The sequence below is a fragment of the Narcine bancroftii genome, chromosome 1 (assembly GCF_036971445.1).
Source record: "Narcine bancroftii isolate sNarBan1 chromosome 1, sNarBan1.hap1, whole genome shotgun sequence".
NCBI lineage: Eukaryota > Metazoa > Chordata > Chondrichthyes > Torpediniformes > Narcinidae > Narcine > Narcine bancroftii.
The window spans coordinates 443579240-443651328 of record NC_091469.1 but is presented as its reverse complement, the minus strand read 5'-3'; the positions used below and the strand labels follow the sequence as shown (position 1 = coordinate 443651328).

The following is a 72089-nucleotide window of genomic DNA, read 5'->3' as shown; positions in this document are numbered from 1 at the left end:
AATCATCAGATTGTGGATAGTCCGCCAGGATTTGTTCTAGCATTGGTCCAAACAGGTTCAGAGATTCAGTGAACCCTTGGGGCAATACAGTCCACCGAAGCTGTCTCCGTCTACCTGTCCATGGATTTTCCCATTCAAACGCAAACATATCTCTACTTTCCTCTTCTAATGGACACGTCCAGAAGGCATCCTTCAAGTCGATAACACTAAACCACTCATGGTCTGGGGGAATCCGACTCATAATAGTATAGGGATTAGGCACCACTGGGTGGCGGGTCTGAACAATAGCATTCAAACTTCTTAGATCCTGAACTAGGCGATAGGATCCATCTGACTTTTTCACTGGGAGTATAGGGGTGTTATAAGGTGACATGCATTCTTCTAATAGTCCGTCTCGTATTAGGGTCTCAATTATCGGCTGTAGCCCTTTTCTCCCTTCCAAAGAAATAGGATACTGACGTTTTCTTACCGGCTGATGACCTGGTATTAATGTGACATGTAAAGGTGGGATGTCCAGACCTCCTCGATTTCCCTCCTTATACCAGACTCTCTCGTCAATCTGCCGTTCATCCTCTTCCTTTAAAGCACAGAGGTGGACTCGCACTTCTCCGTCCACAGGGAGAGCACCCAAACAACATTCCTGCACTAATTATCAACTTCCCCCTGATTTTATCACTCATGTAAGGTTAAGTTACAGTATCCAATTAACCTACCAAACCACATGTTGAAGGAATGTAGTTAAAAAAGAACATTTGCAGATGCTGGGATCTAATGCAATACACAAAATTGTTGGAGAAACTCAGTAGGTCACGCAGCATACATAGGAAGTAAAGAGTAGCCAACATTTTGGGCTTGAACCCTTCAACAATAATTAGGAAAAACAGGTACAGGGAGACACCTGAATAAAAAGGTGGGAGAGTGAGTAGGATGAGAGACGGAAGGAAGGGGAAGGGTAGGAGCACAGGCTAATAGGTGGCTACATTTGGAAAGGTGGAAAAGAAAAACTCCTGAGATGTTATGGTGGAGAGGGCAGAGGGCAAATGTAGCTCTCTGATAGGAGAAGGAGGTGGGGAGATGGAAGAAAGGAGACCTAGGAGGTTAAATCCAGCCGACGGTAACAACAAGAGGTCTTGTACCCCTTCTCTTTCTTCCAGTTTCACTGTTACTTGGGGAATTATTGATACCATTCTGGGAGCTCCTTCTATCCCAGAAATTGTCAAATTACTTTTTACAGGCTCAGTTCCGATTGGCACAGTTATTACACTACTTCGTTCCGCTCCTGTGTCCACCATAAACACCACCTCTTCTCCCTTGGGACCAATTTTTAGTTTTACCAGGGGTTCCCTCTTATACTTGGTCCCTAACATTTGGAACCCCTGACCCCCCTAATCTTCTTCCATAAGTTCGAGGGCACGCAATTCCCTCTTGTATCGGGGGCATTCCCTCTTAAAGTGTCCTTCCTCATTGCAGTAATAGCACTTAACAAACCTCCGGGGTCTTCCCTCTCTTGGATATCTTGGATTGTTTAGAGGAAGGTTTTGTTTTCTTTCCCCTCTGGATTCGGCATTCATCTGTCAGATAGTCTGTACCATAACCTTTGTCGCCCTCTTTTGATCTTCTTCTTCTCTCTGCACATATACTTTTTGCGCCTTTTTTAACAGGTCGCTTAGGGGTTTTTCGCTCCAGTCCTCCTCCTTTTCTAGTTTCTTTCTAATGTCCTGCCATGATTTGGAAACAAATTCAATTCGAATAAGCTGTTCACCCATTGGTGTACTAGGGTCCATGCCCGCATACTGTTGGACATTCTTTCTCACCCTCTCCAAAAAATCAGTAGGGGACTCGTCTTTCCCCTGGTGGTTCCCAAATGCCTTGGTGAAATTGTGACCCTTTGGCACAGCCTCCCGTATCCCTTTAATTGTCCACTCTCTATATTGTCTCATACTTGCCAATCCCTCGGGCGTTCGTTTGTCCCACCTGGGTTCTTTTAAGGGATATTTTTGTTCATGGGGTCTGGGGTCCCCAGGTTGTTCATATTCCCACATGAGGAGGGCAGCCCGTCGAATCATCTGCCTCTCCTGGGGTGAGAATAATGTTCCCATTATTGCCTGCATCTCTTCCCACGTATATGTGTTTGGTCCCAGGAATTGGTCGAGCTGTTCAGCCAGTCCTATAGGATCTTCCAATAACTTTTTCATTTCTTTCTTAAATCCCCGCACCTCTGTACTAGTTAGGGGAACATTCACATATCCCGTTCCCCCTCCCGGTCCTCCCATAGGAACTTCCCTCAGGGGATTTAGGCTTATTGAAAACTTTGATGGTCCTGGACCAGTCTGGGATCTTGTCCAGGGTCGGTTTACCGGTGGAAGTTTAGGGTCCGACTCCCTTAATTCATCCTTTTTTTCCCGGCCCCTTTCGGGGCAATCAGATTCATCACCTTTCCCCTCCGGTAATGAGCTTTCCTCGGGCGCAGTAGGCACCGGGGGAATATAAGGAGGGGGAAGGTTGTCCAGAGGTTCCCACTTCTTTTCTCCCGCTACCCTCAATTTAAAACATTTTGTTAAGGATCCTGGCCAGGGAACCCAACAAAATGCATATGCTGACTCTTCTTGATTCACCTTTGGTCTCGAATTTACATATATGTTTAATGCTTGTCTAACCCAATCCTCATCAGATCCAAATTTCGGCCACCAGACCGAGGAACCTTTAATAGGTTGTTTCGACCAAAGGAGACAATATTGGACCATCTTTTTCTTGTTTTTGTCTCGATATCTTTTACTATCCCAATTTTCAAACATTCTCCCCAAAGGGCTGTCAAGGGGAACTCCCAGGAATTGTCCTGAATTTTCAGACGAGCCCTTAGATTTTGATCCTCCCATTTTCCCACCTAGATCTGTTTATCGTTGCTGAGGACCCTCTCGTTCTGGACCCTACTCCCTTATTCTCAGACGCCTCGTCGGAGGTACTGTCCCTCCTTCGGTTACCGCTGAGGTTTCCCTGGGGTTGATCCCTCTCTTCTCAGCACTTCGTCGGAGGTGCTGTCCCTCCTTCGGTTACCGCCGAGGTTTCCCTGGGGTCTATCCTAGAGTCCCACGACAGGGTCCTCACGCCACGACAAAAGCTCTATACCTGATCTATTACGTTAGGTTTTTTTTTATCCAAACAGGTGTATCCCGTTACACCTGTTACCCAATCCCCACACCACAATCGTAAGTCGTCACTTACCGGTGTCTTCCCGGGGATTGAACCGTCACCCTTCTCCTCTCCGTCTTGTCGTGTCACCTTGTCCGGATACCACTCGCTCAAGCCACCCGAAGCGACGAGCAAGGGACTAGGAGCCGCTGAACTCAGCGGGGTGCACCACCTCCGATGTCCCTCTTCTCGCCTCCCCTCACGGCCGGAGTGTAGATCCCGGACGATCCCCCATTTGTCAGAAATAAAACTTCTCACACATGAGTCTCTTTAAAACTGATGACACGACAAGCTTTATTTACAAGTCTGCAGAGTTGGACTCAACTGGCTTCTCACCAGTTAAGCCCCGATACATACAGTGCATTGATTTTTATACCCTTATTGTTTGCCCTTCCCCTTCTTATTAATACTGTTTTAATTGGTTAGTATTGCAAAAGCATTCTAAGTATAACTGCATTTTTAATTATCATGTTCGTTACGTACGCTGCGAACTCTACATACACTAAATTCTGTTTCTCACCCTTCTTATCAATCTTTTGTCTCCTGCATGTCTCTCACTATGACCATGAAAAGATATGTTTTAAAAAAACATATCCAGCTGAACCTTTTGTCCTTGGCTGCTAGTAAGCTCCCTGTCCGTTCTGGCTTCCCTTTTTATGATTAATCATCACATTTTAACTTAAGCCATTTTAACCTAAATTCTCTATATATAACATTCTCCTTCAAAAGCCACTTATTCTCTGTACTCCTTTGACTTAGAGTAACATTTAACAATACCTTTTCAGGCGACTGTCTTCCCCAGAGGATGGTCAATTTCTTTTGGTTTCAAAATACCTCTGGTTCAGTAATATGTTTCTCCAAAATGTCTCACTGCATGACACGTGATATCATTTCTGTCTTTGAGGTTTCTTTTAAAGTTATTTTACACCTGTATGCTAAAAGCAACTCTTCCAGAAGTTTGAGTGGATCAGCACTCTGAATTGTCTGTTAACCAGCCAGCAGAATGTCTGTGCATGTAAACAGATGTTTCTGAGCAAACACCTATTGTTTCAGCAATTCTAATTTTTATTGCTCTTTTTTTCCAGATGCTTCATGTCTGAAAATGGCTTATCATCTGCCATCTCAAAAAGTTATGTGTGTGTCTATGTGTCCCTCCCCATCCAAAAGCCTTTACTAAAAATATATATATTTTGTAATCATAACACAATTGCATCACAGAAATATATGTATAAATATATATATAAATACTTACTTGGTTACTGATACTGTTCATTCATCTCACAGCCTGTAAGAAGAAGCTATTCCCCAGCCTCACAGTTCTAATCCTGATGCTCCTGTACGTACCTCCTTCCTGATGGTAGTAGATCAAAGATACTGCGTGATAGATGGGAAGGCTGGCTTAGTGATGACTTTTAAAATATTCAGGATATCTTTTATAGTCACCTGAAAAATTAACGTCATCAGTTTCACACCACTTCCTTGGTAGTATAACTTCTGAAAGCACAATACACCATAATCCAGACTGAAGCATCAGCCTAGATAATTGGGTTCATGTGCATCTTGAAACCATACCTTTATGACACAGGAACATTAGTAAATCATCCCAGCTGAAAAGGCAGTTGCAGAATAGCATACAGATGATGTCAGATTGCCATTTCCAGGTTTGCTGAGTTTGGCTGAATTACCAGTTTGACCATCATTAGGTTAGAAGGCCACACTACCTCATCTCCTTATCACCAGTCCCTCTCACTCTCGGCTCACTATCTTGCTTCAGGAAGTTTCTGTGGGTCTTGATCAGTTGTTGGGAAAGTGTGCATCTATTGACAGGTGACAGCACATTTAAGAATTGGAAAGGAAGGATGAAAATTGAGGTGCAAAGTTGTAAATAAGGCTGTAAAGATTGAGGTGTTGAATGTTTTTATTGGAGGACCTGGTGATGATGGAAGATTTGGATTTGGAGTACAAAAGGCTAGCGCCCAAAGTGAGGAAACTGGTGCAAAAAGCAATCTGCTGGAGCAAGTTAGCAAGTGAAGCGGCATCTCTGGGGTGGTGGGATGTAAAGGAATTCTCAATGTTTCACATCAAAACCCTTCATCATGTCTGGGGTTACAGTATCAGTTAACACTGGGAACTGTGATGGGAAGTTAGGTGATCAGTAGTTTGGTGGGAAATTATTTGAGGAACCTGAGGTGTGCCTCATAATCCTTTAAGGAAAATCAGTACTTCTGTGATTGCAAATAATTCTCTCTGTATTTAACTTTGACTATTCTCTGGAGCAGCATTGCTGTAGAGCCACTTTCTAATGATCAGAGGTAATTCAACCCCAAGGGAGAGAATGATGGTTTCAAATGGATGGCTTTTGAGATTAAAAAAAATGCAGTGCCTTGGAGAATATGTAAGAAGAATGATAATTTAGAAGATGGAAAGCCATGAAATTGACATCTGTAATTACAGTAAGTGTCTGAAAGAAAAATGATCAAGGTTTAAAGAGGGTGCAAAAGAAGAACAGTACTTGAGTTAAAATCTGCTGCTAATGTTCTGTAATCCCCATGATGGATAAATGTTAGGAGTGGATTGTGAAGCATTTATGCCTGACATTAATACTGATGATATTTATTAGCATATATTTTGTTAAAGAGGAATGCTGTGGTAAATTTGTGAAATAATATTAATGGATATCTTCTATAAACTCTAAAACCTCGTTTGGTTTGAAGTCTGGGCACATGCAAGGTTGGAGATTAGGATGATGCATTGTCTTGTCATCACACTCATTTCAATCTTCTTCTTTCTCTGAGATATTGATTTAATCAAGAGGGCTAAGTTCACTCATGTAAAGTGAATGTATTGTTGGTTTGCCATGCACGCTTGTTTGTTTGTATACATCGTGAATGAGTCAAAATGACAATAGAGAGAAATGGTTGTCCACCTTCACTCAACAAAAGAACCTGGGGCATGAGGTCATTCAGTGAGTTGCAATACAGCACGATATAAATGCTCGACAACTTATCCTTTCAGAATTATCAACCATTCAGCAATCTAGATATGAAGTTGCCATTGTTCATTTATAAATGTAATTAAAACCAAGATTTCTTATTGTCTCAAAAGAACATTTTTAAACTTATTAACATTAATTTGATTACCTTTAACTTTTTCATGTATAGTTGAGGACTATCAATGCTGCAACGTGGAACATTTTCTATTGAGAGTTATCAGCTATACCCAGAGGAATCAAACAAGAGTTTTAATAATCTTTGCATCACTGCTATAATGCCCCATATGGTAGTTTTATGACTATATGACATCCTTATTCTCAATTTATTGACATAATAGACTATGCAAAATATTTGATCTCCATTCTTCCATCAATAAATTTCCCTATCCAACCAGCCATCAGTCAGATCACATGCTCTTTATCTCTTTTCCTTCTCTCTCCCCTCTTAAATTTGCACATTTTATATTTGAAAATATACACTCTCTTTCCATTGACAAAGGCCAATTTCATTGGGATCAGGATCACCAGAACAAGTCTGCACCAGTGCCAAACAATTCTGTGATATTATGCAACATTATTATACAATAAGAAAGCATTAATGAGGAACCTAGTTGTTAAAGGAAAGAATGTTCAAAATGGGATAGAATTTTTATGTTAAGATTGAAAGAGATTTAGTTCAAAATGAAACCATTGTCTGAAATCTAAGCAAAGCTAATGATGGAGATATGAAGACGTATAGGAGGCTGCAGGTGCTGTCATCTGAAGCTAAGAACAATCTGCTAGAGGAACTCAACGGGTCAAGCACCATCAGTGGGAGATGAAGAATATTCTTTTTTTGGACAAATGATTAGATGACAGTCACCAGCATTGTCACATCTTCTTAGCAGATTCCAACAGTGTTGTGCGACCTCTGTAAACCCAAGGTGTTTTTACGCCAGGCCGGATCCATCCATGGAGAAAAACTTGAACTTACCTTTTTGTGGAGCAGCCCTAAAAGGCTGTTCCTGCACCACTTTTATGAAGAACGGAGGTGGGGCAATTGAAGCCCGTCACCGCGAGGTCTAACATGTGCGCCGAGCAATGGCTGGGAAATGCAGAGCAGTTCCAGCTGCATGGGGATTATGGGTAACGAAGACGGCCATTGATCATTCTTTAGCTCACGCTGCCAGACACTCAGGTCTCAGAGACTCCAGTATTAGTTATCATTGTCGCACCTGACGCCAACTGAAATAAGAGACTGCAATTGGAATTTATTGTTGATGTGTTTGCCCACAGCCTGCCTATGGATCATCCCCTATTCTGGGGAGTATCTGTGATATCTTTTCGCCCAAGATCATCCATTCTAACTAAAGTGAAAGATTAATGCTCTTTCTAATTGCTAGAATACCCAGTTGCTACAGATAGAGGCTGGCACGGTCCAGGGAGCACAATACCTAAAACATACATTAACTGAGTTGGCAACTGTTTCCCAGTATTCTTGTTTCCTGTCCACACAAGCACCTTCTCTCACTGGAACCAGTGCAGGAGTTGACCTTGGGCATCTGTGAAACGACATTGTCAACGTTTCCCTGGGATGCACAGCTGACACATTCCGGATGGTCAAAGACTAGCTATATGCCAGAAGCCAATACATTAAAATATAGCATGAAACAGGTGACCCGAGGGATCCGGTGGCCAAACTGTGGATGGGTGAAGTACACGCAGACATAGTTCTATTGTCGCCAGACCCCAATAGCCAGCTGCTCACAATATGCAGCCCTTTATTACCTATTTTTTCTGTTGTTTTACAGTATGCTTTTCAAAGCCAGAGAGATAAAGGCTTACAACAGAAATAGAGAAAATGCTCACGAACATGGGGAGATAATGAGCAAGGCAGAGAAAATCTTCTGTCTCTGCCTAGCTCTTACTTTCCATTGCCTGTTTCCCGTCCGGATTTGTTCTTGTTTCTCCATCTCTGTGCTTCCATTGTTGGCTCTTGCTGTGCTCCTCCATCTATTTGCATTTTCCACACCTGCTTTTCCCTTCTCTTTATCTCCGGTTCATTTTCTCTGTCCTTTTTTCTTAATCAGAGAACAGGGTGCACAGCAAACAGAAAGTGGGGCAAAGAGGGAGGATGGTGGGAGGGGGGAGAGAGAGAGAGAAAGAGAAGGGGTGTGGAGTAATGGGAATGGGAGAGGATGTGAGCAAGAAGGAGGGAGGGAGAGAGAGAAGTGAGGGAGGGAGTGAGAGGGATGTGGGGAAGAGAAATATGGAATGGAGAGGACATGAAAGAGAGAGAAAGAGAGAAGGGGGGGGAACCAAGAACAAGGGAAGAGCCGAGGAGAAGGAAGAGAGGGAAAAAGATGAAAGGAGGTTGAAGAAAGTATGCCAGTTCATGTCCTGATCCTTTCTACTTGATTTTACCTTCATCTGGCACCTGCCCCATTCAACTTTTGCCTCCTTTCCTCATTACCTATACCCTCCATTCTTCTCCCTCGCACCTCCCCTGTCTGCCTCCCCCTCTCTCCTTTATTTTGTTTATCCAGGTTCGATATTTAATTCTTCAATTTTGTTTTAAACTTGTTTTTTCTTTCACTTGGCAACTCTTGAACATTATGTACAGATATAAATGTGAGTGCAGAGGGTTGGCAACATCACTCATCACAGCCTCGTCAGATCTGCCCTTCTCTCCGCATTTGATGTTGAGTCAGGTGTACTGTGATGGAATATTTGGCAATGTTTATGGGTGATAACAGTACTCTCAGGTTCAAATTGAGCGGGAGAACTATTTGGAAAATGTATGCTGCATTCAATTGTAATGTAGCAGCTCCCAGGAAACGTGACTGCAGTGGGCCCATATTCTATTAGCTCCTGGGTCACGGGCTGATGGTGTCAACTTGCAGCGGCTGTACATTTATGAAGCGAGGTGGAGCTCTCCGCTCCACCGCTGACAAAAGCCTGTAGAGGGGTCAGAATCGGCGCCTTAGAGCCGCTCCTGGAGCATTTATTAAAATAGGGTCAGTGATGTAAGGGCGGAGAATCTCCACCTTTATAGTCGCATTTTTACATTCTATAAAAGGGCCTCTAGTCCACATCAATCTAACCCTTCCTTGCTATAGCCCATAACTTTCCATCCATGTACTTATCTAAGAGTCTTTTAAATATCCCTATTGTATCAGTCTCCACCACCATTGCCCGCAATGCATTCCACGCACCCTCCACTCTGTATGTTTTTAAAAAAAACATACATCTGACACCTCCCCTAAATTGTCATCCACTCACTTAAGTCACCTCTCATCCTCCGTTGCTCCAAAGAGCCTTAGCTCACTCAACTTTTTCTCATATGACATGTTCTCTAATCCAGGCAACAATTTGGTTATCCTCTTCTGCAACAATTTGGTTATCCTCTTCTGCACCCTTTCCTAAAGCATTCAAGCCACATCCTTCCTATAATGAGGTTACCAAAACTGAACACTTTATAAAACATAGAACACTACAGCACAGTACAGGCCCTGCAGCCCTCAATGTTGTGCTGATCCAGATATTCCTTAAAAAAAAGTACTAAACCTACCCTATTCTGTAACCCTCTATTTTCTTCTATCCCTATGCCTGTCTAAGAGTCTCTTAAATGCCCCTAATGTTTCATCTTCCACCACCATCCCTGGCAAGGCATTCCAGGCACCTACAACTCTCTGCGTAAAAAACCTACCCATGTTGTCTCCCCTATACTTCCTTCCCTTTATTTTGAACTCATGTCCTCTGGTGTTTGCTATTCCTGTCCTGGGAAACAGGTGCAGGCTGTCCACCCTATCTATGTCTCTCATAATCTTGTAGATCTCTATTAAGCCTCCTCTTGTGCCTACTAGAATCTTCTATAGTGCCTACTAGAATCTCTGAAAAGGCTGAAGACTCTTTGAGGGCAACATCATTCAAGAGGGTGAACCCTTGCAAGGCATCAGGCCCTGATGGTGTTCTGGACAGGGTACTGAAAATCTGTGCCAACCAACTAGCCAAAGTGTTCATGGCCTCTTTCAACCTTTCATTGTAGCAGTTAGATGTTCCCACCTGCTTCAAAAGGGCATCAATCATCCCAGTACCCAAGAAAAGCAGTGGGAGCTGTCTCAACGACTACTGCCCAGTAGCATTAACTTCTGCTGTCATGAAATGCTTTGAGAGGCTGGTCAAGGCACATGCATAAGTAAAAATCTGGACGCACTGCAATTCACCTATTGTCACAATTACTCCACAGCAGATGGAATATTGCTGGCCCTCCATTCAACTCTGGATCACCTCGAAAACAACAATTCATATATATGGCTGCTCTTCATAGACTACATTTTCGTCTTCAATAAAATTATTCCTCACTTTGCAACTGGATCCTTGACTTTCTCATTGGAAGACCATAGTCAGTACAAATTGGAAACCTTGTCTCCTTATCACTGATTATCAACACAGGCACACCCTAAGGATGCATGCTTAGTCCACTGCTCTACTTATTATACACCCACAACTGTGTGACCAGGCACAATTCCAATTCCGATGACACCACAGTTGTCTGCAGAATCACAAACAGCAATGAGGAAATGTGCAGGAAGGAGATTGACCAGCCCGTTGAATGGTGTAACACAACAACTTTGCACTCAATGTCAGCAAAACCAAGGAGATGATTGTAGACTTCAGGAGGAAGTTTCTTATAGAAACATATAGGATTATATTTTTTTAAACTTTATTTAAAATTTTATGACATGAATAAAATAAAAATTACATTTAAAGAAATAATAAAAAATAAGATAATAAAAATTAGAATACTACATCATTAAACTACACAAATTAACCCCCCAATAATTATAACACAACATTAATCATCTAATTTAAAATTAGTCCAACCCTCCCCCCCAAATAAAGAGTGAAGAATTAATTAACAATGTTGTAAATAAAATAGAAAAAACCCCACTTACAAAAAAAGGATAAAACTTAACAACAAAAAAAATTACTAACAACAAAAAAAATCAATACTAAAATAATACCCTTAAACATAGATTTAAATCAAACATAATACATGTATTTAACAAATGAAATCTACTTTAAAACTAAGTTCAAATATTAAAATCATATATCAACCACATATGTTATACAAAAAATCATAATTAATAATACATAAATACAGAATTTCCATTAATACCAAGTTTCCTTTATAATTCATCGAGAGAACAAAAACATCCCTTAGAAAAACAATCAGATAAACTTTTTATTCCCTTCCCCTCCCCTTATATAAAAAAAGAAAAAAAATGTTCAAACTCTTATAAAATTCTCCATATTCTTCATTTATATCATCTTCAAAATTCTCTATCAAAATTAACTTAATTTTATTAAACTCTTCTCCCTCAATGTATTTGTACTTGATTTTCTTCTTTTTCTTCTTATCACCTTTCCCCTCATCTTCCTCTTCATCTAATTCAACATCCTCAATTTTTGACTTATTATCTTCTGTGACATCATCCTCTTAAAAAAGAGAGAAAAAAGAGAAACCCCCCCAAAAAAAGAGAAAAAAAACCTCCTAATTCCCTCTCAATTACAATCAGAAAACAAAAAGAGTTTAAAAAAAATAATTAAAAAAAACCTTCACTTCTTAACCCAAAAATTAAAAAGAAAAAAAAACAGGTTGGAGGTCACGACTCCCTCCTCCTGTTTAAACCGCTCAAAGTGGTAACTCCCCCAAAATATTGGGTGTGAGATAACTCACAGGTAGCTGATGACTTCTGGAAACTAGTGCTCACCCAGTTCCCTCTCCCAACTCCCATTTCATTAAACTATCATCATTATTTAAACTATTTAAACTCTTCTCAAAAAAAAGATAAAAGATTTATTTTTTTAAATCAACGTCACCATTGCTTCCATTTCTTTTAAAAATCTGGATCCCACCTTACATCTCTACTCTCTTTGGAGACCTTAAAGGACTACATCGTTCCTGAAACTGCATGATTGGTAGAGACTGAGCAAAGTCCATAACCTCTTTAGGATTGTCAAAGAACTTTGGCTGATTTCCATCCTGAAAAATCTTCAGTACCGCAGAATACCTGAATGTTGCCTTATGTCTTTTTTTCCACAACCATTCTTTCACAGAATTAAATTTGCGTCGTTGAAACATAATTTCTTGACTCAAATCTTGATAGAAGAAAACAGGATTATTCTGAACCATCAAAGGAGATCTATTTTGCTGGGCATTTCTAATAGCCGTACGTAAAATTGTCTCTCTGTCACAATAGTTTAAACAACGGATCAGAACAAGTCTTGGATTCTGTCCTGAAAAAGATTTTCTTCTTAAAACTCTATGAGCACGTTCCAGTATTAAACCTTCAGGGAATTTATCCTGTCCTAACACTCGTGGAATCCATTCAGTAAAAAATTTTCTTGGATCTGGTCCTTCTATGCCTTCTGGCAAACCAACAATTTTCACGTTGTTCCGTCTAGATTGATTCTCCAAATAATCAACCTTTTTTGCTAAATTTTTATTTTGGATCTGCAATGTTTCAATTATTCTATTTTCATCTTGCAGTTGATCCTGTACATCGACTAAACCTTGATCACACATTTCAAATCTTTCAATGGTTTCATGCTTAAAAGCTCCATTAATGGCTTCCGCCATCGCATTAATCTTGGAAATAAACGGGTTCACAAAATTAGCTAAGTGACTCAATACAGAATACATCTTATCTTCAAGATCCTTAACAAACATTTCAACAGAAATAGATTCAGGCATAATGAGGTCTTGCTGTTCCTTAGAGACCACACGATCTTCTGTCTCTTCCCTTAATTTAGTATCTTTTCTAGCAGTTTGACTTCGTATAAAAATCCCTCTCAAAGTCCCCCCAGCAATGCCAGGAGACTGAAGATCAGGATTATCTTTAAGCCAAATCTCTTTAATCATCTTCACTGAATCGATGTCTGGAAGAACTGTTGTAATTGAAGATGCATTTTGCAGCGCCACCACTGTAGCAGTCGAATGACAGCTCTTTAACTTTCCAGCTGGTGGCGCCCCAGCTGATTCAACTGTCAAAGTCGCAGTAACAGCACTCACAGTGGCCGTTGTGTGAAATACTGGCACCCGGCCAGCCCTTTGTTCTGAAAGCTGCTGAATGCGACCTTCAGAGAGCCTTACCGGTATAAAATGGAGTTTCAATGCCGAATTCTGTACATCTTCTTCTGGATCCATTCTACGCTGAGTCCTGGCTTCTTGTAAACAAGCAGGCCCAGACAATTTTGGAAAATGTAGTTTTTTACAGTCTGTTGATGTTTTTTTTTACCTTTTTTTTGCATATAAACCACTAGGCACTGATCCAGCACCTCTTATTATTTATAAACTTTTAAAAGAACTTTAACGGGCACTTAAAGACAAAACAATAAATCAGAGTCAGGAGAGGTCTGGAAGGCACGTCTGTTCCCTACGCCATCTTGCCACGCCCCCCAAACATATAGGATTATGAAGGGTATGGATAGGATAGCTGTAGGAAGGTTTTTTGAGCTGGCCAGGGAAACTAAAATGAGAGGACACAGTCTCAAGATTCGGGGGAGTAGATTTAGGACAGAGATGAGGAAAAATAGTTTTTCCTAGAGAGTAGTGAATGTTTGGAATTCTCTAACCAGGGAAGTGGTTGAGGCTGCCTCATTAAACATATTTAAAATTCGGTTAGATAAATTTTTACATGATAGAGGAATTAGGGGATATGGGGAGAAGGCAGGTAGGTGGAGTTAGGACATAAATTAGATCAGCCATGATCATAATGAATGGCGGAGCAGGCTCGATGGGCCAATTTTGGCCTACTCCTGTTCCTACTTCCTATGTTCCTATGTGAGTCAGGGGATCATGACCCAGTCCTCATTGAGGGCTCAGTAGTGGAGATGATTAAGAACTTCAAATGACCAGTTGTCAACATCTCTGTGGATCTGTCCTGCAGCCTCTACATTGATGGAATCACAAAGAAGGTTCACCAGCAGCTATACTTTGTGAGGTATCTGAGGAGATTCAGTATGTCACCAAAGATTCTTGTAAACTTCAACAGGTGTTCCATGGAGAGCATTCTGGCTGGTTGCATCATTACCGCCAACTCTCAGGACAAGAATAAACTCCAGAGGATTGTTAATTTGGCCTGCGACATTACAGACACCAGACTTCACTCCATCGAGGACATTTACGAGGCGGTGTCTTAAAAAAGCAACATCTATCCTCAAAGACCCTCCATTACCCAGGCCAAGCCCTCTTCACTCTGCTACCATTGGGGAAAAGGTACAGGAGCTTAGAGATGAGCAGTCAGCGACACAAGGACAGCTTCTTCCCCACTGCCATCAGATTCCTGAATGATCAATGAACCTAAGACACTGCCTTACATTCACTATTATTGTTATTATTTTTTATATATAGTAATGTCATAAGATCGTAATATGTTTGTTTGCACTAAGATGCTGCCTCAAAACACTGAATTTCATGACTTGTTGATGACAATAAATCCTAATTCTGATCCTTCTACACTCCAAACAGAAAAGTTCCAGTTCTGCTAACGTTGCCTCATTAGACTTATTTTCCAATCCAGGCAACATCCTGGTAAATCTCCTCTGCACCCTTTCCATAGCTTCCATATCTTTTCTATAAAGAGGTGACCAGAACTGAACACAATACTCTAAGTGTGGTCTCACCAGAGATTTGTATGACCTCTCTACTCTTGAACTCAATTCCACCTATTAATGAAGTCTAGCATCCCATAGGTCTTCTTAACTATCCTATCAACCTGTGCAGCGACCATGTATGGATTTGAATCCCAAGGTCTATCTCTTCATCCACTCTCTTAATTAACTGACCTTTAACCCTGTACTCAGCCTTCTGGTTTGACCTTCGAAAATGCATCACCTCACACTTATCTGGATTGAATTCCATCTGTCACCTCTCTGCCCAACTCGGCATAATAACGTAATCTTCACCAACCTTCAGCTCCATCCACAACTCCTCCAACCATCATATCATCCACAAACTTACTGACCCATCCTTCTGCCTCTTCATCCAGGTCATTTATAAAAATCACAAAGAGCACGAGTCCCAGAGCAGATCCCTACGTTACTCCACTAGTCACTGATCTCCAGGCAAAATACTTCCCTTCCTCTACTACTCTCTGCTTTCTACCTGCAAGCCAATTTTTTATCCACACAGCCGAAGATCCATGGATCCCATGCCTCATGACGTCATGAACAAGTCTCTCATGGCAGACTTTGTCAAATGCCTTACTAAAATCCATGTAGTCCACATCTACTGCCCTACCTTCAACATTTTCTTTTGTTACCCCCTCAAATATCTCAATTAGCCTTGTGAGGCATGACCTTCCCTTCACAAAGCCATGCTGACTATCGTTGAATAGACTGTACTTCTCCAAATGTTCATAGCTCCTATTCTTAAGAATCCTCCCCAATAGTTTGGACACCACTGACTTAAGACGTAAACAAGGGAACCACATTTGCCATTCCCCAATCCTGCGGCACCTCCCCTGTGGCCAAAGAGGACTCAAAGATCATAGCTACTCTCCCAGCTATCTCTTCCCTCACTTCCCACAGCAATCTGGGGTATATCATATGGTCTATGTGGTCAACCTGAGTTTTATAGAGCTGCATCATTACCTCACAGCCCTTGAACTCAATCCCCTGACTAATGAATGTCAGCATACCAAATGCCTTTTTCACCAACTTTGAGGGATCCTTCTGTCCTCCACAATGCTAAGAGACCTGCCATTAATGGTTTTCATCTGTTTCTCTCTTTGTCTGGCTTTGCCAATCTACTGCTTCTGTCAGTCATGCTTTGCCTCTCACTGGCTCACCAATTCCACATGGACTCCTGCCACCCTGTCGTCTTTACACTAGATCTGTGATTCTCAACCCTTTTCTTTCCACTCACATGCTACTTTAAGTTATCCCTATGCCAATGGTGCTCTGTGATTAGTAAGGGATTGCTTAAGGTGGTACGTGAGTGGGAAGGGAAGATTGAGAATCACTGCTCTAGACCCAATTGTTACTGAAATATTTTGCTTGAGAAAAATTGCCATTGGCCCATTTCCTTTGGAGTTATGAAACTGTGCACATAACGAGTCAATTAGATACGATTAAAACAGTGGTTTACAAACTTTTTATTTCCACTCACAGAGCACCTGTGGCATAGGGAATACTTAAAGTGAATGGAAAGAAAAAGATTGAATCTCACTGCACGAGATTCTCATCTCTACATTCCCAGTCAGGATGAAGGCTTCTGGCACAAAACATTGAACATTCGTTTTTTTACTCACTGATGCTGCTTCTCCTGCTGAGTTCCTCCAGCATATTGTATTTGGATGGGAATATAAAGTATGGTTGGCCATGGAGATCAGAATGTTACATTAAAAAGAATGTCTGCTAATGAGCCAAGCTTGGCATGCAAAGAATTAATACATAGTTTAAAACAATTATAATGCATAAAAATTCAATTAGATAACTGGTCCAGACAGTCCCCAGGGTAAAAGCATCACACAGTAGAGGATATCCATTTAAGGTGAGGGGGAGGATGTTTAAGGGAGATCTGCAGGTCAAATATTTTACAATGCAGCCTGGATGGGCTGCCAAGGATAGAGGTGGAAGCAGATTCAGCATTTAAAAGGTTTCCAGATAAACACATGAAAATGAAGGAGAAGGAAGGTTATTGACCTAATGCAAACAACAGAATTTACATTTGATTTGGACGTAATGTTCAGCACAGACATGTGGGCTGAAGAGTCTGTTCCTGTGCTGTACTGTTCTATATGGCCTATAAAAGTTAAAATGATACTAGATCAAAGGAAAGAGCTTATAATGTTACCAAAAAGAGCAGATACCTTGATACATGTGAAAATTTCACAGAACGAAAGAATTGATATGGAAAGAGGAAGTGGCTTACTCTCATTATAGAATAAGATGTACAAAAAGACTATTAAATCTTTGTATATATGCACAAAAAAGAAAAGATTAGCAATATTGTGATTTCCCCATGAGTTAGGAGAAATCATATGAGTGAATAACGAAATGGTGGAAAATAAACAAAGTTAGGGACAAAAAAAATTTTGAAGATGCCAAAATTATGAGAAAGCAAAGAGGTGCTAGAGCACACATGTCAAACTCTGGCCCGCGGGCCATATTTGGCCCGCGATATAATTAAATTTGGCCCGCAAGATCATATTAAATATATATTAGAGTTGGCCCGCTGGCCGCCGCGCCAGTATAGCGCATGCACACTGAAGGTGAAAATTAAGACGCCGGAGGTGTGGAGGGATCTCAGAGTCCCGAATCCCGGGGATCGGAGTGCCGCACTCAGCCCGCCCGGCTCCCGGTCACACAGACGCAGCTGGAGTTGGGGACCATCCTCGCTGGGTCTGCGCTTCAGCGGCGACGCCGGACCGAACGTCTCGTTGGCGATGCCTTCCCCCTCGCTCCGTGCGCGGCGGACCCTGCCTCCCGCTCCTTTTGTTGGAGACGAGCCCGGCGCCGTGAGATCGCAGTTTAATCCCTCTCCAACCATGGGAGGGGGGTGGGAGCAACGCACTCTTCTCAGCCAATTCCTCCACCACCCCGGACGTTGGCGTTTCAACGGGGGGTTCGGGTGCCTTCATCAGGCGACCGACCTGTTGGTCCAAGACAAGGGGAGAGCGTACAAATTCCACACAGACAGCACCTGATCTCAGGTGAACGTGGAGCTGCGACCCCACATTCCACATCAGGACTGTAAGATTGGGAGCAGTGAGACAGAAGCTTATTTTGTTCCTGTGATTTAAGCCTTTCTTGGGGTGGGGGGGTGTCCTTCTCTGACCACTTGCCTAACAATTAACCTAATCAGATGTGGAGTTACCACAATACAACAGTTCTCAACCTTTTTCTTTCCACTCGCGTCCCTGTGCCATTGGTGCTCTGTGATTAGTAAGGGATTGCTTAAGGTGGTCTGTGGGTGGAAAGAAAAAGTTTGAAGACCACTGCTTTAATCATCCCTCATTGACTCGTCATGTGCACGGTTTCAGACGCTAAAGGAAATGGGCCAATGACAATGATAATGAAAGAGTTTATCCAAAACTATTATTAAACATTTATTTTAATAAGAAAAAGCTTAACATTACATATTTTGAAAGAAGAGAAAACATGCAGATGTTGTTGAAAATTTTCAATAAATATTTAGTTCGGCCCTTGACTTAGTCCAAGTTTTAAATTTTGGCCCTCCATGAATTTGAGTTTGACACCCCTGTGCTAGAGGGTTAGGCAGCACCCACAGAAAGAAATAGACAGTCAAAATTTTGCAACAGGACCCTTTTTAAAGACTAAGATTTGAAGGGAGATAGTGTAGCGTCTGCTAACGGTGGTGATACAGAAATGAAGTATGTCCATGCAACACAAAGGATGTCGTTAGGGTGCACCAGAATCTGATGGTGCCCCCTGATGAGGTGCACCTTCGAGAAAATTTGGCAACTCTGGAGCCATGTAGCGATGTCTTAGATGTATAGGATGGGGTATCTATTTGGGACTGTGACATCATTGAGTCATCTGTCGTCACCACATGGACACCAACCACTGGAGTTCTTCTGGATCATGTGCAGTGGGGACACTCATGGGCTGTTTGAATGGTGGACGATACCCAACTCCTCCATTGTAGCAAACTCGGTCTTGGCTTGGAGGAGTTTGTCCTGTGGGAGGCACTGTGCCCATGCATACACTGGTGGTCCAGTGGTTTCAATATGGTGCTGATGTGTTGGTTTAGCATCATGGAAATTGGGCGCCAACAGTGACGGATACTTGGCCAGTAAAAGGGTACATTCATTGCTGTCCAGAGCATGAATGCTCAATGGAAAAAAGGAATGTTACCATAGTGCGAGGGGGTATAACTGGAATGTGGTAGTGTTGACCAAGTGGTATCTGTTCATGTCCACCAGGAGCTTGTGTGCCCGGAGGAAAGTGGCTCTGAGTTCTGCTTGCCCAACGGACACAAGTGTACACTTCCAACAGAGAACAGTTCCCACAACATGGATTATGACCAGATGGTACCGAAGCTTGGAATGGAGGAGGCCCTTGGGATTGTGCTTGAGCTCAAAGTATGTTGGCAGGATGATGTTCATCTCTGCACCTGTGTCGACTAGAAAATCCTCTTTGTCCGCTTGTCCCTTCGGTAGAGGAGGCCTTTATGCATGCCAACAGCCAAGGCCACTATCTGCTGCTGGCCTGTTCATTTCCTGTTGCTGCACTCAACTTGGCATTGGGGTACAAGCATGGAGGGATGCACCAATGGGTATTTTTGCTCCATCTGTAGTGGTAGAAAGAGTAATCACTACATTTGTCTGAGCATTCATTGCATTGGGGTTGGGTCGCAGCTACTGTTGAGGAATCGATGGGGGGGAATCCACAGTACATGGGTTGAGCCAGAGGCACTGATGGCATAGATCAGTTGCACATGTACCAAGCTCTGGTGCAGGGTGCAGAAAAGTCTGTCAGCTTCCTTGGCTGCCTGGTGTGGGGCACTGAAGTTCATGTCTGCCGAGGAAACGTGACCCAGTAGCTTGGAGAAAAACAGGACTTTGAACAAGAATAGTTTGTGTGCCCATCCATTTACGCCACCATTTAGTGCATGAGTTCGGAGAGGTTTCTATCGCCCAAGCCTTACATATTCAGGATGCGGACACTGCACTCGTGCCAGCTGAGTTCCAAGGAATCAAGGAGGAAATGCCGGAATTGTTTGTACTTACGCTCCATTGGAGGATTTTCCATGAAGGAGTTTACTTTGGCTGCAGCAGCAGTGTCCAGGGCGCTGACGATGTATCAGAACTTGGTATCCTCTGAGACAATGCCTCTGACTTGCAACTGTGGCTCAGCCAGGTGCAACCAGTTCCTGGGCTGATTATCCCAGAAGTGCAGCAAATGCACCCCCACAGCTTTGGCCACAGCCGTGGCAACTGCAGTGGCATCAGCATCCTGACTTTTGTCGCTTTTGAGGTGGGTTCCAAAGACATTGGAACCGTCAGGGCCACCACTGTAGTGACTGCTCCTGGCTGTTCTACTGAAATTAAGTATGTCCACACAACACAAGGGTGAACCACTAACTGACCTTATATGAATCACTTGCGTTGCTTTTTGGGGATGACCTACTTCCTGTCTGGGGCGCATTGGTCTGTGGGAATGAGCAGAGTCACTCCCTGCCCAGCGATGTGCAACTAGGAAGAGACGATATCTCCCAGGCAACACGTGTCGCCAAACATGGGTTTCTCCTGAGAAGGGAAGGGGGGCCAGCACCATCTTATTACCAACCGAATGGGGCAGTGATTCAGCCCATCTAACCGTGTGGTTGCTTGGCCCACTACTCCAGCATAAAAAGGAGAGGGAATGCACTGAAATTCTTACTTGCTGTCGCTGAACGTATACTTTGAAAAAAAAACAATGAAATAAAAGCATATATAATTGAATTAAAAAAGAGACAATAAATAAAAAAGTAGATTATAAATAATCACAGTAATCCTTGTACGAAAGAAGCAACTTAGCAATAGTGCAGGAAGGTTTTGGGAGGGTCCAAGAGGCAAAGAAGACAAGAAGTAATTGGTCACTGTAGGTAAATGTTGAATTTTCCATTTTCAAGTAACCCCTACTCTGATCTAGAACCATCTGTCCTTTATCTCTTCCTATTTTCCAATAGGAAAATCCTTCCCCTGCTTGTCTCCCCACTCCATCGCTCACACCTTCATTATTGCTGTGTGAGCAAAATGACATAAACAACAAAAGAATTCATAGCGGCGAGCAGCGACAGGCAAGAACACAAGAGCACAATTTTAATGCCTTTTATTGTGTGCTTTCAATTGTTTTGAAACAGAATTCAAATTTTGCTGGATTGTTTTAATCGACTAGGCATAGCCACTATTATTTATTCTATGCTATACTCCTAGTACAATATAGGTTGAAATGTGCTTCCTTCCTTTTTGACAGAACATCGTGATTTAGCAAAATAGTCCACTTTAATGTTGTTTCCTGGAAACGTGAAGCACTTAGATTAAATAAACTTGTTTGAATAGTTGTTTAAAAGGGATACAGTGGGAGGTGATTTACATTGCCATCCTAGTTATTTAAAGATAAACTAAGAAAATCTGCATTGTGAATGAATTCAGATGACCTTCAACTTAAAAATAAAACTTAACTTACTGACAAAACAAAACACGTAGACAAAATCAGCTTATGTTATAATTCAATAACAAAATATATCAATTGTATTCCAGATATTTGCAAGAAATGAAATGCACCATTGTGACCACAGGGGACTTAGAGGGCAGCCGCTCTTCTGTATTGGTTTTGAGAGTCCAAAAATATCCTATGAAGAAACCACATGTTAATAATGTACAAATCAATGTTATGCAGGTCTTTTTGGAAAAAGATTTTAAAGAATTAAAAGTTGAATTTTTCATCATTGAAACAGCATCACAAGTTATGCTAAAGATGAACAATATTTAGTTATGAATGAAACCTTCTGGGCTCTAAATCTTTATGATTCCAGGGTGGCACTGTTAATGTAGTGGTTAGTGAAACACTATTAGAATGTCAGCGACCCAGGCTCCAATCTGGCACTCTCTATAATGTACATTCTCCCAACATCTGTATAGGTTTCCCACTCTCCAAAAACGTATAGAGTTTTTCAGTTCATTGGTATATTTGTGTGGAAGTGCCTGTTACTGTGTTGTATCTCTAAATTAAGTGGAATGCAGTAATTTGAATTTAATTGAATTGTTCATCTACTGACATAGACCAAGTTACCTTATAAGTCAGGTTGCAACTTTGGAGAAAGAAACATTTAATATTTCTGAGTGATAATTGTCCATCAAAATTAAGAAACATAAATGGGGAAACTGTTTTTAATATGCAGTAAAAAGGATTGTTAGCCAAATAATGGGTAACAATGAGTCAGAATATAGGATGAAGATGGAGAATCTGGTTGTGTGGTGCCAAAACAACAATTTTCCTCTGACTGTCACCAAGACCAAAGAGCTTATTGTGAACTTTAGGAAGGGAAGGCTGAGGGACCATGCACCTGAATACATTGTGGGGATGGTAGCAAAGAGAATGAGCAGCGACAAGTCAGAGTACCTCTTCTGAGTCCAGAACATCAAGGCATCTTTGAAGAAGGCATACTAATGCCTTTACTTTCTCAGAAGTCTGAGAGGGTATGGCATGTCCACAAATTTTACAGGTGTAGCATATAAATTATACTGACTGGTTACATGACGGCCAAGGTTGCAAACTTGAGTTCCCAGAAAATGCTGAAAATGGCAGGCACAACAAAATTTATCACGTTCAACCAACCTCCTATCCATTGAAGACATCTATGCAGTCGTTGTAGTAGGAGACAGCAAAGCTTCAGTCCCTGATGAACTCAATGCCTTCTATGCCTGACTCGACCACAAGAACAAAAAAGAACCACTACTGCGCACCATCATGTCCCCTGATTATCCTCTCCTGTCCTTATCTGGGAATAAAGTGTGGGTTGCCTTCGGGAGAATGAATCCGAGGAAAGCATCCAGTCAGAATGAAGTATGTGGTCAAGCATTAAAACTCTGTGCTGACCAACTTACCAACATATTCATGGATATCTTCAATATCTCACTCTGGTAGGGGATAATAACCATCTGTTTTGAACAGGCATCAATTGTATTGGTGCCCAAGGAGAGTGTGGTAACCTGCCTCTTTTCAGAATTGGAATTTATTGTCATGAACAAGTCACAAAATTTTTGCTTTGCAGCAGCATCATGGAGCAGACATTCATATAAACCACCTTACAACAATAAGTTTTTTAAAAAATAGTAAACAAAAAGTAAGACAGTGTCTTTACTTCATTGATCATTCAGGAATCTGATGGCAGTGGGGAAGAAGCTATCCTTGTGCCATTGAGTGCTCATCTTTTGGGTGGAGTACCTTTTCCCTGATGGTAGCAGAGAGAAGAGGGCATGGCCTGGGTGGTGGGGGTCCTTGAAGATAGAGGCTGCTTTTCAAAGAAACCACCATTAATAGATGTCCTCAATGAAGTGAAGTCTGGTGCCTATGATCTCCAGGCCAAATTGACAACCCTCTGGAGATTTTTATGGTCCTGAGTGATTGAACCAGCCAGAATGCTCTCCACAGTACACAGATGCATACATCAGGATGCTCTTTATTGACTACAGTTTGACATTTAGCACGATCATCCCCTTAAAACTGATCAGCAAACTCCAAGACCTGGAACTCAATACTCCACAGTGTAATTGGATCCTCAACTTCCTCACCTCCAGCCCACAATCAGTGAGGGTTGGTAAGAACATCTCCTCCACAATTTCCATCAGTACCGGAGCACCGCAGGGCTGCGTTCTTTAGCCCTCTGCTCTACTCAATTTACACCTATGTCTGTGTGGCGCAGAATGACAACAACATCATCTACAAATTCGCCAATGATACCACAGTAGCGAGTTGTATAAAAAGAGGCATTGGGTCAAGATATAGGATGGAGAATTAAAACTTAGTCAAATGGTGTAAGGACTCTTACTTTTGCACTTTATTTTTTTTTCTCTCTGTAGTGCACAGTCCGTTGTTTATATTTGTTTAATTGCCTACATATCTGTGGTGGAACACTGTAATACATGCATTGTACTAGTTGACCCGCCCTGATACTGTAACTCCTCCCCCTCAGGATTCCTAATAAAGACTGTACCGCCCAATCCCCTCCCTCAGTACTGCTTTGGAATCAGGCCAACAGCATATAAGAGATGCCTGTGAGTTTATGGTGATTAAAACCTATTAATCTCAACTGACAGGTTGAATTGATAGTGCTACAATGTAATCACTATAATTTTATGCCATGGACAAGGCTATTCGAGTGGAGAAGCTGGACACTAACCCTAAGGATCCAGAAGCCTCCATAAAATTTCACCAGTGGCTGCACTGCCTGAACGCCTTTATGAGACGACATGATATCCGGGAAGATGTCAACATGAGAGACTTGCTGTTTGAATAAGTTAGCCACCATGTTTTCCAGATGATCAGGGGTTGTGACACTTATTCAGCAGCTACGGGGCATCTGCAAAAGCAGCACCAGGGCCCGAAGAACCTAATCTATGCCAGATACCTCCTAGGAAGCTGCCAACAACCACCTGGTGAATCTGTTGATGAATACATTCAGGCCGTACGAGAACTGGGGAGAGCTTGTAGCTGTACCGATGTTACAGCAGCCATCTACCAGGAGGAGCTGATCAGGGACACTTGTGTGTCCGCTGCAGGTCTGACTATATCAGACAAAGGCTCCTGGATAAGGGCAATTGGACCCTGCAGGATGTGGTCGATCTTGCCAAATAGTTGGAGACAGCCCAACAGAATGCAAAAGCTTACTCCTCCAGCAATGTGGCAATTGAACCCTGCAGGATGTGGTCGATCTTGCCAAATAGTTGGAGACAGCCCAACAGAATGCAGAGGCTTACTCCTCCAGCAATGTGGCAGCCACATGAGGAGCACCCGAAGTCCTACTACTCTGGCTAGACAAAACACCTGTGGAAGAACTACTCAACCAGAAGCACATCCTGCTCCAGCTGTTGAAGAAAAGGACACTATTGCAAGGGTATGTAGGTCCAGACCTTCCCTTTGCAGCACCGCATATGGGCAGCAGCCATTGCTAACTTGGACCATGTCATCTCTGGTTCCACATCTAGTCACAGAGAACAACTCGGCAGAAACTTGGTGGCGATGGCATGGGTTAGCGTCACTTCTGGCTCACTTCTGACAGCAACCGGGTGCAAACCATAGGGGCAGCCATCTTTGGGGTGGACATCTTGGAGGTTGCCAACACACACATGCAGTAGCAGCGAGTTGGACAGCAAACTGATTCTAGCATCTATCATTCTGGACCAGAGCAGCCCACATCAATTAGCAAGGTCCACCATGGACAACGAGGTAGACGGCAGCATTACAACTGCTTGTTCGACATGGGAAGTACCAAAAGTTTTATACACCCTGGCACTGTACAGCACGGCTCCTTCACAGTGACCCCAGTCCAGTGTAAAATCTCATTGGCCTCCATGTCTCATTCAATCAAAATCTAAGGTAGCTGCATAGTAACATTAACTGTGGGTGGCACCAAGTACAAGAATTTTATATTGTTCATTATGCCACAACTCTGTGGACCAGTCATACTGGTTGACTTCCAGTGCCAACTTAAAAGTTTTCTGATGGAATGTGACCCCTCCTTCATGGTCCATAATAACCAACTTTTAAACCACCCATCTGTCTCCCCGAACACAGCCAATCAGCAATCCAAACACCATCCACTGTTCATGACCTGTGGTCTGTCCACCCTCCAGGTCCAACCACCCCCCAATTCGAAAATCTCACTCCCAGCTATAAACCTGTGGCCACTAAGAGTAGGTGATACAGCAATGGGGACAGAGACTTTATCAAGGTTGAGGTTAAATGACTCCTGATCAAGGCCATCATAGAGCCCAGAACCAGCCCTTTGAGAGTGTAGGTAGTGGTGGTAAAGAGCAGAGAAGAGCACAGGATGGTCACAGACTATAGCCAGACCATCAACTGGTTCATCCTCTTGGACACCTACCCCCTACCCTGCGTAGCCAACCAGTACCAGGTCTTCTCCACCATTGATCTCCAGTTGGCCTATCATCAGGTCCTGATCCACCAAGAAGAAAGCCCATCCAAGGCATTTGAGATGGCAACCTTTACCATTTCCTTAGGGTCCCCTTTGGAGTCACAAACGAGGTTTTAGTTTTCCAGAGAGAAATGGACTGAATGGTGGACGACCCAATGGAAAACCAATTGACTTGTGGTAAAACAGGATTCTGTTGACACCGTGGTTAAGTGAGAAAAGAAACACACAAATGCTGGAGAAATTCAGCAGATCAAACAGTGCCTTTATATAGCAAAGGTAAAGCTACATCACCAACGTTTCGGGCTGGAGCCCTTCATCAAGATGTGGGGGAACATGAATAAAAGGGAGAAGGGGGAAGGAAAGGTGAGGGTGGGAGATGATAGGTTGGGGGTGGGAAGACCGCAGGAAGGGGGGAAGGAGTCTAGGCTAGGTGAAGAGAGAAAGGAAGTAGGAACTCGAATGACTAGTTAAAGGTGTGGGGAGGTGGGAAAAGACAAGCTGATTAGTGGAATGCAGTGAACTCAATGTTCATGCCCTGGGGATGGAGAGCGCCCAGATGAAAAATGAGGTGTTGTTCCTCCAATCTGCGGGTGGTCAGGGTGGGGTAGTGTGAAAGACGATGGACAGACATGTGAGTTTGAGAGTGTGATTCAGAATTGAAATGGTTGGATACGGGGTGGTTGCTTTTGTTGCGGACGGAGAGGAGTTGCTGGGCAAAGCAATCTCAACCTGTGATCGGTCTGTCCGATGTAGAGAAGGCCACAGAGGGTGCACCAGATGCAGCAACTGAGTTCTTTGGAGGTACAGGTGAAATGTTACTTCACCTGAAAGGTCTGTTTGGGTCCTCAGACTGCGGTGAGGGAGGAGGTGTGGGTGCAGGTATTACATCTCCTACGACCACAGTGGAAGGTGCTGGGTTAGTGATGGGTGGGGAGGGAAGAGTGCACAAGGGAGTCACGGAGGGAGCGGTCCCTATGGAAGGCTGAGAGGGGAGGAGAAGGAAAAATGTGTCTGGTGGTAGTTTCCTGTAGTAAATACCGGAAATTCTGACGGATAATGTGATGGATGCGGTGGCTGGTGGAGTAGTAGGTGAGGACGAAGGGGATTCTGTGATTATTGTTTCCAGGGGAAGGGGGTGCTAGGGAAGATGAGTGGGGAAAGGAGAAGATGCGGGTGAGGGCCGAGTTAATAGTGGTGGAGGTGAAACCACGTTTGTAGAAGAAGGAAGACATTTCAGAGGCTCTGGACTGGAAGACCTCATCTTGGGAGACTGAGGATTGAGAGTAGGGGGTGGAGTCCTTGAAGGGGACAGGGTATGAGGGTGAGTAGTCCAGGTAGTTGTGGGAGTTAGAGGGTTTGTAATGAATGTCAGTGGAGAGTCTGTCTCCTGAGATGGAGACAGAGAGATCCAGAAAAGTGAGAGTGTGATCAGAGATGGACCAGGTGAGTTTGAGGTCAGGGTGGAAATTGGCTGTGAAATTGACGAGCTCATCATGGATGCAAGAGGCCACCCCGATGTAGTCGTTGATGTACCGGAAGAAGAGTTGGGGGTCTTGCCTGTGTTGGCTTGTAGTATGTTCTGCTCCACAAAACCTACAAACAGACAGGTATAGCTGGGACCCATGCAGGCACCCCTTTAATTTGGAGGAAGTGGGATGAGTTGAAAGAAAAATTGTTAAGGGTGAGGATAAGTTCTGTCAGGCAGAGAAAGATGGTGGTGGAAGGTGACTGCTCAGGTCTGAGGTCTAGGAAAAATCAAAATGTTTTAAGGCCTTCTGTGTAGGGAATGCAGATGTAAAGGAATTGGACATCCTTCGTGAAGATGAAACGGTCCGGTTCGGGGAATCTGAAGTCTTGGAGGAGGTCGAAGGTGTGTGAGATTTGGACATCTCTCATGTTCCCCCACACCTTGATGAAGGGCTCAACCCCGAAACGTTGGTGATGTATCTTTACCTTTGCTACATAAAGGCACTGTTTGGCCTGCTGAGTCTCTCCAGCATTTGTGTGTTTTTTCACTTATACCAGATATTCATCGGCATTATTGGAAATTGTGAAAGAGACAATCAGATCACCCTTCAGAAATGTTCATGCTTTAATTTTGAACCTAAAACCAGGAGGAAACCTCTCTGCCAAGTAATGCTGATGCTGAGCTGCCTGATGCTTCAGCAGAGGAACAGGTTAATTTCCAACAGCTGACTTACAAAATGCCACCAGCATATCAGATTTAAAAAAGCAGATTTGACTCTATTTGAGGCCCAGATAGATGAGAATCTGTCTTGATATTTACCTTTGCTTTTGTTTAAGATGCATTTCACAGTATGAATGCACTTGAATGAAGGCTGTGGTTCTTAGGTATTCCCTCTCTTTCATTGTTTTTGAGAATCAGGTTTTAAAGAGTGAGACTTAAAGAAGAAATATTGAGAGTACAAGATCTTTACGTGCCAGTCAGATCAAAAGACAAGGCCAAAAGTTCAAGGGAATCGTGGTTTTCTGGAAAAATTAGGAAGTTGGTTCGGGATAATTGCTGGGTGGGGGGGGGCATATGCTAAATTTAAGAAGCAAAAAATGGATAAGATATATGATTATTACATAGATTGCAGGAAAAACCTTAAGAAGGAAATTAGAAAGGCAAAAAAAGGTATGAGGTGTCAATAGCTGATAAGGTCAAAGTGAATCCTAAGGGTTTTTACAGATGTGAATAGTAAAAGGAGGGTTAAGGACAGAATAGAACTGCTGGAAAATGTGAGCGGTGAACTGCGCGAGGAACTGTATCAGATGGGAGAGATATTAAATGATTTTTTTCTCATCTGTGTTCATGCAGGAAAAGGACATTGGACTATGTGAGATAAGTGAGGCAAATGGCTTAGTTATGGAAAAGATAGGGATTAGTAAAGAGAGGGTTTTGGAGCTTCTAGGGTCAGTAAAAGTGGATAAGTCTCCTGGTCTTGATGGGATTTTCCCCAGGACATTAAGAGAGGTCAGAGAGCAAATAGTGGATGCACTGCCAGTGATATTTCAATGATCACTGGAGGAGGGTGTGATTGGAGGGTTGCTAATGTAGTTCTGTTATTTAAAAAAGGCACGAGGTGCCGGCCAAGTAATTATAAGCCTGTAAGTTTGACTTCGGTGGTATGGAAAGTTATGGAGGGTATTCATAGAGATGATGTGTATAATGGATAGGCAGGGATTGATCAGGAGCACTCAGCATGGGTTTGTGAAGGGGAAGTCATGTTTGACGAACCTTGTTGAGTTTTTCGAAAAAGTGACAAGAAAGGTGGATGAAGGTAGGGCAGTTGATGTAGTCTATCTGGATTTTAGCAAAACTTTTGATAAGGTTTCACATGAGAGGTTAGTAAGGAAGGTTCAGTCATTAGGGATTAATAGAGAAATAGTAAGATGGGTTCAGAGGTGGCTGGAGGAGAGACAGCAGAGGGTCATGGTGGACAACTGTCTGTCAGGATGGAAGCCTGTGACAAGCGGAGTACCTCAAGGATCAGTGCTAGGTCCCCTGTTGTTCATAATTTATATTAATGATTTGAATGATGGGATGGTTAACTGGGTAAGTAAATACATAGATGATATGAAAATAGGAGGAGTGGTGGATAGTGAGGAAGGTTTTCAGGGATTACAGAGGGATTTGGTTTGTCTGGAAAATTGGGCTGAAAGATGGGAGATGGAATTTAATGTAGAGAAATGTGAGGTGCTTCATTTTGGAAAAAATAATCAAAATAGGACATATGTAGCAAAGGGGAGGACATTGGGGAATGTATAAGAACAAAGAGATCTTGGAGTTACGGTGCAGCGTTCCTTGAAGGTGGATTCCCATGTTGACAGGGTGGTTAAGAAGGCATTTGGTATGTTAGCCTGTATAAGTCATAGCATAAAGTATAGGAGCTGGGAAATGATGCTGTGACTGTTTAAGGTGCTGGTGAGGCCAGGTTTGGAGGATTGTGTTCAGTTATGGTCTCCAAATTATAGGAAGGATATAGATAAGGTGGAGAGGGTGCAGAGAAGATTTACAAGGATGTTACCTGTCATAAGCTACCTAGAGTACAGAGAAAGAATGAAGAGGTTAGGACTTTATTCATTGGAACATAGAAGGTTGAGAGGGGATTTGATAGAGGTGCTTAAAATTATGAAGGAAATAGATAGACTAGATGCAAGTAGACTCTTCCCCCTGAGAGCAGGGGAGGTTGAAACAAAAGGACACAAGTTGAGGATAAAGGGGCAAAATTTTAGGAGAAACATTTGAAGATGTTTCTTCACTCAGAGAGTGGTGGCTGAATGGAATAATCTTCCAGAGGAAATAGTTGAGGCAGAGTCAATTCTTTCATTTAAGAGGAGGCTGGATAAATACATGGATATGAGGGGGTTGGAGGGTGATGGGCAGAGAATAGGTGGGGGGATCTAAAGGAGTTGTTTGAGTGAACTGGGGTGCACTTGAAGGGCCGAGATGGCCTGTTTCCATGCCATAAACTGTTATATGGTTATATGGAAAGGGGTTTTGATTTACACATTAATTATAATGCTTCAATTATCTGATTTAACAAGCTGAAATCACAGTTATTTTACATCATGTTTTGCCATAGGGGATAACCAGAAGAAGATCGAGTGAACTCAAAGATGCTCTTGCTAAGAGTAGAGGAATCGTAACCAGAGGACATATGGTAGACTTAAGATGTGGGGGTGAGTTTTAACAGGGAGCTAAGAGATGACTTTTTTTACACAGAGGGTGTTGGATGCCAGAGGAGGTGGTTGAGGCAGGTACTATTGGCAATGTTTAAGAAAAAAATCGGATAGATTTATGGATAGGATGGGTTTAGAGGGATATGGACCAAATGCACAAAGGTGGGATGAGTGTGAGTGGAACATTTTGGTTGATGTGGGCAAAGGGCCTGTTTCCACTCTATAAGACCAGAGACATAGGAGTGGGATTAGGGCATTTGCAGACATGCTCTGGAGAAACTGTCCTGCTCAGATGCCCCATTACCTGATACGGGAATTGCTCTTCTCAAGACTGCAAGTAACTGTAAAAAATGGTCAATACAGCTCAGGCCATCCCACACATCAATCTTCCTCTATTGGTTCCATTTATACCCTACTTGCTGTCTTGGGAGATGTACTAAAATAATAAAGAGCCCATCCGACCGTAATCACACTCTCTTCTCTCCCTTTCCATTGGACAGAAGACACATTTGCTTGAGAATAAGTACATCCAGATTCAAGGGCAGTTTATTTCCTGGTATTATCTAACTTTTGAATGAATCTCAAACTGGCAGATGATGATGTCCTTGCATGTCCTTGTCTTTTATCACTTTTCTCCAGACCCCCACTACTTGATCATTGTTACACTATTCATTCCTTGAGGAAGGGCTCAGTTCTGAAATATATATTCAGAAATATATCTTGGATGCTACAGGACCGGCTGAGTTCCTTCAGCATTGACTACAATCACAGCATCTGCAGACTTTCGCGTTTCACTGTTACATTACTCTCTGCTCTGTTGCTTATCTGTTTATTGGTTATTATTGCACTTAACGGAAACTTTTCACTGTATTTTAGTAAACATAACAATACAACAATTCAATGCTATTCATTTCATAATGTAGACTGGAGTTAATATTTTGAATCAAATTGACTTTTGATTAAATGCATGATTTTGATAAGAAAAGAAAAGACATTTGACTCTGGGTAAAAGAGTAAAATAGACAAAATCAAGTTATGGATATGACTTTGTTTCACTTCCAGTAATGAAAAGGAAAGAGGTTGATGCAATATTGCTTGTGTTTTTAGCCATCACCAGAAGTCATAATTATCCCCAAGGTGTTTGTGAAAGTGTGTTGTGAATAACATTGTGGCAAATGTATCTGACAACCAGTATATAATTTATTCTGGCATCTATTTATTTCAATGATCTGCATAGTGTATCACAGCTGCTGGAAGCCCTGTAAACCTAATGAGAACATGCCTGGAGAGATGGTACTTGCAGGTTGTAGAAGTAGGTACCTACTGGAGGATGTGATAATTGGCTGGCATTTAACAGATTGAATTGCTTACTTGGTAGATTATTCGTCGTGACTATACCTTGAGGTCGAGGATGATGGACTTTGTTCTATTTTCCACAGAGCGAAGATGCCTGTGCATGTATTTGTTTAATGTGTACTTAATGTTGCACTCCAATAAGTACATGATTCTTCACATATCAACCAACTAATTCCAATGGCATGGAAACCACGACAATTGGATCTGATGGATTTGCGGTAGCCTTCATCCAGCTTCACAGCCATTGAGTTCGAAGTAACTTTGTCCACCCGTTCCTGCATTGAGGACTTAGTTGGATTGTTCTTTGTCAGGGACCTCACCCTTGATCTTATCGCCATTGGCAGCTCTACCAGGAGCATAGCTCCAGACGGTATCGCTCTCAGGAGCTCAGGATCACACGAGCTTCTCCACCACGACAAGGCGACAATCCACGGAGAAGGGTGGATTATTGACTCCTCTGAAGGGATTGTGATCTGATCAGGAAAACAATTCCAACAAGTGTATATGCAGATCTTTGAAGCCTACTGCCCAATGCTGCCTGCATTAGAGAATACTGGTGGTCCCCGACTTACGACATATGTGACTTATGACCATCCGCAAATACAAACAAATTTTAGAAAAAAAAATATAAAAAATATAAAATGTGGTTTTTGTTGTATTCACAAACTATAACAGGGATACAGGGCATGTAAGAGCCAAAATGCGCATACTTACCTTGTTAGTCAGCGTTCTGGGGTCCGTAGGCTGGGTATGGCCATCTTAATTCCTGTGTGAAAGCGCAAGTCTTTGGAAGGCACAAGCCCGGTAGGTTCGTGTATTGGAGTTTGGTTGGTGCACGTGCAAGAGTTAAGGATGCGATTTCAATATTATCAGGGCATTTAACTCTCGTGCAAGTGCCAACCAAATTCCAATCCGTGAACCCACTGAAGGCTCGCGCTTGTGCCATCCAAACTGCAATTCCTGAACCTATGATGCACATGCAGTGGATTCACTTATTGGAGTTCATTTGGCGCATGTGCAAGAGTTAAGGGTGCGATTTTAATACCATCAGGGCGCTTAACTCTCGCACATACACAAACTGAACTCCGATACACAAACCCATTGAAGGCTTGCACATGCACCTGCCGGAGACCTGTGCATGCGCACAGGAATCAAGGTGGCCGTATTCAGGCCTGGGACTCCAGAATGCCCACTAACAAAGTATAAGAACGTAAGAACATAAGAAATAGGAGCAGGAGTAGGTCATCCGGGTCATGGAGCCTGCTCCGGCATTCATTAAGATCGTGGCTGATCTGATCATTGACTCAACTCCACCTACCTGCCTTTTCCCCATAACCCTTAATTCTTTTTTTTTAATGTAAAAATCTATCTAACTGGATCTTACACAAGTTTAATGAAGAAGCCTCAACTGCTTCCCTGGGCAGAGAATTGCACAGATTCACCTCTCTCTGGGAAAAACAGTTTTTCCTCATCTCCATCTTAAATCTACTCCCCTGAAACTTGAGGCTGTGTCCCCTAGTTCTGGTCTCACCTACCAGTGAAAACAATTTTCTTGCCTCTATCTTATCTATCCCTTTCATAATTTTATATGTTTTGATATGCATGAACCAGAATGTGAAAAATTTGCCAAGGTTAATCAGGAAGTTTTAAGTTGTTATTGTCAAATTGTATGATGAAATAAAGATTTAATTAGAAAGTTTGCTTTAAGACTTTGGTACTCCACGTGCGCAGGCACAATTCCAACTTACATCCATTCCAAGATATGACTGAATCTTCGTTCTGAATTACGGTCGTAAGTTGGGAATTCTCTGTATATCTTGTGAGGAAAAGTTGAGCAGGTTAGGGGTTTCCTCTTAGGAACAACAGAGGATAAAATCATTCTCTGCCAATGCAGGTAGGGAGTTGAATGTTAATTGTAAAATATTTTCAGAAGCTTGGATTATAATGGATGTGAAGATGATGAAGAATTTGTTATGGATACATTTTTGAATCTGAATCAATCGAATGAGAACATTTTGATAGAAGTGGATTTTAATTGTTGTCTGGATCCATTACTGGATAAATCTCCAAAATCTGAAAAAAACTAAAATTTGGTGGAAATTTGGAGACGGTTAAACCCGACTTTCATTCTGCCCGGTGTGATTCTTTTTCTAGAATCAACTTATTTTTGGCATTGGCACAATTACAAGTTAGAATTACTCATGCTGAATATAAGAGCAGAATTTTGTCTGATCATTTGTTACTATTAATTTCACGTATTGGTCCTGAGGTGGTAGAAACTGCTTACCGTTGGAGATTTAACGAAATGTTATTAAAGAATCCTGAATTTATTGAATACGTTAGAGATCAGATTAGATTTTTTCTTGCAAACAAATGAGGGTTCAATACAGAGTAAATTTATTTTATGGGATGCTTTAAAAGCATATTTAAGGGGTCAGATAATTAATTATTCAGTGAGCGTTTAGAAACAGTATTTGGCAGAGAGTCAGAATCTAGAGAAATAAATAGAAAAGAAATTTCAGAGGAATTTGACTGAAGATAATAAGGTACAATTATCTAAATTGAAAATACGTTATAATGCCTTGCGAACTTACAAGTATGAGAAAATGATTCAAAGATTGAAACAGGAACAACAGAGGATGAGCAGTGCCATATTAGAGGTGTAAAGAATTATGAGGGACATAGATAGAGACGACAATCATCATTTTTTTTTTTTGCCCAGGGGTGCCAATGGCCAATGCCAGTGATGAGTGGAGAAAAGTTCAGGGGAGACATCAGAGATAGGCTATTTATACTGAATGCATTGCCTGGAATGCATTGCTGGGGTGGGGCGTGTTGGGGATGTGGTTAAGGATGATATAATAGGGACTCTTAGGTAGACAAATGGATGTAAGTAAAGTGGAGTGTTATAGACTGTGATGGAGGGAAGAGTTAGATTGATTAATATAGGTCGCATAATATTGTGTGCACCAGAGGCCCTACTGTCCTGTAATATTCTACATATGTTAATGTTATTTTATAGGTACAAGGGTCATGGATGTCTCGGAGTGGCTGCAAGCCATTCTGAAAAGGGAGATTGATCAGTCAACTGTTATGGTGCATGTAGGTACCAACGATATAAGAAAAAAGTGGGATAAGGTCCTCCAAGTTGAATTTATGGAGTTAGGAGATACAAATGACATCAAAAGGGAGTAATCTTAGCATTCCTACCTATGTCATATGCTGGTCAGAATGGGAATAGTGCTGCTAGGGTCGAGGAGGGAAGCAATGCGGAGACCAAGGCAAAAATTGGAAAAGAGTAAAGGACAAGTGGAGTACAGAGACTTCTATTGCAAAAAAACACAGATTACCAGATTCTAAAAGGACAATGGGTGTAAGGGCACTTTATCTCAAAGTCTGTAGCATTCAAAGCCAAGTCAATGAACTTGTGGCAAAAATCAGTGTAAACGGTATGGCATCATGACCATTACAAACACGTGGTTACAGGGTTAGGGTTAATGGGGGGGGGGGGGAATCACTAGTATTCTATTGGCCATCAGATAATAACATTACAGGGCCACAGGCAATAAACCAAGAAATATCTGATGGATGTAAGAGTGGAATGGCAGTTGTCATGGGGCACAAAATTGGATGAATCAAGTTGATCAAGACAGTCTTAGGAGTTCATACAATGCATCTGTGATAGTTTTCTTCGCAGCATGTTACTGAACCTACAAGGGGTACATGCTATCTTCAATGTGCAATGAGACAGGTAAAATGACCGATCTTGTAGTTAGGGGTGTTCTCAGAAAGATGATTGAATATCTTGCACAAAGTGAGGGAAACTACAATGAGATGAAGGAAGGGTTGGCTGGCATAGGCTGAAGACTACAAACCAAATAGTAGCACAGTTGAGGAACAGAAGAAGACTTTCAAGGAAATTTTTCACACTGCTCAATAGAATATATTCCAGTTAATAGCAAGGAGAGTAAGGGTCGAGAGAGCCAGCCTTGGATGACTTAGGAAATAACTATTTTTAGATTTTAGGCATGTAACACGACAACAGGCTACTTTGGCCCATGAGTCCGTGCTGCCCAATTTACATCTGACTAACCTACACTGCCGGCACGTTTCGAATGGTGGGAGGAAACTGGAGTCCCCAGGGAAAACTCACGCAGACAAGGAGAAAATGTCAAATTCCTTACAGACAGCTTAAGATTCGAACCCCATTGCTTATTGCTGGTTCTGTAAAGGCATTGCGCTAACCGCTACGCCATCAGTGCCACCCCAAAGCATAAAGGAAGACTCCAAATTAAAGACATGCATAAAAAGTCACCAAGAGTAATGTGAAGCTAGAAGACTGGGAACATTTTAAAAAGCACCAAAATCATAAGACCATCAGGCTTAGGAGCAGAAATAGGCCATTCTGCCCAACCATTTAATCATGAGCTTATCCATTTTCCCATTCAGCCCCACTGCCCAGCCTTCTCCCCATGACAATTAAGTAAACAATAAAAGGAAAGATAGGTTATGAAAGTAAACTTGCATAAAATATAAAGTTTTTATAATTATATAAAGTGGAAAAGAGAGGGTATTAATATTGTGTAATACAGAAATGACTGAGGCCTTGAACGACCATGTCTAACATGCCAAAGAGAAATATTAAGCATGTGATATGGAGGTGAAGACTTCAACACAATTGCTATCACTAACGAGGTTGAGCTGAGTAGGTCTAAAAGTAGATAAGTCCCCTGGCTCTAATGGAATGCATCCCAGTATATGGAAAGAAATGTCAGAAGTTATACAGTAGTAGAAGCGTTGGTGATAATTTACCAAAATTCTCTGGACTCTGGGCAGGTCATGCTAGAATGGAGGACAGTAAATATCACACCACTGTTTTAAAAAGGATGCAGGCATAAGGCAGGTAACTTTCAGCCAGTTAGCTTAATGTCTGTAGTGGAGAAAATATATGATGGTATCATTAAGGAAGAAATAGCAAGGCATCTGGATAGAAATAGTTCCACCAGGCAGACTCAGCATAGATTCATGAAGGGCAGGACCTGTTTTGCAAATTTACTGGTGTTCTTTAAGGATGCAATAAGTGCAGTGGATAATGGGGAATAGTTGGATGTTGTGTACTTGGATTTGTGGAAGATGTTTGATTATGGTGCTGCATGAAAGACTTATCCATAAGATAAGGATGTATAGAATTGGGAGTAATGTCAGCCAGGTTAGAGGATGGGTTAACTAATGGAAGGCAGAGAGTTGGGATAATTGGGTGTTTCTCTGACTAGGAATCAATAGACAATAGACAATAGACAATAGGAGCTGGAGTAGGCCATTTGGCCTGTCGGCCAGGCAAGGAGGGGAGTTGAGCAGGAGCTGGTGCTGAGCCCACAACTATTCACATGTACATTAACATTTTGGAGAGGGTGACTGAGTGTAACATATCTAAGATTTATGATGACGCTAAAGTGAGTGGAAAAGGAAGTAGTGTAGACTATTTGGAGAGTCTGCAGTGAGATATAGATAGGTTAAGTGAGTGGGGAAGGGTCTGGTAAATAGAGTACAGCATTGGTATATGTGCGGTCATTCACTTTTCGCAGTATGCCGAGGGACTTGGGAATACATGAATTGTAAAAGTTTAGTTTTCAGGTGTAACAGGTAATCAAGGAGGCAAATGAAATGTTGGCCTTCATTGCTAGAGGGATTGAACTGTACAGGGTACTGGTGAAGCTGCACGGTGTACTACATGCAATTCTGATTTCTTCACTTGAGAAAGGATACAATGGTTTTGGAGGTGGTGCAGAGAAGGTTCCCCAAGATAAGGGATAACTTATGAAGAGAAATTGAATCATCTGGGATTATACTTGCTGTAATTCAGGAAAAAAAACTAGAAGGAATCTTATGGAAATATATGATTATGAAAGGATTAGATAAGGTAGATGCAAGAAAATTGTTTTCATTGGTAGGTGAACATAAAACTAGGGGACATAACCTCACAATTTAAAGCAGGGTTGGATATATTTTTGCACAGTAAGGGAATTAAGTTTGATGGGGAAAAGGCAGGTAATTAGAGGTGAGACCGTGGCCAGATCAGCTATGATCATTAAATGCCAGAGCAGGCTTGATAGGCCAAAAGGCCTCCTCTTGCTCCTATTGCTTATGTTCTTATGATCTCTGCTGTTGTCTATTACAGGCTGCAACAAATGATAAACAACTGCCTAGATGTAGATTGGGTCCCAGGTTCATTACACTCTGGATTGACCTCCTTGGCCATCACCTCCCACAATGGCAGTTTTCTCTGTCATAGGTGGTTTTCTGGATTACAAAGCACACAGATACTCTCTTCTGGAGGCTACATCTACAATAAGAATCTTGAGAGCTGTGTTGGAAAAATGGAGTACTTGCTCCCATATCTCTCTTACTATTATTTTCATCTGAAGGTTTCACCCTAATTAGTCAAACAACACTGCCATTAGATCATACAGGGGAAAGAATTCCTGGTGATAATTCAAGTTCAAATTTATCTCCAGAGTACATACAATGCATCACATACATCCCTGAGATTCTTTTCCATATTGTGCAAAATAAGAGTCCTTAAACAAGTCTCTGTTTGGGTCTGTTGTTTAGGAGTCTGATGATGGAGCAATAGCATCTGTTCCTGAACTTGGTGGTATGAGTCTTGTGGCACTCGTACTTCTTTCCTGATGGCAGCAGTAAAAACAGAGAATGTCCTTCCTGTTCTTCCATGCTGATGTGAATAGCCACCGATTACACACAGAGGTCTGTCCCAGAGGATCAGAGCCTACAGGGGCACCAGGACAATGAACACTGGCCCAAGCATATGGACACGTTAACAAGTGGTTCCTAGCATGAATCTTACATAGAATGGGATTGCAAAACTGATCAGGAGGGCCACAGGAGTTTTCACTTCTATTGGACACCTCTTTAATGAACATTATCTTAGATATGAGGTTTAACCTTCCCCCCACCCCACCCCCACCCTTTTGTGTATCATACATATAATAATGTTCATCGTGGTTTCAAAACAGTGAAGTTATTACAGTTTTTTTCCTTGGTGCATGTTCAGATGCAGTAAATCAGTTTCCCATGCGATATTGAACATAGTAGACAGCAGCTGTCTCTGCCTTCTCTCTCCCCTTCCTCCCACCTAGCTCCAACTGCCCACTTGTGTCACTTTCCTTTTCTTCTCTTTTTTTATATCCATTTCTGTTTGTCTGCTAGGAATCATCTCCTGCCTCTGTCTTCCGATTCCACCCCCTCTCCCTCTCCCACCTTGTGTCTTCCATCTGGCAAACCTTCGCCCCATGCCACTGTCCCTTGTTTGACCCCTCACCCTCTCCTCTTTACACTAGCATTCTTTCCACTTCACATTAAGTCTCAATAAAGGGTCTTGACTCCAAATGTGGACTCCATTTCCCTCCACAGATGCTACTTGACCTACTGAGTTCCTCCAGTAATTCATTTTACTTTTTGTTCCAGATTCCAACATCTGCAGTCTCTTTTGCTATTTATGGTGAGTATCTTTCATGCGCTTTAGCAAACTTAAAGAAAGAAAATACCTTGCCAAGAACACTGCTTCAGTCTCAGGGGTCCTAACTGAATATTGCCTAGAGGCTCAGACTCAAGATTTTTGTCTTTAACAGCTGTTCAGATGGTATGGTCCTGAAGACATTTCAAGGCACTATATTAAACAAGATTTTGGCATTCAGCAGAATGAATGGAAATAGATAGGAAGAATAAAAATGTCATCTGGTTCAGTGAACAAAACTGTTCTAAAGGTTAGCCATGAAGCTAACATATTGGCACAGTACCAGCAAAGCATAACATTGCCTCCAGACACACAGTTTCTTAGCTGGAGTCTGAATTCAGAGCTCCAGCAGCCTCCAGTCCTTGAATAACAGATGTAAAGAACAAGGATAATGCAGTACAAGAATAGGCTGTTATGCTATGATTGGCTGCTTCTGGCTGAACACGCCTCCCAAGACTGAACCTACCCATAGCCATTTGCATGCTTCCCATTCCACTCTGCCTTGATCAGTCAATGAGGTTGATGGCTGTTCCAGTCTATAGTTAATAAAAGCCTATTGGTTTCACATCAGTCTTTTGTGATTATTGATGGTGCATCACCCACAATGTCTTTGCTGTACACAATGCCAAATTAATCTAAATCTCCTCTCTCTGCCCAACATTCATATCCCTCCATCTCTGCATATTCATGTATCTGTCTATAAGCCTCTTAATGGCTACTATCATATCTGCAATTCCTTTTATACAAGTAATGACTGGAGTCTGATCCAAGTTCTAGGATTTTCTGCTTTTATTTCATAACTCTCTCAAAATGTTGAAATTCAAGAGAACAGCCGAACTCTCAGCATTGGTGTAAACTTTGTTTGTCTACTTCAAGTAAAAACACAATGTTGGAGAAACTCAGCAGGTCAAACAGCATACTTTATATAGCAAAGATAAACATACATAGCCAATGTTTTAGGCATGAGCCCTTCATCAAGGTATGAGAAAAATGTAGGCAGGTGCCTGAACAAAATGGTGGTGAGGGCCAGGTGGAGGAGCACAGGCAGGAAGTAATAGTGGATAAGGGAGGGAGGGAAGGAGGAAGGGTACATCAGCAAACAGAAGGAAGGGAATTGGCTTTATGAATGGAGAAGGAAGGGGTTGAGAGCTGGAGGAAAGAAGACAGCGAAAGAGAAGAGAGGAGAATGGGGAGTAGGCTAGCAGAAACCGGCGAAACCAATGTTAATGCCGGCCTGTTGGAGAGTGACTGGACAGAATATTAGCTGTTGCCTTTCCAATTCATACGTGGCTTTGGTTTGGCAGTGCATAAGGCCATGGATTGTGCCATGGACAGCATGGGAGAGGGGCGCAGAATTGAAATGGTTGGCCACTGGGAGATCCCTGCCATTGATGCAGACAGAGCAAAGATGTCCAGTGAAGAGATCTCCCAGTCTGTGCCCAGTCTATTCAATGTAGAGCAAGCCACACCGGGAGTTCCAGATGCATTAGATGACTCTACAGATTCACAAGTGAAGTGATGTCTATTTCAAGCTTTTTTTCCCCCTTCCCTTGGTTTTGACGTTAACTTAGTTCTGGAGTGGCTGTTAAGCCCACAGCAGAAATTGCACAGATACTTCCCCAGGTGGAATAAGAGGTGCCGAATGGGATGGATAAGTACATAGCTTGTGAGGCGGTGCATTCCTTCTGCCATTATCGTTATGCTTCAGTTGTGTGAATGTGCGAGCATATTCCTCAAATCCAATCTGAATGCTCCTTTTCCAATTGACCATGAGTTCTAAGGAGACGGTGGGGATGCTGGATTTTTTTTTGAGGAAGCTTTGAAAACACCATTGTTATTTTCCTTTTTCCTGCTCTTTTCCCTTTCTAGATATTTTATCTTCCCATGACAGAATTCAAAAAAGAGTGACTGGCTTAGAAGTCTGGTGCCAGACATGTGAATAATGTAGTCTGCCAGAAGGAACTGACAGGGTATAATTAGGGCTTTTATGCAGTGAAGGTAAAAAAAAAATGCAACCTCCTTGTTTGCTGGATTGAAATCACTCTCGGCCGAAGTGAGGACTTCGCTTCCAGTTTTAGCATGGAACCTACACTGTCAATACAGATACAATAACAGCATTGCATATTCAGGTCACAGCCACTTTTGCTTCAGTGGAGTCCAGGTGTCAGAAAGATAAGAGACTAAAATACGATTAGTGTTAATGATGGATGCCTAGAAGAGGGAGCATACTTTCTCCATTGGAGCACCAGATCAGGATATATGTTCATGTTCAGATTTATTGTCAGACTACACACATGTCATCAAATACAACCCTGAGTTTCTTTTTCCTGTTGATGAGGCAGAATTTCCACATATTGGTAGTGCAAAAAACTGTATTCAAGAAGATATGTATACATGTAATCAAATAAAGAAATGTAAACAAACTGACTGCAATGCAGAGAGGAAAAAAATCAATAAAGTGCAAAGTAAGAGTCCTTAAATGGGCCCCTGTTGAGTTTGTCATTGAAGAGTCTGATGGCGGAGGGGTAGCAATTGCTCCTGAACCTGGTGGTGAGAGTCTTGTGGTACCTCTACCTCTTTCCTGATGGCAGCAGCGAGAACAGAGCGTGTGCTGGGTGGTGCAGTGTTGTTTATTTGTGAAGAAATGACAATTAACACCAACTATTGTGCATGTTTCTTATGACATCGGCTGACATAGTTCAGATATCCTTCAGTAGTTTTGGAGGATTTTTCTCCAGTTTCCCTCCAGTCTCTAGAGATGTTCTTGGTGGTTCAAGAAGTGATTCAGAAGCAAAGAGATGAGCAGATCGTGAATTTTCTGCTAGGTTTGAGACTTAATTTTCAAACCCCAGATTTTGCAATTGACTAAATAAGTTTGGCACTCAGAACATGATGGTAAATGTCATCTTTGCCCATCTTTGCTGAGTGATGGCTCCCAAGTTATAGGGAGTGGTCCATATTTTCCAAGGTCTCTCAGTGAGGTGTGTGGTCAGTGTGGTGCTGTACAACAGAGGACAGAAAGAGGATCTTCGTTTTGGGAATCATAAAGCAAACTGTTGGTGGAACTCAGGAGCACCATCTGCAGAGGGAAAGAAATTGCAGTGCATCTGGTTGGAGATTGAAGAGGGCAGATAGAGTGCATAGAGGAGGAGGGTTGAGAGACAAAAGTGGGTGATGGGTGCTGGTGGAGGCCATTTTGGATAGGGAATAAAAATAGGAGGGCTATAGATGGATTGGAAGAAGAGTGAGAAGGGAATACAGAAGGTAAAGATGACCTGAAATTGGAAACTGAAACTTTAAAGTTCATAACATTGTGTTGTTGATTAGCTGCACACAGGCAGACTATGACGTGTTGTTTTTCTTGGTGTTAGGGCTTATCTTGGCAGCGGAGAAGGCTAAGGACAGACAAGTTGAATAGATATGCAGCACGAAGCTTGGGTTAGCCATTGTGGACAGAGAGCAGATGCTCCGCAAACCTGAACCTCTTCTGCTTTTGGTCTGCACTGAATGTAGTGGTCATGTTTGAAAGATACTGTATGCCGTGAATCTTTGCCTCACATGGAAGGGTTGTTCAGGTCCCTGATTAGAGTTGAGGAATGTGGTGCAGGCACAAGTGTTGTACCCCCTGCATTTGCAGGAAAAGTGCCAAGGGTCAGGGAGAGATGGGCAGGGAGGGATGACTGGACAAAGGAATCATGGAGTAGAGTTTAATCTGAGTGTTCCAGATGCAACCCACATCGCAGAGATGTTCTGGTGAATTAATTAGTTAATTTAGGATCAAGATAAGGAAACTGAGGAAGGAGATGAGGAGGAAATGTAGGATAGAGTTGAGGAAGAAATTTAGGATGGAGATGATGAGGAATTGTTCTTCCCAGAGTGTTGTGAATCTATATAATTCTCTGCCCAAGGAAACAATGGGGCTGCTTCATTAAATACAGAATATTTAAAGCACAATTAGATGTTTGCATGGTAGGGGAATTAAAGGTTATGCGGAAAAGGTAGGTGAGTGGAGCTGAGTCCACGCCAGATCAACCATGATCTAATTGAATTGCAGAGCAGGCTTAAAAGGCCGGATGGCTGACTCCTGCTCCTTTCTTATGTTTTTAATGAATTGCACTCCATAGAATCTAACCTGGAGAAAAATCAAAAAGGAGGTGACGAGGATGTGGGAGAGATTACAAAGATACAGGGAAATAAGAAAAGGTGGAAAGGATTGTTGATATTCTGAGTGCTGGTAGGACCTGATTAAACATAATGAGTAATCGTCCCCTCCCCAATTTGCTTTCTGTAGGGACTGTTCCTCCACAATTCGTTGATCCATTCCCACCAATTACTCCCTTTGTACCTACCCCTGTGTGTGAAAGAAGTGCTACACTTTCACCCATATCACCTTCCCCACCACTATTTGAGGCCCCAAAAAGTCCTATCCAAGTGAAGCCACACTTCACCTGTGAATCTGTAGGAGTTGTTCACTAGACCAGGACTGGGTGATTGCTTTGTTGAGCACCCTCACTCTGCCCACTGCAACAACAAAGACCTCCCACTTCAATTCCACACCCCATTGCCACACTGATATGTCTTTCCTTTACTACCCCCAAAATTGGAGGAACAACTCCTTATATTTCATCTCAGCAGTCTCCATACAGACTCCAATTTCCATTAGCTCCCTCTTCCTATCTCTCTCTTTTCCTCAACCCTCCTGTCTCCTTTCCTCCCTCCCCCTTCCTTGCATTCTCCTAGAAGAAAATTATTTTTTGGCCATTGCTCTGTCCTCCTAATCATGTCTCTGATTCTTTCTTTTGCACCCTCCCACCTCATTCCTGTTAGCTTGTGTTCATCCCCCTTCTCCTCCTCCTCCCCCCACCCCCCACCACCTCTTTATTCAGGCATTTGCCAAATTTCCAGCATGCTTGCAGAACAGGAAGGGCTCATGAGTATTATTTGGTAGCCAGAAGGGACTTAGGAGAGTTAGAAGGGGGCAGAAGCAGCCTTGGGCAAGTAGAATTAAGGAAAGCCACAATACATAAAGAACAGAAGGATGATGAGAGTGAAGGTAGGGCTGCTTAAGGAAAAGGAGGCAATGTGTGCCTGGAAGTGGAGGAGATTGTGGAGGTCCTAAATTAATACTTTGTTTCAGTATTCACCAGAGAAAAGGACTTTGGATAAGATGATGTCAGAATAGAACAAGCTTGTGTGCTGGACCATGTTGAGATTAAGAAAGAGGAAGTGCTGGATCTTTTTAAAAACATGAGGATTGATAAGTCTCAGGGACCAAATGAGATACACCCTAGCTTGCTATAGGAATGAAGGGAAAAGATTACAGAGATATTGGCAATTAACTTTGCATTCTCTTTGGCCATAGGGAAGGTGCTAGATGATTGGAGAATGGCAATGTGATCCCCTTTTTAAAAAAAGATAATAGGGAGAATCCGAGGAATTATAGAGTGAATTATTGGGTGTAAATTGGGAGGCACAGACTCATGGGCCGAAGTGGCCTGTTAGCGTGCTGCATGTCTAAATTTAAAAAAAAAATTAAAAACTTAAATTTAATCAATGGTGGGCAATCTATTGGATAGAATTCTTAAGAACAGGATTTAAGAACACCTAGAGAGGTGCAGTCTTCTCAGGGATAGTCATCTTGGCTTTATGAGTGGAAGTTCGTGCCTCACCAGCTTAATTGAGTTTTTTGAGGAGATAGCAAAAGGTAATTGATGAAGGGAGGGCAGTTTATGTGGGGTATATCGATTTTGGTAAGGCATTTGACAAGGTCCCCCATGGGAGACTAGAAAGTCATGAGGCATGGGATCCATGGAACCTTGGTTGTGTGGATTCAGAATTGGCTTGGCACTAGAAAGCAGAGAATAGGATTGGATGGAAAGTATTCTGTCTGGAGGTCAGTGATGAGTGGAGTTGTGCAGGGAACTGTTCTGGGACCCCAGCCCTTTGTCATATTTATAAATGACCTGGAGGATGAAGTAGAGGGGTGGGTCAGTAAGTTTGCAGATGATATAAAGATTGGAGGTGGTGTGGATAGTGTAGAAGATTGTCGTAGGTTACAACAGAATGTACACAATATGCAATGTTGGGCAGAAAAGTGGCAGATGGGGTTCAATCCAGATAAGTGTGAGCTGATACATTTTACAATGTCAAACGAAGTTATAGTACATAGTTAATGGTAGGATACTTGACAGTGTGGAGAATAGAGGGACCTTGAGATCCAATCCATCGATCTCTCAAGGTTGCCACTCAGGTTGATAGGATAGTTAAGAGGGTCTATGGTATACTGGGATTCATTAGTTTGGGAATTTAGTTCAGGAATTGTGAGGTAATGTGTCAGCTCTGTAAATTACATGGAGAAGGTGCAGAGGAGATTTACCAATATGTTGCCTGGATTGGAAAATATGTCTTATGAGACAAAGTTAGCAGAGCTAGGGCTTTTCTCTTTGGAGTGAAGAAGGTTGAGAGGTGGCTTAATAGAGGCCTATTAGATTATGAGAGGCATAGATAATTTATTTTCCAAGGGTGGGAGTAGCAAACACCAGATATCATCTGTACAAAGTGAAGGGAGGACGATTTAGGAGAGACATTAGGGGTAGGTTTTTTTTTTACAGTGAGTTGTGGGTGCCTGGAAGGCATTGCCAGGGTTGGGGTGGAGGCTGGAACAATAGGGGCATTTAAGAGACTCCTAAACAGACACATGGATTAAAGAAAAATAGAGGTCATGAGGTAGGGAGGGTTTAGTTTTTTTTGGGGGGTGGGTATCGATATATAAAGGTTGGCACAACATCGTGGGCCAAAGAGCCTGTACTGTGCTGCAATGTTCTATGCTCTAAGGGCTCAGGCCTGAAACATTGACTGCCTTGTATGTGCTATGGATGCTGAGTGAAAGCTGTCTTTCTCCAGCACTTTTGTTCACTGCCAGATGAAAACTAAAAGGAGTTTTTACATGGAGATTTGTTGTGCTACTGCTTTGGAAAAGCAGCCAACCTATTTAAAGGCTCATCCCACCCTGGCCATGCTCTCTTCAGCCCCCACTGATCTGGAAGAAGTTTCATGAGTGTGAGATCATACACCAGAAGATTCAAGGACAGTTTATTTTCTGTTGTTATCAGACTCCTGAATGAATCTCCAAAGAGTGCCTTTGCTCTGTACCAACTGATACCACTCTGTAACACTACAGGTCCGCCACATGTCTTACTTGCTGCACAATGTATGGGATGTCCAGCTGCATTTATTACTTTGGACTTGAACTTTATATGGAAACCACCGGCTGAAGGAGATGATGAAGCAAAATTGGATAAATTTGGGAAAGAGAAATACTTGTAAGGTCATAGGAAACCCCTGTGGAACGGGAGCGATTACAAAGATGGGTATGACAGGCATTCTATGTTGTAAAATGTTCTGATTCTATGATGGTAGGTCTGTTGCACCTCCAATCGATAGTAAAGCTGCTGGCACAGGAAACTCAAACAATGGAAGGTTTTCCTTTCTCCAGCTGACCTGCTCCCACAAAACCTCCTGTTTTAAATCCCCACTCACCAACAAATCTCTTTACTCAGATGATTCTACGAAACGCAAACATCCGTCACTGCTGCATGACTGTAATGGGCAAGGAAAACTGAGTTGTCTACTCCTACGTCCATTACAGATCTAAATTATGCAGACCACTCTGCCAGCTGTCTTCATTTGTCAATATTCTCGATGGCATTAAACCAGTTGGGAGATCGGATGGTGTGCTCTGAGAGATTATTTGATTTGGGCAACCTGCCCAAGGTAGGCATTTGGTCAATGTGCTCATTTCATGGCTGAAACAGGGTAATGCATGCCTCTGAAAGGACTTAGACTTCCAAATCAATGTTCTTCCATCAAAACCCATTAAAAATGTATTCTCAGGCCTTTCATTAATTTGAAAATTGAATATGGAACTCAAGAATATATAACCAACAATGCAAGACTGAATTTCAGTCCCCTTCAGAGAATATTGGAGTGGGGAGAATAAATACAAGAAAGCTCCACTCACCTTTAGCCAATGCATGCACTAGGCAAGTGAAGAAGCCACATATCATGTGAAGAAGTGCTAAGTGGACCCAGAGGATGAATCCACTATCAGCACTTTCTAGGCAGGAATCAACCCCCTAGCTCCCTTGTCCCTTCTTCTAACCTTTATGTCACTCGCTTTCAGCAAACCAAATGGTTCCACCAGCAAATTTTCACAGGGCAAGTTAAGGCAGCAGCCATCTAGATCAAGTACATATTGCAGTCATGTTATCAGTATGAGACTTTGCATCTCCGTCCTCTTCTGTGACTTCACTAGGTCAAAATGTGCTTCAAAATGTGCTTGCAGATCTGGGGACATGGTACAAGATCAGGGGTGGTGAATTGAAGCTGAAGTTATATAGGAACTTCTTGTGGGGGGGGAGGGACTTTGAAATTATTAATACCAGAGGATGGTAGATTATTAGGAATTTTTAAAAAGTAAGGAGATACATTTGTGTTTTGCTTCATTGTGCCCTCTATTCAGATCAAGTCCTTTGTGCAACAAGGATGGACTGGGTGATCGATCTTGTCTGTCAAGAAGTAATTTTCCTCACCACCTGAAGTTATATGTGAAAGTTTTCAACCCTGCCACATGCTCATGGAGGTGGGAATTGTTTTTAGTACTGCGAAACTATTGATGCTTACAGAGCCTGTGGGTGGCCACACTGTGGGAATCTTGAGGTCAATGAGAAATTCAGAAATGTTTTCGAACAAAAGGAAACAAAACCTGGATATCCTTTGCCACATAGCTTCCTGTTTGGCCATTGCATTGCTTTCTGTCTGTCTTTCAGACAGAGAATTAGTGTGCACTGCAGAATGTGTTTCTCCATATGCAAAAATGCTAGAGAAGCTCAGTAGGTCACGCGGCATCTATCAGAAATAAAAGGCATTCAATAGCCCCTTTCACACTGCCAACTCTCCTAGGAAGTGAGAAACTTTACTGGGCCTGCTGCACTTGGGAGTGGGAAACTTTACTGGGCCTGCTGCACTTGGGAGCCTTTCCCACTGCACTGTGATTTACCTGGTTAATCAGCAACATGGCATTTTAAAGGTCCTGCCTCCAGTGGTGACAATGCGAGAGCAGTTTGTGCTTTCTCACCGCCAGAAGGCAATTAGTGAGTTAATTCTGTCGGGCTCTGCCACTTGCCCTCACCAACTATCAGAGCCTGGTTGAATTTAACTTGCCCTCCCAGGTTAGGATGTTTCACACCACCCAATGACCAGGTACGGACCTGGTAAATTACCCAGTTCAACCCACAAGTAATTGGCAGTGTGAAAGGGATGATTCCAGCACTGAGCCTTTTGTCGAGAATGTGGAATTATGGTAAAACTCCAGAATGTGTTTCTTTTACAGTTTTGAAGTTGATAAAATAAGTTTCTGTATAATGTTATGTCTGTTTACTGACTTAATCCAAGAATTCTGTTTCATTATATTTCGGATGTTGCTTTACTGAAAAGCCTAAAGCCATTAAAACAAATATTTGTAATGTAAAAGTTGTTTGAAATAAAAGGACAGGAAATCATCTGTAACCTGTGTCATGTAGGAGTATATGTTCACACCTCATTGTGATGGATTCAGCTCCCGGCAGAAACCAAGCACAATTATGCTCTGACACCTGAATAATGAATGTGCCAACATTCTCCATCTACTGCATGTCAAAAAGGCCAAACCAAGTCAAGGTAAAACTTCTGTTGTTTGATTGACATTATCATCTTAATCTGGAGCAAAATTTTGCTCGAGTGAAAGAATCAAATGGTATTAGAAGGGAAGTAAATTTATTTAGATGGCTATTTTGATTGTTTTAATGTGGGGATAGGAAACCGACTGGCTGTGGGGAATTGATTACCACTAGGCTCTTTTGAACTGCAAGGGCATCAACCCATTAAATCATCAATCTGGCGATTTAAGGGGGATCCTGCCCCCATGATAACGCGGAAAGTGAATGTCACACACTCCTGGGCACTATCAGTAAGTCTCCCCCGTCCCCCCACTGGCTGTCACTAGGTCACCACCCACCGTCAATCACCACCCCCCCAGTCAGTCACCCTCCCCCCATCAGTCACACCCCCACCCATCAATCGACATCCATACCATCAATCGCACTCTCCCCCCCCCCCCCCCAGCAACGTTTTGCTGCCGCGAATGTTCAGTTGTCACTCTGAACCGGAAAGGCATTCGCAGTAGCAGCAGTTCGCCCCCCCCCCACCCACTCACCCCCCCCACCCACTCACCCCCCCCACCCACTCACCCCCCCCACCCACTCAACCCCCCCCCACCCACTCACCCTCCCCCCCATGGCAACGACTCCTCTCATCTCCCCCTGTGGCAATGACCTCTCTCCCCCTCACAGCAATGGCCTCTCTCCACACACCACCCACCCCAGGACCCGTGGCAGTGATTCCTCTCTCCCCTTGATTGTGGGAGGCACTTCAGCCAGGGATTTCACTGTGATGTCAACGCGCAGGTGCTGATGCCACAGGAGTCAAATGGTTGGCCATTTTCCTAATCAAATCGCTAGTGGACGTGACCTAGTTAAGTTTACTGGGTTCCCTGACTACCTCTGAGGTAGGTCAGGGACCTCGTTGGATTAGGACCATGCTGACCGGGTCGGACCTTTTCATGTTGCCACATGAGTGGGAGGCAAACCGGGAAATTGCCCGGTTAACCTAATTTTACATGGCAGCTTGAAAGGGCCTGTTGATATCGTTTGGGTTTAACATCCACAGAAAGTGGACCGTTGGGACAAAGCTGGTGACGTTCAATAGAGAAACATGCTGGAGAAACTCAGTGGGTACATACAGCATCTATAGGAATGAAAGGTAACCAAGATTTCAGGGCTGATCCCTTCATCAGGTATAAGGAAAATCAGGGATTGAAAAAGGTGGGGGAGGGAGGGAAGAGGAGAGGAAAGGAGAGGAAAGGAGGGAAGAAGGGAAAGGGATAGCAGGCTAACAGGAATGAGGTAATAGGTGGATACAGGTGAGAGGGTAGAAGAGAAAGCTGCTGAGAAGTGAGAGTGCGAGAGGGCAGGGAGCTGAGAAGGGCAGATCTCTGACTGGAGAAGGGAGGGGGTGGGAACTCAGGCACAAAATGTTGGGTACCTTTTATTTCCAATGGATGCTACGTGATCTGCTGTGTTTCTCCAGCATGTTTGTGTATTGCATTTGACCCCAGCAACTACAGAGTTTTTTTTTCTCTATAGTTCAACTTCAATTTTCCTCTTCCAATGCCCTCCATGGTACAAAAATAATGATGATTTTTAATAAATTTGACCATGTGAAACAAAATAAAAAAAGACTTGCATTTATGTAACACCTTTCATGTCCCTTTCAGGATTAAAGTGGTGAAATTTTTTTGAACTGTAGAATCATAGAAAAAGGATCACAGGAGATAAACTGGGCATGTGAAAGATGATAGGATGTAGGTTTTGGGAAATGAGGAAAGGGAATGGGATTGATCTGTAGGAAACCATTATAGACACAATGGGGTGGATGCATTGCAATAAGTAATTAAGTACCATCAAAATCTGGAGTCTTAGCTGATGGGTTGCAGAGAAAAGAGGTAGCAGGTGAAAAATAAGTCCAGATTTTGGGAGAAAATGCCCAACTTCACAAGTGCCCAGTGCAGAGGGGTGTATAGAGACAGTCAAAAGATCTGTCAGTGGTGGCAGTGCCTCATGCTGGGACTAAGGGCTGTGAGTTTGTCTACTCTGGGTCCAGACATATGCTTGGTCTTGGCAGTCAGTCAAACCTTTTGCTCTCTCTGCACCCACTTCCAGCAGGCTCATCAGTGAAATGCTATAAAGCATGCTGTCTTTCAGTAGAGATGCTGAACTGAAGCCCATCTGGATAGAAGGAAAACTCCATGGTGCCATTTTGAATTAAAAGAAGGTAGTATCCTCAATTAATATCACAAAATAACAGCAAGGCCCCTTTGTTTTTGTGGGAGCTTGCAGTGTACAAATTGGCTGCTGATCCAACAGTCACTCATTCCATCTACCAACTGAATTCTGCCCTCAGAAGCCAGTAATGCTGTTGATTTTCCCTTAAATAAAGTTGGAGCTTCCAATTTAGGAAGGGCCGACATCCTATATTAATACTTGCCATAAATAAACTTTCCAATCTTATTTGTTTTTAATTTAAAGATACAGGACAGTAAATAGGCCTTATTGGCCCATGAGCCCATGCCACACAAATACTCCACTGTGTCCAATTAATCTACTAACCCTATACATCTTTGGAATGTGGGAGGAAACTGAGCACTCGGAGGAAACCCATGCAGACATGGGGAGAACGTACAAACTCCTTACAGACAGCGCTGGATTTGAACCCAGGTTGATGGGATTGCAGTTACCCTCATATTGTTGATCCTGGTTACTCTTGGTAGAGAAGCTAACAGTGAGGGGTGAAGAATGTACAGAAAGTTCAGCCAATCACAGAGAGTTCTGACCTCCATTTGACAACACTGTAAATGCCATTGATGGTCCAAACACCAAGGGACTTATCCTACAATGAGCTGGGAACTGAAATCCACCCCTAAGGCACAGAGAGGCAGACATCAACTGCTCGAGAAATCACTTTGAAGAGAACCTCAACTTGCACCCTGTCGTTGGCAGGAGTGCCACCTCCTAAGGCCAGCCACAGTATCACTGCTGGCTGACGAGAAGTCAAGTTGGTTATAGCCCAATTCAAAAACAACAGTGTATTTGGAGCTGTTATGAGTGAAGGATCAGATTCGATTGGACTCTAAAGCAAGAGCTCTGAACACAGTTTAAGAGTAAATGATTTTATTTACAGAAGACATGCATGGGATTATCACAACACACACACACACACATACACACACACACACACACACACAACTATGAACTAAATTACCAGTGCTGTTACATGCAATGAAGGAAAGAAAGAATGCAAATCCTGCCACCCCTTGACTCAGTATAGGTACTACTCCTTGCTACTCAGGAGATTAACTAAAACGTTCCCAACGCTTTACTAGTGCACACCTTACCAAACAATTTCTCCAGCGCCGTTCCATGGTACTCGGCCTGGAATAAAGTAGAGTGGTCCCTTGGAGATAGCAAAAAGAGAGAGAGGCAAGCACACATGGTGCCCTTTATTGTACTGGAGGCCTGGGGAGTCCAGCCCAGGTAATCTACAAAGATCTAATGGTTCAGTGCCAGCAAGGTCTAATTGATTACAAAAACCAATGGCCCAAAGCCAAGTACAAAGCTACTTAAAGGGGTCAATGGTAAGGTGAGCACTGATGGGTGGGGCAGGGCCAAAACTTGATTGTCAGGTGGTATGTCTTCCAACTTTGTAATGGGCAGTGCTGTCAAGGAATGAAGGAGATGTCGAATGTCGTAACTGTAGTGAGCTGTCCCCGTGGATAAAATCCAAAGCAGGCAATGGCATAACCATGACCCTCCTCCCAGTGACTCCACAGTCAGTAGATGGATACTGTCCATGTAGAAGCACAGAAGACATGATCTTTACCATGTGACATCTTCAAGGAAGTACCAACTTTCATCTGTGATTCTTTTTTTTTACTTTACCAAAACGTTGACCACCACGCTGATGGGACTATGGAAAAATCTCCTCAAGAGATCCACACTGAGGTGCTCAATGAAGCGATCTCCCAGTCTGTGTCCAGTCTCTCCGATGTAGAGGAGATCACCACAGGAGTACCGGATACAGTAGAATACCCCTACAGATTCACAAGTGAGATGTTGCTTCACTTGGAAGGACTGTTTGGGGTTTTCTGCCAAGAGTTTGTCTCCTGAGATGAAGGTGGAGATCGAGAAAGGGGACATTGATGATAGAGATGGACCAAATGAATTTGAGGCCAGCGTGGAAGTTGGAAGCAAAGTGGAAAAACCCGATGAGCTCATATGGGTGTAACCTGCTACCTGTTGATTTAAATAAAATCCTAAGTGAGCAAACACAAGTAAGAGATTGAGTAGGCTTTCTACTTTTTCCCATATCATCTATGGTTAGTAGGTACGTCACAATTGCGGCACCAGCGACCTGGGTTTGAATCCAAGGCTGTCTGTAAAGAGTTTGTACATTTTCTCTTTGCCTGCATGGGTTTCCTTCGGTTACTATGGTTTCCTCCCATGTTGTAAAGACGTACGGGACTAATAGGTTAATCAGTCACAATGGTGTATTCGGGTGGCACAGGCTTATAGGCCGGGAAGGCCTGTTATTGTGCTGTATCTTTAAATTAAAAATCTTGGGAGTTTGGAGTCAGATGAGGTTAGCATTGCAGATTTCCTTTTCTGGAAATCAAAAGTGAAGCACTTAGATTTTTACAACTATCCAATAGCCTTAAGTTTATTGCTCCAGTCTTGTTTATTTAAAAACTATAGTTTGAGATTTATTTGTTTTAAATTTTTTAGCTGAGATTCAAATTCATGCAACTAGATCAATGACCCAGAAACTTAACCACAAAATCAACACACCCATTTCTTATACAAGTGGGTCAGATGAGCTCGGGTGAGAGGGCTTGTGATAAGTGTTTGCTGGTTGGACTGAAGTTTTACAAAGGTATCCCAGCAGTTAGAAAGGTGTCAGAGCTGTCAGATAATTAGAAAGAAGCGAGAAGTTACTTTATGAAAGTAAATGGTGGATGCAGAACTAATTTGGAATCACAATGAAGCTTTCCCTTTACCCTGCTGTGAACCAGTGGAGCTTATATTGGACGGATCCAGGGGGAACAACATGTTAGAACAAGGATTATTTAAAAACATAATGCTTTTGTTTTAAGCTCAGCAAATACGTGATCAAACAGTGTTTATAGATATTGGACTACTGGAGTGAAAATAGTCCCGTCACTGACACTCATAGGCACAAAATTACTGGGTTCGTAGATCATCTGATGAACAAGTGTTCTATTCTTATTAACAATTATGCGTTGATCCAAATGACATTTTTTAATCATCAATGGAGGCTTGTCAGAATGAATGAGGGGTCTCATTCTATTTATAACACTAACTATATATGCTAATTAGTAGGAGTATGTGGGTCAGTGGACGACCAGTTAAGACGCCAATGTTCTATCTGAAATTGTTATTTTCTTTTATGATTTGGAACCATGTGTATTTAAGCATTGTAATATTTGCTTGCCAGTGGTCATTAGCAGCACTTATTTCTATCATGCTGTTTAAATCTTTATGTATAGATATTAACTACTCTGCTGAGACCTTATGGTGCATGAATCTAAGTTGCAGCAGAATAATTTTGTACCACTGGGAGGAGCTCTTGCATCTGTCTTTGCAATGTATTCTGGGAATCATGCAATAACAAGGCAGATAGCGGCTATTCAGCTCATCAGCTTCATGTCACCTCCCAGTCCATTTCCCCTATCCTTGTTTCTCTGCACAGCACAGTTCATTCTCATCACACAAATCCATTTATTTCCCTTTGGAATTTTGTTGTCATTGACATGGGGCAGCCAATTCACCTTCCATCATGACTTTGGGATGTGACATGAAGTCACAGAGAGAACATGCAAACTCTGCACAGAAAGTTAGGAATGAACTTGGACCTCTGGAGCCTGGAACTGGAACCTCCCTTATTGAACCTGCCGCCCCAGGAAAACATTGCGATAACCACCTTCCATTCTGCTGGGGGATAAATTGCATCAAGTGATCTGATTTGGATCAAGCCGTGACATTTTCTGAGATTATGCTTGATAATTATACATATAGAGTTGCATTGGTCACAGAAGTTTAACGACAGTGCTATGGAGGGGGACATTTCCTGGGACCTGTTCCAATGGCATAGCTGTATCAGAAGTGCAGGAATGAATGTACCTGTAGATGTGTCTGCACTCTCAATCTGGTGAGGACACCTGAGCAGATCCCATCCCTAAAGCAGTTTCAGTGCCAAGCATGGAGGTACACTGAATTATGTTACTGCTTTAAAGCTCCATTGGAGCTTAAGTGACTGATCAGAGCATTGCTGGGGAGATATTGGTGTGGTTGGCTCTATTTGTATTCACTGGACTGTGCCTTTGCAGTGCAGACTTTTCCTTACCCCTCTGAAACTGCTTCTCTTTGCTCACTGCAGTCCACTGGGATTTATTGGTAGGGTGTTGTGCTGATGGCTGGCCTCGCCTCCCAGCTCTGCCCCCATCTGCTCACATATAACCCTGGTTTCCCGCCTAAACCCAGAACCCTTCCGAAGACTACTGTGAGACCCTACCCATAGTTATAATCTAATAAAAGTGTTTGTTCTCCCTCCAGTCGAGAGAGCTTTTATTTGTGCTACGTTCACATTAACACCTCCCCCTCAATGTGTTGGAACAGAGGGATCTTGGGGTCCAGGTTCATAGATCCCTCAAGGTTTCTGCACAAGTTGATTGGGTGCTTAAGAAGGTGTGTGGTCTGCTGGCTTTCATTAGTCAGGGATAGAGTTCAGGAGTTGTGATGTAATAAAATTATAAAACTCAAGTTAGACCACACTTGGAGTACTGTACTCAGTTCTGGTCAGCTCATTACAGGAAGGATGTAGATGCTTTGGAGAGGGTGCAGAGGAGATTTACCAAGATATTGTTTGGATTGGAGAACGTGACATATGAAGCAAACTTGAGCTGGGACTTTTCTCTTTGGACCAACGAAGGATGAGGGGTGACTTAATAAAGGTCGATAAGATTATGAGATTATGACAACCAACAGTAAAAATACCAACGGATATCTGTTTATTGGAGACAGCAGAGATAGATTTTTTTTTTACACAGTATGTAGTGATTGCCTAGAATGTTTTGCCAGGGATGGTGGTGTACCAAGGTACAATGGAGACATTCAAAGCACAATTAGATAGGCACAGGGATGTAAGGAAAATAGAGGGATATGGATGTGAGGAAGGGAAAAATTAGACTGCTGTGGAGTAGATTTCTATAGGTTAACACAACATTGTGGGCTGAAGGGCCTGTCCTGTGTAGATAAGTTCTACGTTCTACTACAAGCCTGCACTTGTGTCCTCCCATGCACCAATAATAGTCCACGCACGCCTACTCTCGACTACAAGGTTGTACTCTCTTCCACTTATTGTTAATGTAATTCTTACTGCATCCAACAGCAACCATGAAAACACCCATTTTAATGACTAACATTACAAAATGTTTTGCATACATTTTCATTTATCACAAGGAGCTGTTAAGAATAAAAACTAAAGCTTGGTCAATAGATTCAAACAAGGAGGGTGAAAGAGAAAGACTGAAATGTCTAGAATTTAAATTTCAGGGGTGAGGGGACATTAAGGGAAAGGGAGACCTTGGAGGTAGCTGGACGGGTCCACAGGGTAATTTTTAAAAATGGTTTTCTCAATTAGTTGAGATCTAGAATCTTAGAGCAGGGCAGATGTGCTAGAATTGCAGATAAAATTAAGTAGACCATAAGCCTCCCTGAGTAGATTATTCTACCCATTATATTACTGGAAAGAGTCAAGTCAAGTTTATGATCATTTATTGTACAAGTACAACCTAATAAAACAGTGTTTTCCGATCCTCAGGGCGAAACACACAGACACACAATCAGACTTAGCATATATACACTAGACAAACAATACATTCATCTATATAAATGAATGAAACTATATTTTCTCATTTTCATGAAACTATACTTTCACTGCCCATGGGAAGAAGCTGTTCCTCAGCCTGGTGGTTCTGGATCTGTCACTCCTGTCTTTCTTCCCGACAAGAGCAGCTGAAAGATGTGTGCAAGGTGGAAGGGGTCCTCAATGATTTTGCACGCCTTCTTCAGGTAACGATCTTGTTTGATCACATGGATGGGTGGGAGGGAGACTCCATTGATCCTCTCTGCCACTCTTATGGTCGTGTGGATTGACCTCTGTTCCATTTCTCTGCAGCAACTGTAACACACTGTGATGCAGCTGGCCAGGGCATTCTCAATAAATCTCCGGTAGGAAGTTGGTCAGTTGTATTACTGGAAAGATGTAATTGCACTGAAGTGGGCAAGGAGGAGATTTAGGAAGATGTTGCCAGGAAGGGAACATTTTCGGAAAGATTGGATAGACTGGGTTTGACTTCTTTGAAGCAGAGGATGATGAGAATAGATGAAATTAATGCATTTAAAATGATGAGAGCACACTCAATAGAGGAAATAAGTTGGACTTAAATTTTCAGCAAAGATTCAAAATCCAAGAGGACACAGATTAACGGAATTGCTACCTGCAGGGCTATGAACTAAGCATTGGAAGATGGGATTAGGCTGGGTAACTCTGACACGACTAGTACAAGCACAATAGCTATTTCTGTGTCATAAATCATTTTCTGTTTCTGGGGTTTAATAGCTGAAGGCACAGCAGCTTGCAATGGTGCATTTTCAATCAGAGAAGAGCAAGAGACGTATAGATATCTAGGGAACTGGTAAGGCTGAAGATGATGACACCAGCAGAGTGGAGCAAGGCCACAAGGGGATTCAAAAACAAGAGAGAGAATTTGAAAACAGAAACGCTGCATGTTTGTAGTCAGGGTAAGTCAGCGAACACAGTGTGCGCAGGCAGCAAGACTCAATCAGAGATGATATTTCAGCTCTCCAATATTCGGTAATTATATTCTGGGAGTTAGAGGATGCTTTGTGGTGTAGAGATGGAAGAGGATCTTGAAGTGATCCTCTTGGTCATTGGAGAGGCCAATTGGTAGCAGCACATGACTCCACCATTATCTTTGCTGCTCCTCTATTTCAGCACCTCTGCTATTTATATCTGTTCTTGATATTTCAACTTGTGACATTCTGTCATGTCATCTCACACCAACGACTTCAAATCTTCTGCAGCTGTTCAATGTGTCCCTCTCCTTGTCCACTTCTCCTCCTTGGCTGAATAGAAAGCTTCTCATCTTTCCCTTCCCTGGCATCCATTGCTTACTTTTGTGGTAAAAACGAATAGTCTCTCTCCTGGTTCAAACCACAGCTGGAGACACTTCATGGGTAGGAACATAAGAACATAAGAAATAGGAGCAGGGGTAGGCCATCCGGCTTGTCGAGCTTGCTCCATCATTCACGCCATCATGGCTGATCTGATGGCTCATTTGCCTATCCCTTAATTCCCCTACTTGGTAAAAAGCTATCCAAACTTGTCGCAAATATATTCACTGAGGTAGACTCACTGCTTCAATAGGCAGCAACTTTCATACATTCACCATCCTCTAGGAAAAGCAGTTCCTCCTCATCTCCATCCTAAATCTACTATCTTGGATTTTGAGGCTATGTTACCTAGTTCCAGTCACCCTCATCAATGGGGGAACAACTTACCTACCTCGATCTTATCTATGCCTTTCATAATTTTACGATTCGATATGTTGCTTCTCGACCTTTTGGCTAAGATCAAGTGTAGGAACTGTTCTTATCGGAATGGATGAACCTGATCTGTGAGAAGTGAGGAGTTATACTGGCAGTGAGGAAGAAGAAGAAGATGTCAGCAGAGGAGGAGGAAGACCTCTGAGAGCATGAGATCGTCTGGTGTGAGCTGGCCTGCTGACACGAGGGTGTATCCATGTGGATTGGAGGGCTGATCTAACACCCTCTCCAGCTGAAAGCCCACCTCCACCAGTTCCACGAAGATGGCTGCAACAGGAAACTCTTTAGCAGCACCTAGAATCCAGAACACTGTCAGGGTGACAGTGAAGGAACTTAGTGAGGTGTCATAGATTTCCCAGGACCTCTCTGTGCGCAAGGTCTTGATGGAGTGCCTCAAATTTGAAGTGAAGACATCTACTGACTCCAGGACATGGCGGACAAAAGTCACTTCAATGTGACATTCAAGACCCAGCTGGATGGCAGAAGTTGCTTCGGGAGTTCCAGGAGAAGGGGAATGTGGCTCCACTCTCGCTTTTCAAGGTGCAGTCACTCTTCACCCTTCTGACACAGAAGGGACAAGTGCACATGTTTAACCCACATGTGGATGTGCTCACCTTCCTTGGCCGTTATGTTGAAGGGACAGGAACCTGCTTGGAAGTCAAAGTTATGTTCAGAATCTGGACTAGCGAATGCTGAGAGAGGAGATTAAAGTGGCTATCATCCACCCTCCCCTCCCCTTCTGTGTTTACCACTGGAGGGAATTGTGAGTATCTGGTCTATGACGGACAGCCCAGAGTGTGCAAGGCCAGTGAGGTCAACATCCCCTCAACTGCAACTGTGACCGAGACTCACAGAATTTCACAGACTGTGTCAATGACTGAGACCAGGGAAAGAAAGGAGATCCCAAGGACACCCAACATCATACACTAGCCGCAGGTCTGGAGGCTCCTCCTGAGGATGCAGAGGCAATGGATGAGGGAGCTGCAGAGGGCCAATGGAAGATGGTGGGGAAAAGGATAAATACACAAGAAACCTGCAATGAACACCACAAGCAAGGGAAAGAAAAGGGCCAAGGCACAAGCAACAGCTAGCAGCAGGCTCTTGGCTCCTGAGGAGGAAGCCAGCACAAATGCTGAACACAGACAGAGGAAGATATTAGATTACAATTAAGCCTGATGGTGGGAGGCCATGAGCAAGGCTGAGGCCACCATCCCCTGGGTCGGGGAGACCAGAAGCAGTGCAGGCTTAGTGCCCCCACCCCCCCACCCCCCCAGCTATGGGAGAAGAATGCTGACCAACCAAAAGACAGAGGGGCAGGAGCTCAGCCAGACATCACCTCCCCCCCTCACTCCATGACACCCCCAGCATTGCCCAAAGAGACACCTCTCCCAGAAGAAGATCATACCCTGTTCCTGAATCTGTAATCAGTATTGAAGTTCACCAATTCAGTGGGCATGTGAGCTCAGGCTGATGGACACTGACTGGACTATAAAGATTACAGACTGTGGACCCTTATGAACCAAAATTGGCATTAAATTTGCAATACTAAAAGCACTACACAATATGTTAATGCTTTGGTAAAGTCAAGGCAGATGAGATTTTCCTACAGGAGTGCGGGTTGCCACACCTCCGAAACTATTGGGGGTGGTCGCGATGGTGGCCCCATGGATTATCTGTGTGGTTAGGGAGATGGAAAGATTGTCGCACTTCTGGTCTGGGTATTTTGCTGCGAGAGGGCAACTTTACAATCACTGAGGTAAAGGAGGTCGTTGGAGGATGTCTCCTCGTGGTGGATCTGAAGTACCGCGACAGCCTGCTCCAGCTGATCAATGTGTACACCTTGTCCATGTGGAGCAAGAGGTCGGCCATCTTCCATCAGTTCCCACCATTGCTGGCGACATCCACATCGGTCGTTCTGGCTGGTGATTTCAACTGCATCATTGATGTGACTGGACTATTCAGCAGTGCTAACAGCAGACTAAATAGCTCCTCCAGACTCCTGACAGCGGCAGTAAAGGACGTACAGCTGTGTGACGCCTTCAGCAACTTTGCAGGTGGAGCACAGCCGCAGCCCACCTGGTTGAGGTCGGACTGTTCAAGCCATTCCGTATAAACTTTGTCTTTGTGTTGAAGGACATCACGGTCAGAACCAGCAATGTCACGCCAGTGTTCTTCGCTGATCACTGTCTCCTTCATGCCTCATATCGTCTACAGGAGGACTAGAAGGCAGGCAGAGGGACATGGAAGCTGAATGTAAAGTTGCTGACCCCAGAGAACAGAGAGGAACTAAAGAAGGAGTATGCTAGTTTGGAGAACCGTGAGACCCTTCTTTGACTCCCCAGTGACCTCGTGGGAAGCGACCAAGGAGAACATCGAGAGGTTCTTCTTCTTCGAAGGATTTCAGAGGACAAGGGAGAGAGAGAGGGAGCTGAACCAGCTCCAGTCTAATCTACAACTCCTCCGTCTGCAGCAGAGGAGTGGATGTGAAGGAAGAACTCCAGGTGGTGAAGTGACAGCAAGCCTTGTTATTCACCTTAGAGTCCTCCAAGATCATCTTCAAATCCAGAGTCCACACAGTGAAGCAGGATGAGACGTGCTCATGTTTCTTCTTCCAAAAAGTACACATCATCACAGACGGGCATTCAGTGGATCGACAGATCCTTTTATGCCAGTTTGTATGACGCGAAGGCTACTGACAGAATGACCTCTCAAAAGTTTCTGTCCACTGGACCACAGCATGAAGGAATGTTTTGGTGAGCTGATAGACTCCATCCGTTCCTTTGGTCAAGTAAGAACTCTGGAAGTGAAGGCCTACTGGCTGAGTTGTACATGGCTCTGGGGGACTGGGAGGGCCTGGACCTGCTGGAAGAATACAACATGATGCTCCTGGCAGGAAGCATGTCAGTCTCCATGAGGGAGGGCATCATTGTCCTCATCTTCAAAAAGAAGGGGGAAGAGGAGGATATCGAAAATTGGAGACCCATTTTATTGCTAAATGTGAACTACAAATTCCTGTCCAAGGCCATCGCCAATCAAATCAAGCCTGTTCTGGGACAGGTGATCCACCCAGACTGGCGTAGTTCCGAGCATGAAGATCTCTGACAGCCTTGCACTTCTCAGAGATATCATCACCTCCGTGCAGGACAGGGGGGTGTATGCCTGTCTGGTCAGCCTGTGTGGTCCATAGAGCCCTTTGCTGAATCCATCGGGAAGGACGAGGGCATAAGAGGAGCGACTTTGACAGGCAGCAGAGGCACTCAGGTCAAGGCCTCTCTGTATATGGATAATGTTGCTGTCTTTTGTTCTGATACACAATTGGTGTATGCGGGCAATTTGAGTCTGCATCAGGTGCCAGAGTTAACCATAAAAACAGCGAGGCAATGCTTTCCAGTAATTGGGCCAACCAGTCCACCATCCCCCTTCACAGTCAGATCTGACTAGCTGAAGGTGCTGTGGATCTGGTTTGAAGGGTCTGAGGTGTGCAACAAGAATTGGTTGGAGCGGATTGCAAAGAACCACCAAAAATTTGGACTGTGGATGCTTTCGATAACCCCCTCATCTCTGAAATCAGTCTGGTGAACCTCCTCTGCACCGCCTCTAAAGCCACTACATCCTTCATCAAGTAAGCAGATCAGAAATGCACAGTGTTCCACATGCAGCCTCACCAGTACCTTCCACAGTGGCACCAAAACCTCCCTGCTCCTAAATTCAATCCCTTCAGTAAGGAAGGCTAAAATTCCATTTGCCTTCTTGACAGCCTTCTGCACCTGCAAGCCAACCTTTTGCAATACATGCACAAGTCCTTCTGCATGAAAATAAAAAGGAAATAAAAGTGGTGAAAATTATAAAGGAAAGCAGATGTCTTGAAAATGTGCGCAAATTTAAGCATCATGTAATACATTTGAGAACCATGTCACAATTTCAATATGGAATAGAAAATGATGAGGGTGTTTGGAATCTGGAACACTTTGTCTGAGAGGGTGGTAGAGGTAGGTACTCTCACAACATTTATAAAGCATCTAGATCAGGGTGGCCAAAATTGCTTAACATACGTTAAAACTTCAGATGTTTGAGAGCCACAAGACATGAAAAAAATTACATACGTTTTTGATCTTACATGCAGATTTTGTTACAAAAAATTATATAAATATTAAGAAATACATGTACATAATAATATTTATTAATGCATTTTATTAATATATGTAGTTTTTTAAACTGGTCATTTGTATTTGTTTCAATAATCAAAAAGTACACATACTGTATTTATTCATGTAATAGTCGAGTTTTGTAGATCAAATTTAGGGAAATATTTAGGGGCCGATTATTACATGCATAGTACTTTTGCCCGCATTAAGTACTTGCACTGTTTTGAGCATCAGGAGCTCAGATGGGTGGGCAGATTGCTGGGACCAAGTGGTAAGTCCACATGGTGTCAGAAGCACTGTTTGGCAGGGGGGTGGATGGGTCCAGGTGGTAAGTCCACATATGGATGGGCGGGCGGCCAGAGACAAAAATAGGGGAAGGGGTTAACTTTTACATGATATTGACTATTACACACGTATTTATGGTAAACATACCAAATATTTTCAATTACAAGTTATGCCCACTAAAATTACCATTGTGAGCATCAGCTCCTTCAATTCCTGTCTCAGCCAACATATTTCAGTGAGCCACACATTATATGTCAAAGAGCTGCATGTGTCTCACGAGCCGTGGTTTGGCCACCCCTGATCTAGATGAACATCTTGATGATACCTTGATGAAGGGCTAAGGCCCGAAATGTGGGTTTACATATTTTTATTATGTTACATGCTCCCTTTTTCAGTTCATTTTCGTTTATGTTGGACTGCTATTTTAAGAGAACAGATTTAACAAAAGCCTGCAGGCTTTGGAAAGTAACTGTGAACTGGCAGCTTTGAAACAGCATCTTCCTAAATTTGGATACATTTGCAGAGTGAGGAAATCCCAGGTGCAGAGATCATGTGATCAATATATTGAAGAAGCAGTGCACAGCTTTGCCTGAGGGTCATTTTAAGGAGATAGCACAGGAGCAAACAGCTCTCTGAAGAAGAAATACTGTGCTGGATTGGTCACATACATGGTTATAGACAATCTGTCTGATTTCCTCCTATCTGTTATAGAGGATTGAGTATATAGGCAATCTGTCTGATTTCTTCCTATAATAGAGGAATGAGAAGACCACTCTGTGACCAAAAGAGTGAAGGTCACTTTTGTTTGACTGACCCACGAAAAGGGTTCCACTTGTAGAAGGAATACTGCACTTGGATGGTGCCCAGAGTGAGAGTCACTTGAGTTTGGCTGACCCACGAACAGGGAGTTTTGTGAGTTTTATGTCCCCTATACCAAAGAAGAGGGGAGTTTTGGTTGAACTTGTCCAAAAAGGACATTTGTTGGAACCACCTCAAAAAGGTTTTCATGAATTAATCAACATTCTCTCAGCACTGGTCTCTTTCACCCACTTCACGAACTGCTAATTTCATATAAGGCAGCATAATCCATCTAAAGCCTGCATGTTGCATCAATTTCAAGCTTATGTGACATCACCGAATTTCTGAAACTGAACTTTGAACTGCCTTTCAAGAATTGTGCTTTGAGCTGTGATGGCTTGGGGTATTCCACACCCACCAGCGCATATTTAGGGGTTAAGTTAGATAAGTGTAGATAAGATCAGTTAAATTTAGATAAGTGTAAATAAATTAGATGAGGTGTTATATCATTCTTAATTAATAATTTAAAATATTATTTTAAATATAACACCATCTGGGCTAATTTCTATTGCTGCTGTCTGGTACGTAACAGCTACATAAGGAACTCTGTGTGACCCATAGAGTTTCTCCAGCACTTTTGTGCATTGAACTGCAATCACAGTGTTTGCAGACTCTCATGTTTAACTAAATAGACTCCTGAATTGCCAAGGCTATGGTTCAAATATGGGATTAGCATGGAGGGCTACTTGACAGTCAACATAGACACAATGGGCGAAAAGGCGCTGAGTGACCATGACAGTGATTTTAATATTACAACGGGGTTGCGTTCTGACAAACCCATCATAGGTCGAAAAAAAATACAGGTTTACATTGTATAACACTGACAGCGCTGTAACAGTCCCCATATCGATCCCACTTCACTGCCCTCTCCCGACAGCACTGTATCAGTCCCCACATCGATCCTGCTGTCCTGCTCTCCCCGATAGCACTATATCAGTTCCCACACTAATCCCTCTGCACTGCTCTCTCCCAACAGTGCTGTATCAGACCCCTCACTGATCCAGCTGCCCTGCTCTTCCCCAACAGCATTGTGCTAGCCCTTGCAATCTTTCCGACTGAACGAAAAGAAGCGATTGACCAAGGAGGCTACAAGTAATTCACTTTAGAGGAATTATCAATGTTTATTGGAAAAATCAACGATGGTTGCGATGACTTTATTTTAACGAATTACATGAAAGTAAATAACAACATTCACGTTATTGGATTATCGTTACTTCAAAAAATTGTAAGTTGGACCATCATAAGTAGGGGAGCAGCTGTACTATCACAATTCTCAAATCACATGCTAATTCAGTAAATAAACAAAATACAGTGCATAAGAAAATGTTTACGTAAATCTTGTTTATAATTACATCCCTTTGTTTGGGATTATCTTGTGATAAACCGCAGATATTAATTTCTGGATCTGTAACTCGATGAGACAAACTCAGTCACATTTGTGTAAGCGCAATGTAAAACTTATTGCTTGTAATGGAATGCCTGCTGTCTTTTAACAGTTAATAATTCCACAGGAGACACACAGGAGACTGCAGATATTGGAATATGAAGCTAAACACAATCAGCTGCAGGAACGTAGCAGGTCAAGCAGCACCAGTGGGAGGAAAAATAGTCAATGTTTCGGGCCAAATCCCTTCTTCAAGACTAGGGATATGGAGAAGGGAAGCTAGCGTAAAGAGGAGACGGTGGGAGGGGTAGGACAAGGGCCCTATCTGGGTACCCTCTTTAAAGGTGCCACCACTCAGCTTTTTGAAGATGGTAATGCACGAACTGTAACTTTCTCAAGCTTAATTATCCCCTTCCATAACAATCCATTCCGTTACAGAGGAAAAGCGCTATGCTTTACTGATTGTCTTTTTTATTGTTGCTAGATGCCTTGTTGACATGATGTTAGTGCCCTGTGCAGATTAATATTTTGTTTTGACCTAGAGATTACTTCAATGTTAATTTTTTTTTTACTTGCACCAAACATTTGGATTTACACAGAGGGGGCTTCAAAAATATTTTATTTCTTAACTTGCATATTATATTTGTGTCTATACCAGGGGTGGGCAACCTTTTCATTTTTAATTTAGATACAATAACAGACCATTTTGATCTACTAGTCCATGCTGCCCAATTAACCTACAACCCCAGTAAATACTCATGGGCCAAAATGGCCTGTTAACATGCTGTATATCTAAATTAAAAATGAAAAGGTTGCCCACCCCTGGTCTATAGTTTTCTGGAGCCGAATATCACTTATATGAATGATACATTTTACAGAGTATCCCAATGTGCTTCTGATAATGAACAGGTACAGTTTCTCCCATGATGGAGTTGACAACATCTTGTACTGAATTATGATACAGACACTTTCATGGCATTTCATCCACCTCTTTATTCTTCAGTGTGAACATTGAAAAAAAACTGCAGATGCTGGAAATCTGAAGCAAAAACTCAAAATGCCGTAAGTTAGGAAACTCAGCGGAGAGAGAAAAAGAGTTAAATTTTCAAGTCCAAGATGCTTTGTTGGAACTGCCCCAGATTTTCATTCTAAAGTGTGGTGTCAGCTATTCACTACTGGATGGCGCCACTGAGCAAGTGATCTTCACACAAAGAAATCCCTGATTTTCATGAGGTCAGAGATCACATGGGCAAGCAAGCTTCACCTGAATCACAAACAGGAGGCCAAGGTTATCATAGTTCTCATATAGCTTGTCTACCACTCACCCAACACAACAAGAATTATCAGAGTACTTCTCTTTGATATTAAATCAGCCATGATGGAATGGCAGGACGGACTCGATGGGTTGAATATCCTAATTCTTCTCCTATGTCTTGTGGACTTTGGCAGTCTACTGCTGCAAGCCACATGCTGGAAAACTCCCTGGCAGTAAGGGGGACATACCCTTTCATTGGGCTGAGTTTGAATAGCAGAATTGGGTCCTCGTAGTAATGCTCTATGAGGCATTGGTGAGATCACACTTGGGGTTCTGTGTGTAAGCCTGGCTATCCAGATATAGGAAGGATATTAATATATAGGAAATGGTGCAGAGGAGATTCATTAGAATGTTTTCAGGAATGGAGGGCTTGAGTTATAGTGAGAGGTTGGATAGGCTGGAGCTTTCTCCCCTGGCATGTAAGAAACAGAGGGGTGGCATATCTGGAGTCTGCTTCAGGGACAGGCTGCCACAGTGTAATGCGCGTCGAAAGAACCAAAGACTTGCTGATCCAAACCAAGGCTTTTATTAACTAAAAGACTGGAGTATATCACAAGTAGGTCGACTAGTCCAGAATGACCTGGTCTGGCTAGGAGCAATCCTTTAAGACCTGCCAGTAGGTGTGGCTACACTCTCAGCCAATCACAGTCATCCGACACTACCATCTGTACATATGTACAGATATATACACATTGATGATAGAATCTGTACTATCACACACAGGAAGCTACAGAGTGGGTACACTTAAAAAGTACAAAAATACATTTGGATTGATAGATGGATAGGAAGATTTTAGAAAGGTATGGACTTCCTCCAGGAAAACTAGTTCAGAACGCCAACTTAGTCAGCATGAACGAGTTGGTTTGATGGGTCTATTTTCAGCTGTATGACTCTCTGGTTCAAAATGCACTGGGAATGGGGTGCATCCATTTAATAGTGATGGGGAAGGGGAACTTGGAACCAGGAAGCAATTGTGCATAATTTTACCTGTGTGTTTCATATTTATTGCTCACATCTAATTCCCTTAAAAGGATGGCAGTGAGCTGTCTTTTTGAACCACTGCAGTTCTGGTGAATGTACCTCACAGTTCTGTGGGGGAGTGATTTACAGAATTTCGACTCAGCCGCAATGATGAAGTGTGTTATGCTTCCATGTCAGGTTGGTGTGTGACTTGGAGGGCAGCCCCCAGGAGGTGATGCTCCCATACACCTGCTGCACTTGTCTGCTTTAGTGACAGAGCTGTCAGAATAACCTGTATTCACTTCAGTGCATTCTGTTGGTGGTACATATTGCAGCCACAGCGAGCTTGAGATGGAGCAAATGAATGTTTAAGGTGGTTGATAAAGCAGGCTGCTTCATCCTGGATGGATGGTTCTCTTGAGAGAGAAAGGCAATTAATGCTCCAGGTCACTGATCCTTTACGAGAGCTGGGAATAGTGTTTTAATGCTCAGAGAGAGTGGTGAAGTAGAGAGAGCACAAACGAAGGACTGCCACAAGGTGGAAAGCAGATGAGATGAAGTAGAGGTGGCATAAATAGCGTGATGGGGTTTGAATTCGCCTCGTACTTGCGTGGGTTTTCTCTTAGTCTCTGGATTCCTCCCACCCTTCAAAAAAATGTACCAGGGTTGCAGGTCATTTGGGTGCAATTTGGCATCACGGGCTCGTGGGCTGGAAGATCCTATTACTGTGTTATAACCATATAACCATATAACCACTTACAGCACAGAACAGGCCAGTTCGGCCCTACTAGTCCATGCCGTAGCAAATCCCCACCCCCCTAGTCCCACTGACCAGCACCCGGTCCATACCTCTCCAGTCCCCTCTCATCCATGTAACAATCCAGTCTTTCCTTAAATGTAACCAATGATCCCGCCTCGACCACGTCTGCCGGAAGCTCAATCCACATCCCCACCATCCTCTGCGTAAAGAAATTTCCCCTCATGTTCCCTTTATAATTTTCCCCCTTCAATCTTAAACCATGTCCTCTAGTTTGAATCTCCCCCTTTCTTAATTGAAAAAGCCTATCCACATTTACTCTGTCTGTCCCTTTTAAAATCTTAAACACCTCTATCAAGTCCCCTCTCAATCTTCTACGCTCCAGAGAAAAAAGCCCCAGTCTGCACAACCTTTCCCTGTAACTCAGACCCTGAAATCCTGTCAACATTCTCGTGAACCTTCTCTGCACTCTCTCTATTTTGTTTATATCTTTCCTATAATTTGGTGACCAAAACTGTACACAGTACTCCAAATTTGGCCTCATCAATGCCTTGTACAATTTCATCATAACCTCCCTACTCTTGAATTCAATACTCCGATTTATGAAGGCCAACATTCCAAATGCCTTCTTCACCACACCATCTACCTGAGTATCAGCCTTGAGGGTACTATTTACCATAACTCCTAAATCCCTTTGTTGCTCTGCACTGCTCAATTGTCTACCATTCAATGTATATGACCTATTTAAATTTGCCTTTCCAAAATGTAGCACCTCACATTTATCTGTATTAAATTCCATCAGCCATTTCTCAGCCCACACCTCCAGCCTTCCTGAATCACCTTTTAATCTACAGTAATCTGCCTCACTGTCCACAACACCACCAATCTTTGTGTCATCCGCAAACTTGCTTATCCAATTCTCCACCCCTACATCCAGATCGTTAATATATATAACAAATAATAGTGGACCCAGGACCGAACCCTGAGGAACTCCACTAGTCACCGGCCTCCAATTGGACAAACAATTTTCTACCACTACTCTCTGACACCTCCCATCCAACCACTGCTGAATCCATTTCACTACCTCCTTGTTTATACCTAATGCCTCCACCTTTTTTCCTAACCTCCTGTGGGGAACTTTGTCAAAAGCTTTACTAAAGTCCAAATAGACAACATCCACAGCTTTCCCTTCATCAACCTTTTTTGTAACCCCTCGAAGAACTCAATCAGGTTTGTCAAGCATGATCTACCCCTGACATAACCATGCTGATTACTCCCTATCAATCCCTGTACCTCCAAAAATTTGTAAATAGCATCACTCAGAACACTTTCCATCAACTTGCCCACCACAGACATCAGACTTACAGGCCTATAATTCCCAGGTTTGCATTTGGACCCTTTCTTAAACAGAGGAACCACATGCGCCACCCTCCAATCCTTTGGTACCACCCCCGTGGCCAGTGACATCCTAAATATCTCTGTTAATGGCCCCACTAACTGTCCACTAGCCTCCCTGAGTGTCCTTGGGAATATTTTGTCCGGTCCGGGAGATTTATCCACCTTTATCTTTTTTAACACAGCCATCACTACCTCCTCGGTTATCCTTATATGCTTCATGACCTCCCCACTATTTTTCTTTACTTCAACTGGTTCAACATTTTTTTCCCTAGTGAATACCGAGGCAAAGAAATCATTCAAAATTTCCCCCATTTCCTCAGACTTCTCACTCAGCCTACCCTCGCTATCTACAAGGGGTCCAATTTTATCTCTCACTAATCTTTTACTTTTAATGTACTTATAGAAACCCTTAGGATTTATTTTTACTCTGTCAGCCAAAGCCTCTTCATGCCTTTTTTTGGCCTTTCTAATTTCTTTCTTAAGATTCCTTCTACACTCCTTGTAGTCCTCCTTCAACTTCTCAGCTCCCTGCTCTTTATACCTCTTGTACACCTCCCTTTTTCTCCTAACCAAATTTCCAATATTCCTCGAAAACCAAGCCTCCCTATGACTTCCAGCCTTTCCTTTGATCCTCACTGGGACATAACTACTCTGTACCCTCAAAATTTCTTTTTTGAATATCCTCCATTTTTCATTAGCATCCTTACCTGAAAATATCCTGTCCCACTCAATACTCCCCAAATCCCTTCTTATTCCTTCGAAATTTGCTCTTTTCCAATCCAGAACCTCAACTTTAGGCCTCTCCTTGCTCTTCCCTAAAACTACCCTAAAACTAACAGAATTATGATCACTAGACCCAATTGGTTCTCCAACATTAATGTCCGCTACCTGACCTAGCTCGTTCCCTAACAAGAGATCCAGTATTACACCATCCCGAGTCGGTTCTTCTACTAACTGATTTAGAAAACAATCCTGAACACATTTAACGAACTCATCCAGCCCATCCAGCCCTCTAACCGTATGGGTATCCCAATCAATGTGTGGGAAATTAAAATCTCCCATGATCACTACCTTATGATTTTCACGCATATACGTTATCTCCCTACAAATTTGTTCCTCTAATTTTCTTGGCCCATTTGGTGGTCTGTAATACACCCCTATTTGCACCCTCTTGCCTCCTCCACCGCTCAATTCCACCCAAACAGCCTCACTGGTCGATCCGTTCATACCATCCTGCCACCTGTTAGGTCTGCTTTGTTCGAGAATGAGTGAGTCAGACACCAGACTGAGTCGAAATCAAGGTTCTTTATTACTGGATTGTAACACTTGCAACTAACAGTGTTAGTTGGAGAAGGTGCATTCTAACGATATCAGCAAGTGGTGTTTTTTTTATACCCCAGGACACGCACTTAGTAAATTATCATACCATTGCATTGTCCAATGAATAAGCTGTTGCTACCCTTCTCTGTTAGTCTGCTGCACATCATTCTTGTTATTGCCACACTTATCTTGAGCGTACAAGGTCACACCTGCATCCTGTTACTCCTTAGTACTGGGTGACTCCTTCTCCGGTCCCAACTCATGATGTTTTTACCTTACAATCCCTCCTTTGTCCTCTTTAGAGGACAATCTTGCCCTGACTATGCTACCACCGCGTTACATTAGTTCGCCTATTATTGCCAAGCTCTATACAGGTTCTGTTCACAGGGTTTTTTGGCTGGTGGGCGAGGGCTCCCCCCAACCCTCTTTAGCGTATACCCCCCATCCGTTTCCCTGATCCCATTGCCCGTTTACAAGTTTCCTCCCCGTTTGCCCCCAAGCAAATAACTGGCTATCCCTTCTAAGCATTTGTAATTAGTTAAAATAAACGTTGACATTTGTGCTACAATCTATTTTATAATCCCTCCTCCCCGTCACATTCTCCATCAGACTCCAGATTGATCTCAGCATTTTTTGACGCCTCCTGTGATGTGAAATAGTCCCGCTCCGTAGCTTGTAGAGCTTGATATTTTGGAGGCAGCTCATTGCGGTTGGCAAAGGCTCTCTCAATGGTCCTTGTGACCAGCGTTCGAATGCATGGAATACAACAACAGGCACAAGTGATAAAAATGGATACAGAAATGAACAATCCTAGGAAAAGTTGTCCCAACATTGTGCCCCATTTCCCAAACACTCCATGTAACCAGGACAAAACAGGGTTAGAGACTCCAGATTGGGC

The 72089-nt window shown here is 42.8% G+C and overlaps 1 protein-coding gene and 1 long non-coding RNA gene across 5 annotated transcripts in view; both read left to right on the top strand.

Annotated features, from left to right (window-relative positions):
• Nucleotides 1–21632, top strand: part of LOC138751743 (integrin beta-1-like) — a 178361-nt gene extending 156729 nt beyond the window's left edge. For 3 of the 4 annotated variants that reach the window (XM_069914444.1, XM_069914446.1, XM_069914447.1), the window contains one exon: nt 4275–6296. The gene's annotated coding sequence lies outside the window, so the exon portion shown is untranslated. Of the gene's footprint in view, nt 1–4274; nt 6297–21438 lie in introns of those variants that run through there. The other variant, XM_069914445.1, reaches the window with a different exon arrangement.
• A 26312-nt stretch (nt 21633–47944) lies between these two features.
• Nucleotides 47945–65145, top strand: LOC138753559 (uncharacterized). Its single transcript, XR_011351257.1, has 3 exons — nt 47945–48052; nt 48993–49128; nt 65084–65145. It is a non-coding gene; the product is annotated as an uncharacterized lncRNA (long non-coding RNA).
• Nucleotides 65146–72089: the final 6944 nt, after the last annotated feature.